Genomic DNA, 71,116 nt, shown 5'->3' on the forward strand with positions numbered 1-71,116 from the left:
TATCATTGTAGGTCCAAACGCACAGAGATCAGAAGAGACGGGAGATGTGCCTTGATCAGCATGCGAGAGGCGCTGTAAGAGCAGCATCAACAATTAACTGCAAGACATTCACATTCACCTCCACATCCACATCCACATTCCATCAGTGATGCTCCCGGACGCAAGGCGAGGTTATCCAACTCCAGGAGCGTGGCTGACATTAAACACCAGGGGGCGTGTCATTACTATCACATGTGTTGTAGGATCTGACACAAAAAAAAAAAAAAAATACATGGTTGTAGGCCTACTCAGTCTAAAATAAAATTGGTGAGCATGCCAGCTCTGACAGAAAAAAACATCACTAGAATATTCCTAGTGACAGAGTGTGTTTATGGTATTTTTATTCTACTAGGCTATATGGTATCTCTATGATATTTCTATAATATTCCTATAGTGACAGATCTGTGGTACGCCATAGTGCGTTTATAAAGACCTTATCGCACTTTATATTTTTAATCTCCCGTTTTATCACTAATATTCATATAGAAACATGGTGTGACAATAGTGAGTTTATAGTGACCTTATTGTACTTTATGGTATTTTTAAACTCCTATGGCATCACTATGATATTCCTATAATTTTCCTGTAGTGACACGGTGTGACCTTATTATAATTTAATTTTTAATCTCCTTTAGTATCTCTATAATATTCCTGTAATATTCTTATAGGGACTTGTAGTTTCTGTGATATGTGTATAGCATTCTAAAATGTATTATAGATTAGGCTGCCTCTTTTTCATAAGGGCTGTATTGATCTGAAGAAGCATCTCATAGGGACTTCATTATGTCTATCTTTCAGCATATGGTGATAATCAATCAATCAAAGGTAATGAGTCTAAATTAGTTGTGGATGCAGCAGGTTGTGGGATAGAGAAATTCAAAAAGATGACCTGCGCAGTTTAAGTATGCAGAACCTCTCACTCGATCCCTGATAAAAAACAGTCCTCCATCAAATCACCGAGAATATCCCTTTTTTTCCAGCAGTATTTTCAGAGTCCATTCACTGCTCCCTCTTGGGTCACTGGTATTTGTGGACCAATGCTGCACTTCAGCACCGCTCAGTGATGTTTCCATTTATTGTTCACAATAAAATATGCATGTGGCTTTGAGAATGAGTGTGGCAAAGGTCTCTTGCGCACTAGTTCACAGCTTTTGACTTCACTCTACACTTGAATTTGGGCCACAAGTGTTCTTTTTATCTGCAATGCTGTTTTGCTGTACGCATATAATAGCTCAGAGATTACGGAGTTTGTGCACATGACTCTATACCATACCAAAAATTGTTCTCATTATTTTCAAACACTTATTGTGACATAAATTCAAATCTAAGGTAAACCCCAGAACAATCTGTTTCCCCCAGCTGGCCAGAGGTTCTGGGGCTGACTTGGGGAAGCTCCACTTGACTGGATCCCCCAGCTTGCAGATGCTGCCCAAAAAACGCTGACTACTGGGCTCCAAATCCAATAACACAAGATGCAGTATTTCAGTGTCTCTCCGATACGCCTCTTTCCAAGTCCTCCGTACTTTGTGTGAAATCGATTTCCAGTGTGTGGAGAATTTGCGCCCCTGTTGGCATTGTTGTGCAGACACATGCAGGGTTTTATGATGCCCTTGGATGCCAGAAGTGCTTCCTCCCCCTCTCTTACTTACTAAACCAATCTCCACCTCATGTTCTTTTGTTTCGGTTTGTTTTTGCTCCAAAGCAGTTATCTCTCACATTCAGTTCAGGGACAGCTTTGTGGCTACAACAATGAAATGCCAATGCCCAGAAAGTTTCTCCAAGCCTTTTGTGAATTGCTAATTTATTATCGGCCACTTTCTTGGGAGACAAGTCTTTGCAACTACAGTCCAAAAAAAGTTTTCTTCAGTCGCCTACTTTTTTATGGTGCTTTGCAATTGAGAATAGTTTATGCAATACAAAATGTAAACAATTACATTAGAAGCTGTTGGTTGTTTTATTTCATTTGTCCAAGGTATTCTTCTAAGATATTCTATTCCTTATATCCACCGTTATTTCATTAAAACAGGATTCATCTCAAGGGGAGAATGGATTGTTCGGTGATGGCAGTGGGCTCATTAAAAGTCCTTGCAGACAAAACCCACAATGAGAAAACAGTTTATGCATGAGCAGTGACAATGTGAGCCCTGGCTTTTTAGGTTTTAATTGCAAACATAGTGCATGGCAGTCTCATTGTCAGACGATCTCCTAAGAAATCATTTAATCCTTGGAGCAATAACTGATGCCTCTAAATTAGCCCCCAGCAGCGAGGATGGAATGAGGTTGAGGCTGGCTTCGATCTCAGACATCATGATTAGCATTCAGAGCATCCCCAGACACAAATCCTGCGTGCATGATGAAGACTGTCAGGCAATTATTGGTTTCTTAGAAGTATCTCACCATAATTTCACTTTCCTCTCCTCTTTCCCCCTTCTGTTTGAGGAGACTGAATTCAAAGAGCCGGAGCAGCTTAGGTCACTAGAACCCTGAGCCTATACCTTTACCCGTCTGCTAATGGGGCGGCGGTGGTCGTGACAAGAGATTTTACAGCTATTCTGAGCACCGTGTTTTACAGTCAAAGGGAGATCAACCATCTTCAATAAGACAATTAAAAGCACTGTGTGACTTCTATTTTTAGACCCTGGTTCTAATTTTGGTGCTGACAGATGATGGATTATGCAACCAGATGCATTAATCAAATGGTAGATTGACCATAACGATGCTTCATTCTGTCTTCTCCACAGGGAGGAATGTGCAGTGGCTACAGCCACAAAACATAATCCTTTGCCTAAATGGAGTGAAAGGACACTTTGAGGAGACAATATGTCCCATGTGACTCCGTCCCAGGCCAATCCCTGTGCACCAGCACCCCCCACGGAGGCTCGGCAAGTCACCTTAGAGATCAGTGACCGACTCCCCAGCCACCTGCTGTATAAATATTCAATGTGCACTAAAGATAACCTGGCTCGTGCAGCGGAGAGAGAGAAGGCTGTTTAGGAGAAGAGGGGGTTTGTCATTTGAATATAGTGAGTTCATGCCGTGTTGGCCTGCAAAGGTCAGGTTTGAAAGCTTGGTAAATATTTAATAACTTTGATCATCAGGTCTCTGTGGCAATGTATGGCTTTAATTAGAGGGAGAGGAATGGGAGGACTGACAGGCATTAAGAGTAAACAATCCATTCATGGCACATTTACAGTATGGATAATCAGATATGGTAGGTAATAAACCTGCGACCACTCTGTAAATAAAGGAGAATAGTTGCAAACTGTTTTAAACACTGTTAGTCTCTGAGTAGTTTGTGTGTTATTTCACTGCGTACAGTAGGAGCCATTCTCTTGTGTAACACTGAGTGTTGATTTGATTTTCTCCCTCTGTCTACTCTCTCTGGCTGCGTACAAGATAAAATATCATAATGTCCTTTGAAGCCTGATATGACCTTTCTTTGTTGTTTCCATCTGCAAAGAAAACAGTCACCTGCTTATGTAGTCTCACAGAGCTCAGGCTGGCCTATAAAATGTCATCCTCCTCTCTCTTGAGCACCAAAAGTTGATTTGCCTCGAGGAGGCAATTGGCAAATGAGCCTGCATGCTCTGCTGTAAGTATACCAGTCTATGTATAAATAAAATATATAATGACCAGACTGCATTGTTAAAAATAGAGGATCTACAGTGCTTAGCCTCTGCAACATGCCAAGTCATTCCCTGCTATGTTTCATGCCCGTTTGAACACGCTTTTAGAGGAAGACGGTTAAATATGTAGGCCTAACACACTACAAACTATTAGAAGAAGTCCTCTGTGGTGTTGCACTCCCGCAATTCAACACCATCACATGTTCCCTGGACCCAAGTGGCCGCGGCCTCCATCCCACATACCTGCTACATCTCACCGCTCTGACTTATTCATGGAACAAGCCAATAGCCAGAAGTGTTTTTGCGCATGAAAATTTAATCAGCCAATATCCAGCTATCCATTTGTGTGAAGGTCATCGGCTCCATATGTGGCCATGCATTATAAACCGTGTAAACATGACTTAAACTAGCCTGACAAGCTAATAGCATGTCATTGACGCTGTTGGTGGAATGGAAATCAGAATGGGCCCCATACATGTGACTTGTACATGAGAAGGCACTTACCCTATAATGTTATATATATGGCTAAAGAACAATCAATATACCAATCCAAATTACTGTGAAAGCTCAGGCTCTCCATCTCATCAGTAGGAGATAGTCAAGAAGGTGCATAAGCATATACAGTAAAAACATCAGTTGTTTAGGTCATTCAATGTAAGGCACTGGTGTATTCATGTGACAGTGAGTCTATGTCTGACTAAGATACAAGAGTATATTTAGATGCTCTGGAGATATCGTACAGGTTGCCCATTTCCAAAGATGGAAATGACGGAGATGTAGAATGATAAGAGCATTAGGTGGAGCAGGATGGATTTTCAAGGTAGAAAGGCAAAAGCCAAAATTTACGATGCCTAAAAATAAAAGAGTGTGTCCCTCTGGGATTGCTTGAAAGTTTCCTGTCCATTAGTGTACACTGCATGTCCTGTGAGGGATGTTTGGAGAACAAGTTGACAAAACTATTCTTGCATTCTCTGATGATGATTCTCTGATGATGCTACTTTTTTTGGTAGACTTAAAAACCAACACAGTATATCAGCATAACCCTCTAAACGACAAAGAAACCATACTTTAGTTTTTTTGGCCCTCCAACTACAGAAAAGTCTTTATACATCTCGGTCAAAACCATGATGTTGTCTCTAAGCAGTAAAACAATGTCACACCAGGCTCAAAACATGTACATCTGAATAATGTGAGATTGAACTGATTTCTTACCAGACTCAATTAATATATTTCTATTTTCTTTTCAGTGATATCTATTCATCATTCATGTTATGTCTTGTGTTAAATCAGATTAGTGTGATTGCAGAGTGTTTTTGGTGCCATTGTTCTTAATTTGGAAAATTGGACAAAGGCTGTTTCTCTGGGTGAAGTTTAACTTGATCTCACCTGGGGAATCTGGGGGGCGATCGTTGGAGATTTATGGCTTCTAGGGGTAACAAAGTTAAATCTCTCTGTGTAGCCTCGCCGCATGCTTCATCCCTCTTCCCCGCAGTCAGGATGATGGATGAGGCCGCGAGTGCGAGGGTGCTGAGGAGTCGAGGCTGGACAGCAACGGGAGGGATGGGACGTTTATGCGGATGGGACACTGACAGCTTGTAGGCTAGACCGGACAGGAGTATGAGTAATGTCCACAAAGATATTGGCTTCAGTCCTCTCTCACTCTTACCCACTCTGATTTTAGATAATTTTAGGATGTTTATTATTTTAACAGATGTTGTTCAGCAGATTGCAGATAATACTATATATTTCATTTGACCATAACATAACTGCAATAATTGCAAACAGAAATAGTGATGTGGAGCTTTTCATCATATTCTGGTTTGAGTTACAGTCGAAATTCTATTTCAGTGACACAATTTAATGAAAAAGGAGTGTATAGGTTAATATATCGATATAAAATATTGAGTTGCCCTTTATGCAGAAAAAAAAAGCAGAATGCATGTGGGACTCGATGAATTAATAATTTGGGAATTAATCACCCTCTTTGGCAATTCACAAATCAAACCTTCCATTCTTCATTGATCGTGTGACACAAACACGCACACACAAACACACACACACACACATACTGAATGTAAAGAAATGGGCCGGTTTATCAGCTGTGAAGAACTTCCAGGTGTCTCCACTCCATCACATCCTATGATCAAGCCCCATGAGACATTCTGCCTCGTTACAGCTCTCTCCCTCTGATGAGCCGCAACTCTAATCAATCATGGCCTAAACCACAATCCAATATGCAGACGTCACCGATCCATAGTTGAAATGGCCACCCACTTTGTGGGTGGCCATTTTGGGGGATTTTGTGATGTTAACACTATAGTTTCCTCCCTAAGAAACTCCAGCGATAGCACTATATCAGCTCAATTACAGTTGAGTCGCCTGTAGAGATGGGTGTTTCTACATGAGCAGATTAATGGTCCTGCTGAACTCTCAGCCTAAAGCCACTCTCCCCACAGCTCATTAAGTACGATCTAATACAGGGGGAAATCAGCCAGGAGGGTCAATTCTCGGAGTCAAACTCGTTGAACTCTGATGTCGGAGCGGCACGCTGACACAGGGAATTCAAGGTCGAAATGACTATTGACTGGGAGATCTATTAAGGGATTTGGAAATTCTCCACAGAGCCCTCTGTACCAGCCGCTGCCATCCGTCCTTTAATGAAGAATGGTTTGGGGGATTGCCATTGTTACAGCGGAGATGTCTCCTGTGGCTGGTACCCATGGCAGGATGGAGACGCGTGGCGGAGCACTTAGCCTGCTGGGTCAGAACCAGCGTCACTCCAAATCATCCTCTCCCAGCAGCTCCGGCCCTTACACTATGTCCACATTCATTCATTAAGCTCCTGGTTCTTTATGGTTCCTCGTGCATGTAGAGCCCAGAGAGACTGAGGGAAGAAGCGCTGTCAGGAATAACTCCTCAGCGAACACGGTCGACATAACACTCCAAAACAGCATTTTGGTACCATGCAATTAGAGGATAAAAGCCATTACTGTCAAATGATGGATGAAAACGAGAGTGATTAAAAGGTAGTTCCAGGCTTTTTACTGTAATATGTATCATTGCCCTGTCGCTCATCGTAACCTAAATGAGGCCAGAAGCCATTAGGCTGCTCGCTGGGTGATGAGGTGGTGAAAAGGTCACACTTTACTGCCTCCATAATGGACCATAAGCTAGTTCATATTCGCCTTATGTGCTTTCACATACAGCATGCTGTCCTCGTCCGTGAAGATTGCTGAATCTGCTGTTCCACGGGGCTTATGGTGCGTCAAATACATTAGATTTCTCAACAGCTGGCGAGAATTGTGTTAATCTTCTACCTGTGAGATCAACATGTGCCAACGCTTGATGAGCAAATTGTAGCATGACTGTTAAGTGCTCCACTGATGAAGAAATTTCAAGTCTGTTTCCCATTTTTGCTCCGGCGGTCTAGGGCTCCATTTCAGTCTCAAAAATATCGACCTGCATCTCCACAGAGCCGGTGCGTCCTTGTGCGTCACCCACAATGCCCTTCTCCTCCTCCAAGATCCGGCTTAATTAAACCAATTTGTCCATCATGACGGTGCAGGCACAGGGTCGCATGCTCTCTCACATGATCTCTGTCTCACCAGGGAGGACTTTACACAGAATCAATGCTCCCTGATAGATATTCCCCTCAGGACCTTTCCTGAACAGGAGATGGTCCCAAGCACTTGCTCCGCAGTCAACAACTGACCAATGATGCCTGATGCCAATAGGCTTATTGACAGATCATTTGTTTTGCCTATGCAATCTGGACAGTATTTCACCTACATTGACTATGCAGTAAGTCTAGACAGTTAATTCATAGTCCACCACTCTAGTTCTCCCTCCAGCTGACTCACTAACCCACATGTGTCATGGCTTCCAGTAAGGAAAGGAGGAACTGATTGTAGATTTGGGGCAATTGCTGGATGCCATAACATCCTGTTGTCGTCTAGTAGTATTTTTATACCATCTGTCTGCACGGTCCACATAGGAAGAGTCTAGGTACTCCCTGGCAGGCACATTATCTCTGTTTCAAGGCTCACTTCAAGAAACCGTATGCGGCTCTCTAGTTCAACACAAACACTTTAATTCAACATGAAAGTTTGAGTGGATTTAACTGTTGTCTCGGGGGTTTGGTGCAGAAGTGGCGGAAGTGACATTTTGAGTAACAGAATGAGTATTGTGAATAATTGAAAAGTTCTTGCTGAGCTCTATCTGTTGGTCAAAAGAACACATTTGTATTCGTAAACAAAAATAAAAAATAATAAAAGGGAAAAAACAAAAGACTCAAGTGAAAATCCCACATTAAGTCTGGTGCTAAAATGGCATAACTGTACCTACGCCTCATTTGCATTAAAGAAAGCATTGTAGTGATCTGCATTTACACCCTCTTTGAGTGATTCATCATAGGTATCGCTACATGACAATGGGACAAAATGTTGAAGGAAAGCTGCTAAAATGTCACATAAAACAGATATGATTGTAGAGAAGATTTTATTAAGCATAATTGCAGAACCATAACCTCTCTTTAAGTTGATGCTAATTAAGATAAAAGCAATCATGCAATCATTCCAAGATATGGTGGTGCAAAAAACATAAGTGTTACCTGATGACTTTTAATGTAAACTTCTGACATTAACTTTAGAAAGAAACAGTAGCTTTTTATGGAATATCAGTTGTCTGAATCTTAATCTCTAAATCTGTAAAAGAATGACTGATTCCAATGTTATGTTTTGAAGAAAAAAGATGCAATCATTTGAAGTTTTCTTTCTACTCTCCTTTAAAATTAGGAAAATGTCACTTACACCCCTGTTGCTCTAAACCCTCTGTGTGTCTCTTGGATTAGACAGATGTGCATTTTGTTCTGTAGAACCCAGTTTGTTACACATCTTGGCTCCACAATGTGAGTATCATGCTAGAGCTATATTTATCCACCCTCTCTAATACATGATCTTATGTTGTTTACCACCAGTTTAGAGCTGTTACCAGAGTGCCACCCGCTGGACAACCTGGTAATCGCAGAACGTGGATCATTCTCACCGGCAACGTCAAGAGAGATGACTTGTCAGCAACTGAGGACAAGGCAATGCCTCACAAACACACAGAAAAAAGGTTTTAGAGCCTGTACAGGTTATACATTGTAGGAAAGTGTGAGCTGTGGCCTGTTCTGGTTCAATGTTTGCCCCATTTACTGTTATTTTTGACAGAACATGTCCATATACATTCAGCTACTGGGAGTTGCACATCCAAGAGGGATCATCAAAGGATATTTATGCCAGTTGGCCTGATGTTACCCTTAACTGCATTCATTTGCACTAATCATTTAAACAGATTTGAATTATTAAGTCTAATGCTCACCACTTATGTAAGTGACATTAATGCAATATTGACAAACACACAATCTTTCATTGCGTATAGATTATGTGTAGCGGTCACTTGTATCCATACATTGTAATTCCAGGAAGAGAGATAATTGGCTCTAGAGGGACACGGGGTCATGTCATTACCTTAGATTAAAACCAGTGTCTACTGTGTCGTAACAGATCCCACCTACCCTCCTTTTTGAAGATTTCATTTCTGTCTCCCCCAGGGTGCCAGGTTTGAATCTTCAAAGATGACATCTTCATCACTTGAAGAGGATGAAGAGGAAAGACAGGGCAGGAGAGACATCAAAGTGAGTTTGACTGAATTTCATAACACATTTCAGCAGACTCTTTTCTGTGTACTGTGTAAAACTCACCACATCCAGTATCCTAACCTTAGACTGAAACTGAAACTTCTCTTTTAAAATTCATTTTCAGTTATTCCTGGAAATAATGGGTTCAGAGTCCAAGAGAAAAGAGGTTGTCCGTTCTTAACTTTGTAACTTTCCCAGAACAGAACTCTAAAATCCTGACATCTGAATCAACCAAGACCAGGACGGATGTTTTTGACTTTTTTGACTTTCTGCCTTGAAAAACATCTGCCTTGGATAAGTGGCACTTGACTTGTGTCTTTGCAAATACCTCTATACAATATTTGTCATTTTCTAATCACCCTCTACAATGAAAAATAAAGATATTATTGTGCTGGCATTGTGTATTTATCATAGACTTACTGTACACAATTGAGTTTAACTTTGACTTTAACTGAGACTTTAACTTTGTGTTCGCTCAATAATACCAGAGAGCTTATTTTTTATATGAAGCCTCTCTTTTCAATAGCTTTGATATGGCAAGAGATTAGCACCAGATTGTATTTGAATTGCATAATTTTGAATTTGTCATGCTCATATTGAACCAAATAAAAAAAAAATGAACTTGTTGAATAACTAAATTAAAAAAATGAATTTGTCATGCACATTGTCTGAGGAGATGAGTAAGGTACAGTGTCACATGACTTGTGGTTGGCCAAGTGAAGAGTGTGAGCTCACTGTTGGCAGCCTCAGAGGAGGCGGCCGCCTTCCAGTCTACACTCGGGGAACAAAAGTCGGTTGTAGCCAGATGTGTCTCAGGAAGTTGAATTTGAATGAAGACAACTGAATTTAAAATTGTAGTTAAAAATTAAATTCAATAATAATCACATTCATTTTCAAGCCATTGCATTCAATTTCAAATTGTGCCTTACAAATTCAATTTTTGAATGAATTTATTCAACAAACCCATTTTGTAATTCAGTGGTTCAATACGAGCAAGACAAATTCAATTGTATATAATTCAAATACAATTCCTGCTGGCGCTAATCCCTTTCCATACATTGGGAACACAAAACCTTAACACTCTTGAGGTGTGTGAGGCTCTCCTGTCAATCGACAGAGTTCAGTTGGGCTTCTATTTAAAGGCACAGTGCTAACTTCTACTCATTTCCACTGGATTGCCACAGTTTCCTGCAAAGAGAAAGATTCTGGGTTTTTGAAAACTGATTCAGTCATTCTTTGCCTCCAGCTCCAGTTAATGCACTAACCTTGTCCTCACAATTAGGCTATAGAATATTACTGCACAAAGCTGGTTTTATATTACAGGAATCAAATCCGTTTAAATCTCCCATTTACAACAGTGAGACAAAAGTAAGCCAGTACTATTGAACCTTGGGTAAAAATTGTGATATGTAGCTGCTTTATCATGCTGTGCTAATATTCCTGTTTCAATTCACTACCCCATCACAGTCAAATCTAATCAAAGTGAAGATGTACTGACATTATACCTAAAGCACTTGATACAGAATAGTGCAGTGGAGATACACTTAGAAAAACCCTGCAAGACAGAGAATACAATCTCTGGTTAAAAGAAGAAATCCTAAGGGGATTCTGATTTAAAGCTTTCATTTTCCCTTTTTTCAATCTGGAATGAGTTCTGCTTTAACCGTCATAAAGCCAGAGCCCAGAGGATGCATAACACATGGTAATAATGGTTGGATTTAAGGTAATATGCTTTGCCCAGCATATTATTAGCTGAACAAGTACCTGCATCTGAGTCACAAGTCGAGGATTCTCATGACTGTGTGTGTGACAATAGTCAACTGAGAGAAACACTCCTCACTTCTCACTTTTTTCCCTGCAGCATCAGTGTTTCTTTGCTGAATGTGTTCACTCTGGACTGACTTGGCTTTCTTACTCATGCCAAAAACCTATCGCACTGGCACCTTATGAAAGACAAACTTAATTTACTGGCTGAATGACCCGGAGTGCTCGAACTGCACTGTAATATAATGTTTCTCAAGCACTTTCTGGGAATTGAGATAGTAATTTCAGGCGTTGTAGCCACTGCCAGGTCTGTGTTGAGCCTAAATCCAAGCTTACATAGTCAATCAGTGAGATAATTTCACTCAGTAAAACATGCCACATGGCTATTATGGGAGGGGCAGATCAGTACAAAAGGATCAGTATTAGTTATGACAGATTGGAACAATTGCCTGTTATAGAAGCTAGTACAAGTGACCCACTAAAACTTTAGTTTAAAAAATGGGTAATTTTGAGATAGATTACGCTACATAATTGTATAGAGTAAGTTTGCCCAAATTATAGGCTGCAATTGTCCCTGATAACCCAATCTCTCAAATCTCATTAGGTGATTTCAGCATTACGCAAATGGACCATGGTTACACCATGGATGACGTCATTCAGTCTCTCCTATATTCTTGTTTTCCCCCACACACAATAATATAAACGTCATGATAGTGTGTCATGATATTTTGAGATTTTGAGATTGTCCATACTGGGAAAACTGTGGCTGATTTCCTTAAATACTAGTTTATTTAGTCTATAACTCTTTCGCCTGATGAAGAATTATGTTATGGGAAGCCAACATGTATTTTATTCACACATGTAGACAACTCAGTGAGTGACGTGCTTCCTCTGTCGATTCCCTCCCTTCTCCAACAGTCAGTCTTTACTGACGCAGCACAGATCTGTCTGCTATTTACAAAGTTACAATATACACCGAATTTGGATTTTGTAAGTGCTTATCTGATTCAAGTAATGCTCAAAGTATGCTCTGGACCTCAAGATGCCAAAGAGGGATGGGATAAATCATGACTTCAAACTAGTAACCTTGATATATCACATGTTGGTATCTTAATTGATTTTCTCATATCACTTTTGACGCTTCATGCTCACTTCACCCGTGCTTTATAGAAAAAGAAAACCTCGTAGACCGATTTGTCTTAGCTTGTGTATTATTTAGCCATTTTAGCAAGTAAAACCAAAGAACGACACATTTAGGAACATAACCTTCTATGGACTGTGCTTCTCCTGCATTTTGCTGTGCAGAGGTCACTTCACTTTCTTCTACTCCACCCATGCCCTATTTTCCTGAGTTGTTATTTGTTATTGTTTTTCAGATGAAAAGATGACATTGATTGACCTTTGGCAAGATCTTCAAGGTTTGCCTTAAGACACCCAGCATCCTCTTTTGAAATATTATTGAGATCACATTTTTTCTTAATTGTGTTTTATTAATTTTTCTGATTTTTCAAATTTGTGGAAGAACACAACATGGTTTCTGAACTGCTGAACCTAAAAGTGTCAGCTGTCCCTAATGGCTCGTTCTTAATTCTGTTAATAATGTACATGGATATAAATTGTTGATTTAGGATTGTTCCTGTTATTGAAAGTGACTTTGTTTAGAAAAGTGCTCCACATATCTGATAAGGTTGAAATCAGCTTGCAAGTCTTCACAGCTGCTGGCTTTCTGAACTATACTTGTACCATTGAGGTCTGTCAAAAACTTTTTCCTTATTTTTTAGCAATAACAAGTAAAAGTAAAAGTAGAAACCTCAAGTAAAACCTCACATGTTTTAATAGTGTTTCAGTTTCATAGTGTGCTAGAAATCTCACACCTTCATGACAGTGGATGGTGCACAATAAAAAAAAATTCAGATTTTGATATCCGCATGACACACACTCACACACATACACACACACAATTGTGATTGTTCATTTTGAAAATGACAGCAGAAAACTGACCAACACAAGTGCCAAACTGCATAACATCTCATCTTCCCCTCTCCAGGCCATGGGAATGACCATTCCTTGTTAATTTGAGGTTTTTCACTTATTTCCTATTCCTCAAGAGGCCCGCTCTTGGCTTGCATGCATCATATCATTTCCGATACCATCTGCTTCGGACAGGACAATGAGTGTAGTATGCTAGTTACTATCTCCCTGCATCTTTGAAATTACAAAGTGCTCTCATCTCTTCCCCTATTCCACTTTCCCCAGCTTTCATCTTATTTCCACGGCAGGAGATAAGAATGCACTGCATCAACTGTCAATTGTGATCGCCTTTTAAAGCTTTGGAATATACACATGAGAATACACATGCAATGTCTCCATCAGAAACATGGAGAGTTTATTGAATGTAAAACAAATTAATAATTTCCAAAGAACCTCATGGAATTACATTTTGCTCGTTTCAAATATTCACTAAGTGGAATGATTCACACAGTAGTGCTCATGCACAATGTATTAGGTGGAAAACTCTGCAGTGTGAACTGTATACTGTATTTCATGAGTACTTATTTCCCATGGTGTAGTTTTTGATGTCTCCCAGCTGTTCAACATCTGCAGATTTGTGTTTCCTGCCCAGAGTAAAAACGTCTGTCGATTCATGCACACATTTCCCATGATTGCGTGCTTGGCCTGATCCTGTTGCCTCCATGCTATGTGCCCTGTCCCGCTCTACACTCCCTTTCTTTCAGCCCTGTAATCTGATCCTGGACCTAATAGAGTGTACAGCGCAGATCTTGTAGCACAACATCCAGAGTGCCACAAGGCACCCTGCCTAATGGTTATGAGACATGCGCCCCCCTCCCTCACCACTGGCTTGCCAAATCCCTTGTCACTGCAGACACAAGATGAACAGCAGTGTGTAGACTCCTCCAGTTAAGATGGCATTTCCTCCTGTGACTTCTTCACATTGATAAGAGCCATCCCAGGAGGCGCAGGGGGCAGGGGGGAGGTTGCGGGAGAGGAAGGGGAGCACCAGTGTAATTGCTAAGTCCCCTAGAATCACGTGAGTGCGTAAAATGCACTTGCCAGAACCCATTTGTCATTGCTTATCTATTAGATGGAAGACTGCAGCGAGTTGGGACGGCGGCTCCCCTGGGAGGGCAAGCCCCCTGCCCCTTTAACCTCGGCCCCACAGACCCATAAAGCCGCTGGGTATCTCTGTGGTGAAAGCGGACGTAGTCACGACAGAAAGGGCCCAGATCGCCTCTGGTCACAGTGTGGGAATACAACCTCTCAGGAAGAAGTAGGAGTGGGAAGAGGAGGAAGAGGAGAGGGAGGAAGAGGACAAAGGGAGGGGTGGACATCATTTGTAACTGCACCATCAAAGGCGGCAGATGTGGGACCTCTCCATTTCCCTCAGTTCCCCGGTTCCCTAAGTGACAGGGGAGCCCCCTCTAGCTCGGGTCCTGGTGTTGAATTCCAAATAATGGCCCGTTTAGTCTCCTGCTGTACCGTTTAGTCTCTAGGCCATCCCACATATACATTTCTGTATGTTATGACCACACTGTCACTGTTTCTCATAAATCACCAGCATTCGTCCGCTCTGTGATTAATCTCTCCATCTGCACTGTGCTGGCTGTACAGGTGCCTGTGGGCTGGTGTTTCTTTACAGCCAGGTGTAGTGGAGTGCGACTGGAAAGACCCCAGAGGTTAGACAGTGGAGCATTAGAGCAGAGTGGCAATTGTTCTGTACCAAAATATGTCAAAATGATAGATGAGTCCAGTACAAGTGTTTGCTTTTGTAAGATGAAGAAATACACGATCGGATATAAACAGAAGACAGATCACGAGTACAAAAACATGTTGTAAACACATAGTAAACTCAATGATTGGCAACGTCACTTTTAATATCAGATTTTCTATTCGCAATGTGATAACTGGCTGATATTGGAACTAGAAGCCCTGGATTTATTTTCTGATGAATCTCCTGTCATCAAATCCTCCCCATCTTATATGACTGATGTCACCCATTGTCAGGAGCTGTTGTCCTACATTCATAGGGCTCTACTGAGTATTTAGTACCAACTTGAGAGCAGGGGGAGGGAAGGAGCAACCAAGCCAAAGTAACTCTGTGACCCATTTATAATGATGGTTAAGATCCCATTAACAAAGCCCTCAAGAATCCAATGCTCTGTTATCCTCCAGCCATGACATGAACTACTGTACTGTACTTCAATCAATTGTCAGATTGTCATCATGGGAATCTGCTAAGGCCTGCACTGCTCAATACCAGTGTAGAAAGTACTTATCTTGATGTAAGTCTGGTAACCCTTAGATTCTTAGATGTGGTTTTGCCTTTTAGTGTGGATTCTAATTGCCATAGTGCATTGCCTGCCTGCCAGCAAAGGCAACCAGCCATGATCCATTTTGGAAACTATGGGTTGTTGTTGTTGTTTTTTTCAATTATCCAAAGTGAAAGTCCTTGTACTACAGTTTCTCTTTTTCTACCGCTGACTTACCAGCAGATTACCCAGCAGCAGTGTATTCTGCTTGCACACAGTTGTTGACTATCTCTATCAGGTCTGAGATCTTAGCTGAAGCTACATTCACTGCAAAGCCAGTTTAATTTAGTTTTGACTGAAAACCCTTCTTGCTACATGTACTGTATTTACATTTAGCTAGTCGGCTTATCTAGCTCTCTTTGCTTTACTAAAGGAGCCATAATCCATACCTACGCATGTGGTTTTGGGCTTTGATAAAGTGTACAACATGATTAGTCTAATATACCCTTATTTAACCAGAGAGTGGTTCTGTGGCTGATGTTGCCATTATGCCTCTCCAGCAAGGCTGCTGACATGAAAGCACTTGGCCACTTCCTGAGGATGGCCTTAACTAAGCTTGTAGTGTGTCATCTCCGTGTGTGTGTGTGTGTGTGTGTGTGTGTGTGTGTGTGTGTGTGTGTGTGTGTGTGTGTCTACCATCAAACCACTACCAGCCTCTTTTTAATCTCAGGCCATTCAACTCTGCTTAAACACTGAGCCGCAGAATGTAAACACAGCCTTATTAACACTGCTGGGCTTTGATGGCAATCCTCAGTAACTTTCAACCATGACTTGGGCTTTAGCCTTGCTGTTGGATGTGCATTGCTGATGACAACATGTAAAGTTCAAGGTGGCAATTGGCCAATATTTTTCTATCTTTCAGTGGTTTTGTTTTTTTATTCTGACTTCAATATGTTGTCACATCCATTTTCATATTACAATGGACTGGTGATTAAAGGTTTGCTATTAGGATAATCATGCGTAAATATTGAACATTGTATATTTTGAAGGGGATTTGAATGACTATATATTAATACTGAAGACCAACAGTGTGTATTTATAAACTGCTTAACTGAATGCAACCAAGGTGCACTTGTTCATGCATAGATATGGACAATGGCTGCACAGTAAACAGTAAACTCCCACTGTTTCTAAAGGTTTAGGTGAGAAAGTTCAGATGCTGGCCAATTTTGTCTTGATACTTTAGTGATAATGTTGACTTTTGTGCTAGAATGACCTCTTATTTTTCCTAAACTCTCAGGTGTCTTGGTGGTCTACATCTGTTAATAATATGCAATTGTTGTCATATGTACTACATCATTAATAAATGAATTACTTCTTAGTTTAGTCTAGTTTATTTTGTTTATGCTGAACATAAATAATAATAAGATACTTTATTAATCCCCATAGGGGAATCTGCTTACCCAACTCCAATAAGAGGTCAGTCAGCTACAGAACAGCATCCCTGAGGCTGTAGGGATTCAGTGTGTTGCTCAAGGACACTTCAGCAGGGCAGAAACTGGGTCCTTAGGTTGACAGACGGTCTTTCTAACCACTAGGCCACCCTGCCATCCCACTTGGCTAAGCAGTCTCATATTGAAACCCTTATCTTAGATGATGGCATGTCAACTTGGACATTTAACAAAAATGCATGTAGGCCTTATATCTTGTCCCCTTGCTATCCCCCCTCAGGACATTCGGTCTGTATTCCACAGGGAGCTCCTGTTCCTCCTCTTGCTGATCTGTTTACAGACTATGACCAAACAGCCGGTGACTGGCCCACAGTTCTGCTCTGTCTGTTTACGCTGTGAGCCAGAGTATGCACGTCAGTACAGAGTCACAGAGTGGCAGGAGCCAAGGGGCTGGGCTCTAGGGGAGCTGGGGCCGCGGCCTGGGGGAGCTGCAGGTGCACAAGGCGGAGCCAGAGACTCTGAGGATTTTTGGTGAAAGTACTGACTCCAGAGGCAGGATGGGAAGTGGGAGGAGTGGACCGGTCTCTCCCATCTGCATCTCCATGATTCCTCATCCTGCCAGAAGTCAGGGGTCACACACTAGATCAACACTGGGCACAAAATAGTAAAGTCAGAGTAGCTCCAGTCCACCTAGACACAGCCAGTGCTTATCCATCCTAAGTGGGAATCTGCGAAACATGACGTTTTTATTGAAGCGCCTTTCCATGAGAAAGTTGGGAGCTCTTGGACCGGGTCCACGCGCTCACAGCTACCTAAAGGCAGCGCCTCCCACAGAAAAGGCTCCTTCGTCATGTGATCGGGCCGAGGGACAGCTACCCTTCCCATGGTGCTCATGTTCCTCCCCTGTCCCAAGGGGATGAAGGGCCAGGTTTGACTGAAGAAGGGGAGGGAGAGAGAGAGCGATTGAAACAGAAACAGGAACAGAGAGGGTGAGACAGACAGACAGCGAGACAGACAGACAGAAAGAGAGAGACATCTGCTTCTCATCTCGATGGGAAAATTCCCCTGATCCTGGAGATTAGGCTGGAGTCCCCCAGACAGAGCACACTGGCTCCTCCGAGGCTCACCAGTCGTAAGCAAGCTCCCTGAGGCCTCGTTGGCTCTGGTCCAGAGTAACCCGGTTGAGTAAGTGAACCCCTGCCTGCACTGTAGTGACACACTCCCCATGACAAAAAACTGCAATGACAAGCCACTGGTGAATACGAAATCAGATTGGTCTGATCATGTGCTTGTGTGATATTAGACTGTCATAACAGAAATATAACTAGTGATATTGGGGGAACCGGTAAAAGAACATGGGATCATGAAAGATCCACATTCCGTCTTTATTTCTGTTCATCTCTTTGCATTATGGAGTGGTTGACTTTTCAAAGCTTTGTAGGTCTGATTTCAGTGATATCTACTTGATTTGGGCAACCAAACTGATATGTGGGCTATGTGGGCTGACTGCATGGTAATGCCTGTATATGGCAGTGCATCTGCATGCAACATCTGTCTGATAGTGACTGTGCCTCACTCTCCTGCAGTCCTCTCTCTTGTTACCAAGATGCCCAGGGGTGCTGCTCTGTTTATTTTCTCCTGATTAGCACTGCTTATTTTCACGCTTTCACACACTCCATATTTGTGTGTGTGTGTGTGTGTGTGTGTGTGGTTTGGGGTGTGGGGTGTAAGTGGTCTGGGTTCATTCAATGCTCTTGCCTTGCACTGTGGTTCAAAGCTTATCAAGACACCCTGCAACCCCCCAACCCTCTCAGTGCCATGTCTGCTCCCAAACACCCAGACGAGAGCCACGTTCTGCCTGGTTACTCTTGCTGCTGGGACTGTCAAACACACTTCTTGCTTTCAATCATTTTACCGGCAGATCATTGAGAAGAAGAAAAGCATGTCGGACAGAATAAGGAGACGGAGCTTGAACGTTCACCAGAGCTCACGGTAAGACATTTTTGTATAGTCTAAAAGAAATCATGCCTTGTAATCACGCTTGATATTGCTGGGATGTCACGGTCTTACAGAAAGGATGGACGTCCTGTTCTTTGTCACAGCGCCCCCGGCTGATTCTGGAGGGACCTCACAGTTGGTTGCCGGTCTCCACAGAGCCAAAGAAAAGAGACCCGGATCAGCTACAGATCCTTCAGCCCAGCACAGCGGATTACTGAAATCTCTGCAAATGTAATAGGGGAATTGAAAGGTCTTATGCTGTAATGTAATAGCTGCAAAGGATTGGTAGTGCAACATTATATCAGTGATCAGCTTTTGTTTGGATATGGAATCCCCTCTACTTGCAAATCAGTCAAATCTAATAACTTAATCAGCATGGACACAATTATTTATGTCATTCATTATCTTGAAGTATTTCCAAATCTATGAGTGATATATGTTGATTTGTTGATGTTTGTTGTGTTTCCTGTTGCTCCGACAGCGAGACAGAGAGGACATCAGAAACTGCAGGGCAAGAAAAGAGTTACTGCTAACTGCAGGGCCGGCAGGCTCCTCCTTTCTCACAACCCCAGCCTCGCCATCCTGGAGCTTGTGTATTTATTTGTTTATTTTTTTGCAGGGTAATGGAAAATCAAACTTCAGCCAATGTCACTGAAAATGGGAAGTCACGCTGACTTTGTCAAACAATTGAAACCCATTTAAGAAACGTGAGACTATAGTTCAAGATGCTCTGGTCAATCCTCTCTTTATCCAGCGCTTTAGTCTATAGGTAATATAGTGCGTCTTGCACTCCTGGTGTCACTGTCCTGGTGTTTCATCCACCCTGGTGGTCGTCATTTAACTGTCCCCTCTGGGCACAACGCCATCTGGGATCGGTTGTCTCCACCATCTCCCTGGCAGCAATGCTCCAAGACCAGACGCTTAGTAGCAGGGCTAAAACAACAAACATACACATTGTCTGGAGGAATGAAACCCACTGTCCCAGCAAGTGCACAGTAGCCACAGAGCAGCAAGCCAAGCCAGTTTTTTGAGGCACAGTGGATTGACTGATGATAATAGATGGCACTGTTGCCAAATTCCCATCAGCCGGTTGTAGTGTTTATTATTTCAAGTTATTAACTTTCCCTAGCTCTTTGACCTCCGCCCCTCCTCCCCCTGCTCTCCTCCCCCTTTCCCCGTCCCTTGTTCTACAAGCTATAGCTATTTGGGTAAATGTATTTCTCTACACATAAATAAATCTTTTTGCGCAATTTTGCTTGGCTGCAGTTTGTGTAAACACTTGTGCACAGATGAACTTCACCTAACACTTGCTCAGGCCATGGCCTACTTCTGCACTTTTCCTCTTAGAGCTCCTCATCTGTCCTTCTGACGGTCAATCGGTCATTTCACCACCATTCCTGCTGGTCGCTGCCATTAAAAATGAGTCTCTATGGCTTAATTAGAAAGATTGAAGCAGGGTGAGAGGCACTCCATCATGCTCTCATCACTATATTGTTTAAGAGATCAGTCTGTGTATGATCATGACTATCTGGCCCACTAATCCTTTTCATCAAATCCATGCGATGTGTTCAGCTATCGGTTATTAAAAATGGGAAGAAAGTGCCAGGTTACGACATGAACATGTTGTAATGCTTGAGTGATGACGCTGCTGCCCACGTAACCGTGGGCAGCAGCACGTAGTTCTTCAATTCAGTTCACGTGTGATCACGGAAGTACAAAGTATCAATTTAAATAACTACGTTTATTTGTCTGAGCTTTGTTTATTTTGCATTTATAAAGACGTTATTCACTGGCAAGTAATGCCATCTTTAAACTAACTGTATAAGTATTACACAGCTAATGTCAATTTACCCAGGTTTATTTTGTGGATGTGGTTGATGTGTGTGTGTTTTCTGAGGAAACCTTTTAAAACTCTTACACTTAGCCCCTGAGGGAGGATAAACTAATTTGAGGTTCAAAAAAACCCCACTCTCTGCCCCGAAAAAATAAACAGCAGCACTCGAGCAGAGTTGCAGCCCAGTAAATCTGCCTGTCTGATTGAATTCATGTTTTGTTAAGTGTCTCCCACTTCTAGGAATAAATCTAATCTCATAGCCAATCAATCTCAATGCAAAGTTTTCTATTAAAAGGTATATTCCATTAGCCCCAGCCTCCTTTATCTCTTTTAATAACATGTCAGAGGACTGAAAAAATCCTGCACGTTTACAGGGAAGCATGTTTACAAAGTAATCTAATGCTTACTGCAATACACCTGCTGAAGCCCACAGAACTGCACATTATATTTACATTAAACATCATTTTGGGGTTATTATTCGAAGGGAATGTTTTAACATGAGAGAGACGTTAAAAACATCTCATTTATCTGTTTAATGGCCCAGGCTGAATCACCACCAACGGCGTCAACCCATGAACTCCTGAATGTGCTCCACATGTGGGACCTCTTAATGGAGTTTAGAATATCATCGCGGGCCTGAGTTATAACCTGCTCTCTGACTGTGTGGGACCACTTCCGCAACGTTTGCACCACCACCTCTTCATTTATAAAGCTAACGGCTTTTACAACCGGCATCGACACAAGCCATGATAACTCACACTTAATGCTGTTTTTCCTTTTCCATATGACCAACCGCAGGCCCTCATCCCCACGGCTTGTGGAGGTGATGAAACCTTATCTTAGAAAAACACTCAGGGTTCCCGTTCACAGCCCCTCTGTTCTGCTCCAGGTCCTCCTCACAGTCGGCCGGAGAGCGCAGCCTCACCGACAGCCGCAGAGCTGCTTAGACAGGATCCGTCTGGGGAACTGTACAGTATGTGGATGCTGGCAAACATGAGAGTCATTTCTCTGCTGCTTTCTTCTTTGCTGCTGTCTGTAATTAGAAAAAAAAATATGCACATCACTTTGTAGATGCTGTGCTAAGTTAATCTCAAGTAAAGGGACAACATTTCGAGGACAACAGCATTTGGCCTTTGTCCGTCCATTAAAGTAAAGACTCTTTTCTTTCTCTGTTGCCATTGACTCCCTCTGGTTAGCTTTTGCTTAGCATTGACTGCATGCCATGTGATTTGCTATAATTGCTTGTCAAATAAAATTGAATAGACTGGCCAAATTTTATTGTAATGTCAAGAATTGTACATTCATTTTGGCCTGCGCTTATGATGGGCAATTGACACTGGACATGGTGATGTCCAAGTCACAGCTGCATCGAGTTACATAATATCTGGATTTTTGCACTGACTGTTTTATAACACCTTCACACTAAAATAACTTCCTATCGTCTGTAAAAATGTTGCGCCTGACTTCCTACAGAATGAAACAATGCTCACACATGGGACAGACTGGGCATGAAAACAGGATGACACCTGACAACCTTGACGACATGCAACAGAAATGTGACTGTGTGTCTGAGACAAAAATATGACAATGTAGCATGGAAGTGTAAACAGGATTTGGCATGTTTTAAATGAAAGAACTTGTTGTGATATAATGGTAATCACCTTAGGCAACAATAAGCAGCTTTTTACTCATGGCTGGGGCACTTCCCCCTTGCCACTTATTTCAGATATAGTTTTCTTCACAGCACTACAGTTGGTGCAGGAGGAAAATCTCATGGTTTGTTGCAGCTAATTAATGACAGGAAGACAGGGTCTGAGTGTTGAATATTGTCACATCCTGTTTAGGTCTATTGTCCAGGTGGTCCAACATGAGTCCAGACACTAGATCATATCACACATTCAGTCATCTCCCAGAATCCCCCTGGTCAGGCTGTTTTCTCCATTCTTTCATCTTCGCTTTGCTTATTTTCAGTATTCCAAATATGTATTCACCAACATGCACAGGTCCGACCCACATGATTTTAATAAAAGATGATGCATGGTCAATGAACGAATCCACGAGGATTACAGTGACACCATGAGTAATCTCTGTCTTCCACAGAAACCTCGGTTTCTCTTTAGGGTTCTACCGATGGTTAATGAGATCCTTCAAAGAAGGGGGCTCCCTGGCTCTCCACCTTCCCCTCAAAGGCCCCACTGTGGAGGAAACCAGAGCTGCCCCAACAATGATGAATGGACATCATTAATGTTGTTCATCTGTTTACCTTTTACTCGGCAATCTTGGAAAATGAGGGGTCAACAGCAAAAGGGAAATGTGCTTACTTTGGCACTCCAGTTCCTGAGAGCCACCCATTTGGTCTTCAGAACATCAAGACTCTGCAGACCGAAAAGGACTTATTTCTTCGACCAGCTGACCTTCCTTCTATCATAAAGCCTTATCACAAAACCCAATTACAGAGGAGTTTTATTTGACATTTTGGTCTCTACATACAATTCCTGGACCAGCGAAAGCTTTGCATCTTAATATTTCTGAATGAATTATGAGTCTTTTTTATCCCTGATGATCATGCATGACTCATCTGCACAGTAGCCGCAGCCTATTTTCCTTTTAGTACTCAATTGAATTATAGAGGCATCATGTGAATGGATGATGCATGCTTTGGTTTGTCCAATAAAAATGCTGCCAGTTCACACATTACTGTATGATTCCTCAGCTGAGGTAGCACTGCTGCCAAAGTCCTTTTTGTTCTTTAAATAGATGTTTAAAAGGCCAAACATGCAATCTAAGTAGGAGTGACACTTTTTCTTGTCCAAACACATTGTTTCACATAGGACAAGAGGCCAGAGGGTAACACTGAACATCTAGTATTGTGTTTTTAGCAAAACCAAAGCCTTGAGGTCGTTTCAGGAGATCCATCTCCCCTGCAATACACAATCGCTCCAGCCAGGTTTCCTTGTCTTGTCAGCATGTATTTATACTGCAAACAAATTGAGTGACCTTATTAGGCCCCATCAGCTGGTGCACCTTCAAAAACACATAGATCAGAAGATGGGCAGCTGGTGAGACAACGGTAAGAGTCTGGCTCTGTCAAACAAAGATCATGCGGCTGGTGTAGCAGGGATGAGACCTGCTGGTTTTCAGCCTTCCATTTTGACTGCTACATCTCCTCTATTCAAAATATCTTTGAAACAAAATAGAGGAATCACTTAATACTATCTTGCTCTTGCTGTCATTGGTAAACCTGTCACTCATGCGTCAATCTAAAGTTACATAAGAACTGGACATATCAATTTTACCTCTTAGTAGAGAGAAAAAAATTGCTTCTGAACCATCTTTTGGTATACGTGTGCTTGCTATATAGTGCGCTTGGGATGTATCCTGTCCAGCATATGGTTTGGGGGGGGGGGGGGGGGGGGGGGGTATGATTGATATGGCTGCAGGAGAAAAGTTTCACTGTCTGGACAATGGTAGCACAGTGGGAGTGGCAGGGAGAGGCTAAAGCAAAATAATTGTAGAGTACATAGGTAAATAATTCCCCGAAGAAGCATGGTTTGCTTAGCTTCCATTCTGTCATTGTGTTCTCTCCCTGAATCGCATATGATTAAGAGCGTCCATCATTGCTATGTTGCCAGATGCAGCAATTTTGTGATAGACTGCCTGAGTTATATTTGAGGAAACGTCTTTCATCATTCCTCTTCGTTTTCACTGACCAATGCTCTGTCCAGGCCTGTTGCGTGGCTAGATGGTAGTATGTGTGTGTGTTTGGGGGTGGGGGGTATCTGGGTATCTCTGCTCAGAGTGTCTGAGATGTTTATAAACACCACACTCCTGAGTGTGGTCTGTACAATAGCAGACGGCAGTAGAGCCATTCAGCACTGCTAGAGGAATGTGTGGAAGCCCACAAGGGATCCTTTCGTTCCAGGGCTTCTGCAAACACAGAAGATTAACTCTATGTGTCAACAGTAATGGAATCTCCCTTTCTCTCTCTGCAAACTTAACTAAATACTGGAGTCGCTCTCCCTCTAAGAGGAAAATCTCCGTGCATCCTGGAGCCTGAATCTCACCCATAGCAATGGGTGTAAGATGTCACCGCCGAAAAAGATCTCTAAATGTTTACCTTGCCTGAACAGCTCTCACAGAACATCCTGAGTACTCAATAGGAGAAGTTTCTCAGCAAGTCTGTGTATACTCTGTAGAGTAAATCTCCCACAGTGTAAACTCAAGGAACTTGCTAGAATTCAGAATTAAAGCTTTGCCAACAGGCTCTGTTCCACTGTTTCTACTATTTACAACATCCCATAAATTCTCACTGCATGTTGTAGCCTTCACTGAGTATCAAAGGCACTGCACAAAACCCTCGTCTCATCAGTGAGTGAGGCTCCCTGAAGACACAGATGAAATCGAGCAGAGAGAGAGGGAAAGAGAAGGGGAGGAGATTTAAATGGCCAGCATATGAAAAGGTAGTGAGGGGCAATTAGAGGCAAGTATGTCATTCTGCCGACCCAAGGCTCAGAGCACGACTGAAAATCGACCAGTGAAATTGTAGCTGCAACTTCAAATGCACTTTTTTGGGAAGATGGTGATTTCAAGATTTGGGACAGATTGGTACTGACTGCGTTTTTATTTGTTGCAAGCTCTCTGCACTGAATATGCTTTGTAAAACTACTCTTAACATTATTTCAGTCGGCAGGTATTAAATATTTTTTAGGCTGCGCGGTTATTTGATTTTTAATGTGACAGAAGACACTGCAATTTCATATAAAACTATTTTTTGCCAGTGCTATCTTATAGTCTATTTCGTCTCTGGGGCCTTATTCATTAGTTAGCACAGTCTACTTCATCAGGTTACACGGGGCGAGGGAGCTACGTGACGATACACTCATTCTCACCGTTACTGAAGAGGGGACGGATGATTGTTTCACTGCTCTGGAAGCTCCTTGTCAGCATCTTTTCTCCGAGTATTTTTGGACTTTTGTGGATTTTTGGCGTGGATCGGGAACCGCCACCCCGCTGCACCCGCAGACATCACGACATGAAACTGTGCTTTGTCATCCAGATTGCGGTGGCGCTTCAGCTGCAGCTCTCACCTGCCCAGGTAGGAAGTTATGTTACATTCAATTACACTCAGTATTACCCGAGGGGAGGGTTTTCTGTGGTTCCAGTGCAAAATAAAACGTGTCAGTGTCACATAATCACGAATTAAGATTTTAATGGTGTGGTTGTATTAGGTGTATTGATCTACTAGAAGCAAAACAGTGGACTAATACAGGAATACTAAACACTATTATTGGAACTTTTGTATCTAATCGCCTGTTATTAGTCTAGGAAGTGTCGCTCCGTATTCAGGTGGACTACATTCAGAAGGGTTGAGTCAGCAGATGCCTCTCAGACAGCTTTGATGTAATGGGCCAATGATAGCCCACTGTTGGCACCTTGATACATTTTTGGATGTGCGCCATCCTGCAGCCGGTTCATTCATTAGGTGGAACGTGACAAACTGCATCACTCTCCCTGTGGAAGAGATGATGCAAGCAGACTCACAGTTACATTTGGAGAAGCTTACTAAGCTTATAATTACAGCCACATCATACTTTAAGAGCCGGTCTCACAGACATGGATTAGGCCTAGATCTTCAGTGTAGATTTCCATTCAGACATCAATTTGTTTTCCATGTTAGTGAGACTTTCCTTAAATTAAGTTTCATCAGTAATTATTTGCTCATTGATATCAATGCGGGGTGCAATAAGTTCTGCAGGCTTGCAGCAATGTAGTAGATGTATCAGACCCTGGTAATTTAACAAGCTGCTTAGTCTGAGAGTCTTGGCAACGTGCCAGGCAAAATTGGCAAGAAAGTTTACAGTCCTGAATTCTCTACTTTTCATCTGCACCTGCAGCTTTGCTTTCCCCTCTTGTTTCTTCTCAGCATTTATCTCCATTTTCAATGAATACCAGGCAGTGTGAATAATGGTGATGATGATGATGATGATGATGATAGTGGTGATACTGGTGTGTGTGTGTGTGTGTGTGTGTGTGTGTGCGTGTGTGCGTGTGTGTGTGTGTGTGAGAGAAATGCTATTGAAACGTAATTTCAGGCCAGTCATATCACTGTCAGGCAACACTGGATTAGCACAAAGCCGGTCTGTTCTCTGTTGCCTGGCACTGCCTGTCTTTAGTCCTATATTGAAAATGTGCCAACAAGGAATAGGTCTGAGCTGAAACTGGAGTGAGGGCTCATTCAAAGGCTTGTGCCGTCCTGCAGAAACACTTGTAAGAGGATGTGCCACTGGACATTGGGACATGTGCCAAGTGCAGCTCCAGCATTAGAATCCATTCAGTCTCTGATTTCCTCCCGAGGTGGCAGAGGGCTGGCAGCTCCGTCTGACGCCTCTCATGTTTAATGCAAAACCAGGCCGCTCCTGCGTCCATTCACTGCCTTTGTCACACAGTTCATAGACTGACGCTGTCTACTGGACTGAATGGCACCGTAGTGATTTTCCCTTTGCAAGCCTGTCTCCTTTGTATATAAATATTAGACTCGGACACGCAGACAGCCAGGCTCTGAAGGATGGAGCAAGCTTCGTGTCTCACCAGATTCTCCATCCAGAGCCTTGGGAGTCAATGGGAGAGGGAGAGACGGCCACATCTCCACTAATCCTCATAATCAGCTCACGGCCCGCTTAGTCAAAACAGGAGTGACAAAATCCAGGACCCTCGACGTCTAGCAGGTTAAATGTCTCCCTGCTGCCCTGAAGACTGACGGCAAATGTAAACTGTGCGATTCTGAGATTCAACATCCTATCTCTCAAGTCATATGAACCAGTAGATGAGAATCTCAGCTTCTTACTTCTGAGAAAAAACATGTATCCATTCAAAAAGCACACTGGGATACCTTCCCATTTGTCAATATGAAAAATGGAAATGTATACTTCCACAGCATTCTTATTCTAATCCTTGAGTTGCTGTTAGAAGCTGAGGCAAGCTTAGCTATTTCTCTTTTCTGGATGTTTCTTTGAAATTCAGCCGTACTTCTCGGAGTTCTCACACATAAACTGAAGAAAGATCTATCCCATAGTTTTCCTGTGCTACCACTTCGGTTGTTCTCGATGTGCTCAGCATAAACAATTCACTCCCAGGGAACTCCTTCATCTCATTTTGAGAATCAGTGACTGAGAAAGTTAACTTGCAGCTGAACAAAACTAATATTTCACAGAATATTTCACAAATAAATATAAACAAAATATTTCACATTATAAGCAAACAAGCAACACTCACAATACTACAACCGCTCTTTTTTTATTCATTGTGAGAAATTTGTGACAGTTCAAGTCTTGAAGAGCGCTCCCAGTCATTTTAAGTATGAGACTGGGCTGGTTAGGTGTTGGCCCTGCCAGGACCCACAGCAAACCATTCTGCAGACCAGCCAAGCAGAATGGAAAAGCAAACATTAGTCATGTGGCTGGCAAGACTATACATAACTGTCTCTCTTTTGGTTTCTCAACCCTTTAATATGTGCTCCTAATTGATGATGATGATTTCCCATCACTGTACCAGCTGTAGCTGCCGACACCAGCTCTGTGTGGTTCATGCAGTTACTCACGTCCGCTGAGAGAAAGAGGGTAACCTCAACTGCCCAATAATCCTGCTTTACTACCAAGGATTTAAGGCATAGTTCAGGAATACCATTTTACAGCAGTTTGTCAGTGTCAGTTGTTTCCTCATAAGGGCTGTGTGTGTGTGTGTGTGTGTGTGTGTGTGTGTGTAAGAGAGAGATACATATTTTTACTACGTCATGGGGCCCAAATGTGTCCACAAAAATAGCTTTCACTTTGAAATAGAGGGCACTTGTAGTGACCATTTTCCAGACCTCCTTAGGAAAATGATTATTTTTTATGCTTGACAGCAGCGCAATAAATAGTTTAGAAGATACTCCTAGATATCTGCATTTGTGGTGTCGCACATGAAACTGACAGCTTTTGATGACAGTCAGCGATGGAATTAATTCCATCTTTTCGTTTGAATATGCTTAGAAACATGGGGTTTAGATCACTGTTTTTCAGCTGAAATCCTCTGTCGCTTAAATATGTTCTACTGACCCTTTAATGAAGTAAGGGATATGTTAAGTGTAGCCTAATATATCCTTCATATTGTTTGTTGGACTTCTTCACTGTAAGTGGGCTCAAGCTTGTTTTCAGGGCTATAGGGTTAGAATTAGTTAGACCTATAGTTAGCTCAAGCTAAGTAATAAAGGTAGTAATAAAGGTTGAGTAGAGAAAACCAATTCCAATTCTGCATCAGAACTGGAACTGATAAAAGTATACTGTACCACAATCGACAGGCATCAGTACACCGCAGAATGCTCCGTTCCTGCAGGAGAACATCATTGCTACATTCTGTGATTTGTCAGCAAACAGAATCAAAATTGGAACTGATGCAATCCAAGCAATACTGAATCCTGACTGTGGTGCACGTTCATGTGTGCAGTGTGCGTGTATGTACAGTAGTAATTTATTTTCTCGAAACAGTCCCAGTCTCATATGGCTCTTCATAGAGGGTGGAAGCACCTGGGTTTCCCTTTGGAACAATGGTGGCCCGTCTCACGGCCTCGCGCTCACCCTGTCACCAAGGCTGTCCGACGGAGCATGGGCCATATTTGCCATCCACCGGTTATGTTGCTCACATTCCTTGACACTTTATTTCCATCCTCCTGTTCAGCGTATTATTAGCACTTCCTGCGCATATATATATGTGTGTTTGTGTGTGTGTGTGTGTGTGTGCGTGTGTAAAATGGCAATTGCAGCACTATCTCAGTATTAGTGCTTGCATCCTGCCTGCACTGCACTCTAAAAAAATCAAAGAGCTTTGCCAAAGACTGCTCCAGTGCCTGTTGCCTCCTGCCCATTTGACAACTTTCCACACCTTCTAACAAAACCACTGGAATGCTGTACATACCTTGGTTCCATTGTCTCAGTGATAATGTCACTTGAACATGCAGTTGAAATCTTTCCATGGACACAGTAAAACCTGACAGACATTAGTCACATAGGAAGCAATGCCACAAGTGTTGGAAGTGTGGATGGTTGTACAAATCAGAATTCAGCTGAAGGACGTTCCACATTGTCTCCATTATATAGAAAAATCTGTGAAAACCGAGCATTTAAAGCCGCTATATATGAGATTATGAGACTGTTAAATATATAAATAAATCTAAATTCCCTTGTATGAACTCCTTCTTCTTACCTACCTCTTTTGACTGTTTGACTGTGAGTGTTATGACTTTAAAAAAGTCTCTATCCTAACATTTCAGAGGTGATGTATGTTCCTAGTGGAGGAAAGCTCTCTTCTTCTGCTCGTATCTGTGTGTGAGGAGATGACTTTGTACAGGTGTTTCCTTTACATCATCACTAGCAGCAAAACAATACTTGAGTCTGACCATCTGTCTCACACAGAGCCAGTCACCCCGAGCAGAACCAGTACAGAGACTAGGAGCTATTTATGTACCGAAAACAAGGATGTGATCGCAAAGCAGATCTAGTCAGGCCATAAAGTAACAGTTAACACCTGATACTCTGTGTGTGCGTATGTGTGTGTGGGTGTGTGTGTGTGCATATGGAGGTTGGGAGAGGGTTGCACTAGTGTGTATGTTTTTACTATGTTTATTTTAAAGGAAAAATCCACCTTAAAAGACTTGGACTTGGTGTATTTTTGTTATTCCTGCAGATATCTAGCCAAGCGTAGACAACTTGACGTCACATCAAGATATTTCCAGCGCAGCTACAATGGAGTTTAATAGGAGAAATGTTTTCAGATATCTACATCAACAGTAAACATCAGGTTTTGGTGTCAGTCAGTCAGAGAATTCCATTGTGCAAGATGAAGAGATATCAATTTCCACTCTGATAGTAGCTTCAGTAGACCACAGTGCAATGCAGCCACAAGACATGTTGCTTTTTGAGTAAGGGGTGCAGCTCTTGCTTTTTCTCAACTGGAAAAACTCTCGCCCTCTTCCTGTTACTAATCGCTATTGATCTCTCCACCTACACATGTAGCCCATAGCTGAATGCAACAAGTTCACACCCTTTCTCTGGGGGTTGTCAAAATGAACTGAAGTAGAAGTAGATGAGGCAGGTTGAGGGAAAGTGGATACACCAAAAAAGTTCAACACATCACAAAATAACTCCTGGAATGTATTGAACATCACAAACTAATGATATGTAACAGTGAGCCAAAGTTTCTCCCCCTCTCTCCGTGTCTCTCTTATATACATGCACACCTTTCCAATTCAGATGCAACAATTATGCGTGCATGCGAGGCGACGCAGCGGCAGTGAGCTGCTGACTGATACGGCTGTTGTTTGCGTTGTCGTGGTACGTCTCTTTAGTTGTAATGTCGCGGCCCAGGGGAGAGGCACAATCGCAATCAGGAAATATGGATTTCTCCTTCCTCCTACGGGGGAGGAGCGGCGGCGCTCGGGGCAGCCGTCTACTCAGCAAGCTTTAATCTCCCATCTGGATGTAATTTACTGTGGTTTACACAGGGAGAACAGCGTTTACTGTAATAGGGACCACAATTACCACCGGTCAGCCTTATCTGAGGACCTGTGTCGTGTGTGTGTATGTTTGTGCATGGCGTGCACGTTTTGTACAATGGCTGTGTGCATGTGTGTGAGTGTGTGTGTGTGTGTGTGTGTGTGTCAGGCGGGAGGGGGGGCATCCGTACATGCATTAATGGATTCTATTGAGGAAATGACCTTTATCTAAAACAGCATTTATATGGACCTTTACCTCTGCTCTGTCACTTTGCCCCTTGTGCCCCATAAAGCAGCATTTTCATCAAAGTTTTTGATTCAGTAAGTCTTGAGACGTTCATTATGTGAAAATTTTATCACAAATACTCTTCTACTAGAATGTGGTTGCTTGCATGTAAGCAGACTCACTGCAGGATATAATCATTTGTATCTTAAAGACACTGGACTTTTAAACCTTCGTCTCCTGAAATTTTGAGTTTCCTCAAAGTTACTCATCACACATTTGAGAGACACACAGTATGGTTTAAGGTTACTGCGCCATACAGTTCCTAAACCATACAGTAACACAGCTGTTTGTGTCCATTTTTTAATCTGTAGAATCATTCTGGCTTTAAAAGGCTCCTTTCACCCGAATCCTTTGACAAAATGCCTCAGATTGCTACGGCACATTTAGCGTATTATGCTGTGTTGAAGTGTGTTGCTGTTTTGGGAGCGCTCTGTGATCACAAGCCCTGACCTGACCACCAGAGAGTCCCAGCTGGAGACTGTCAGACCTATAATGGCACTGCTGTCACTGTAGGTTCACCCCACCTCGTGTATACAAAACACAAACCTGGCCTTCTTTTGTAGCCGTGAGCCGTTGAGAATAGATACAGTGACCTCCAAGCTCTTCGGGAAGAGCATGAGAATTGATGTCACGGTCACGGTTTTGTTGATCTGGATTCTCGAGAAAGGGATGGGTGAGTAAGAGAAGTGGGGCAGGGAGGTAATTCTGTTTCTCACTCATCTATCTGTCTCGGTGCTTGTATTCACTTGTTCCGCTGTAGCGCTCAGTGCTGTGTGGTCTCGTGTTTGGAGTCAGTCTCAAGCTTCAGTAGGAGACCAAAAACATGACACAGTTCCCCTGGCCCGTATGCTTTCAGGGGGTTGGAGGGGCAGGTGCTTCACTGGCCTGGATTGGGGGATGGGGGCGGGATGGTCGTTAGCTGTTTTTTCCGAACCTCCCCCTCCCCGCTGACCTGCATCTCATATCTACAGACTGTTCATTCACATTGTCACCCTCACAGATTAAGGTTGAGTTTCACATTAAACTGTTACGGATAGCAGTGTAAATAAACAGATAGAAGTACCTTGAATACAACAAGTGAAAGTGTATTAATGCTACATATAAGCCCACAAACCTTTCAGATTCTCTGTTATTGGGTGGTGAAACAAAGTATGACTCACCCTCACTGTCACGGTTTTGCAATCCAAACGGGAAGAGAAACACAGATGACCTGACCCAGTTCTGTGTCATCCTCCAGCCCATTCACCCGGGAGAAGAAGTTGTCCTGTCTATTTAGGCTGAATTGGCAAAGTGTCCTCTGTGCATCTGATACTCCACACTGACTGCGGCACTTTCTATCATCACTTAGACTTCTTCACACTGTGTCTGTAGAGTGTGGAGCCTGGCTGGGATCCACGTCTTTATGATTATTGCACTCTGAGTGGCTGTAGTACCTGCCATTACAGTCAGTGAAAAGGCCATTTGTTCCCCCCGAGCTTGACCCTCACTACTCAAAGCACAGAAATCCTTAATGGCCTTGTTTTTTTTCTTGGTCCCCATCATGTTTTATTTTTGCTCCCTAAACATGCTGCCCTTCCTCTGACAGATGGAGTTAAGCAAGGAGGTTAAAGATGACGCAGTTCAGCTGTGTGGGAGTGGAGAGTGAGGAGCCCTGGAGCCTCTGTGGAGTGACAGCAGGAGCCCAGGGACACAACAGGTCCTGTGGTCTGACCCAGGGAACCAGGGAACACACTCTTAACCAGCAGCTGGCAAACTTTCACTAGAGAGATCAGAAAAATAAGAGACTAGTTTTCAAAGTGAATGCTATATTTTCAGTCCTGCTGTGACTGATGTAGATGTTTTGATGTACGCTCACTAGCTCCCTCTGACCGGCCCTCACTCTGCAAAGCACTACTCTCTGCTCAAAGGGAGAGAGAGAGAGAGGGAGAGATACACTGTAAGCACAATGTCCCTGAGAACCAGATGTCAAGAGATGAAAACAACTACAGGATTAGGCATGGGAGCATGGCTATAATAGGCTGGGAGAGCACGAACCTCATTACATATCCAGCATGTTGATTAGCCAATGAGAATGGCTTCTCCACAGGAGGCCTCTGGCCCAACAATAAACCACTGACTGTCTTTTCCAATGGCCAGCTGTCCAGAACTGTGCTGAGTGTTCCTGGACCCCAGAAATTCATATTTACCATGTGTGAGTAGGTGTCCACCTGATAACCCCAATAACATACCCACTCTCACCCACCGCCTCCTTACTCTAGCACCCAATCTAGGTTTCTACATGGATACTCACCCAAAATTGCTAAGGGATAGTTACATCAGATCCTGTGTATTGGTAAAAAAAATAATAACATAGTGCCCTCAAGTAAATGTAGGCCATGTAGGATTGTGTTTTATCTGCATGTTTTATTATTTCCCTCACCAGCCACTTTTGATGTTAAACTGACCATTCAACTGGAAGAGGTTTTGTTTTAAATCAAGCCTGCAAAACTCCCAAATTGGAGGAAATGAAAGCACAGAGGAGATAATTTGTGCTATTCTTGTGACAAGCACAGTGTGTTTTTTTATTGCTGTTGTTTTTTGCTAGTATCAGAATGTATCATTTCAAATTATTTCAGGAAAATGTTGCAGATGTTGCATGTTCAAGTGAACATGATTATACACAGTGGACACAGAGTAGAGGTGTCCCATTATCAGCCAAGAGCAGAAGAATTTATAGTCAAGTCAAGTCAAGTTTATTTGTATAGCCCTTAATCACAGTCAGTCTCAAAGGCCTTCACAACGCCCACATTATGAAAACAATAAATGAAAATGACACCCCCTTCCCAACCTTAGACCCTGACTGAGGACAGGGAAAAACTCCCACACAAACCTCATTAGGAAGAAAAAAAACGGAAGAAACCTTGCGACTCAGAGAGGGATCCCTCTTCCAGGACTTATAGAGCAAGTGTCTAAACAATTTTTGACTTTAAAAGGTTCTTCTTGAACTGAGTCACCTCTTAGTCAGCCTGTCCCCACACACTCATACTGTATATGCACAAGGAGGACAGAGTAGCTACGTGAGGGTCCTCATGCAGCCTTGCTAATCTGCCAGCGTTTGGGGGCAGCTCACTACAGGAGGTGCCAAGAGGCTGCCTTGTCTTGTCCAGGCTTAACCCTGAACCTGGGTCAGAAGATCCCCCCCACCTCACCACATACTGAAAGGCAACTGAGACCGGAGCCAAAAAACCCTTGTGATGCGGAGCAGCCTCTCCCTAAAGCGCATGAAAGCCCATAGACAAAAAGAAAGAAGCAAATCATATGCCAATTAACACTGGAAAGGGATTTATTTTATGACCCTGGCATTGCTAGAGAGGATAAAAAAAAGATGAATCAATGCCCCGCGGAGTGGGAAATGACTTTTAACAATAACTGTAAACTGAACTCTGACTTTATCAAGCTGTGCATGAAGAATATTCTGGTAGCGGAGCTCACTGTGTCCTGTGGTGCTCTTGTACAGTCGACACAGTTCAGTGAATGCCTGCCTATAGAATAGCGCTGCTGTCACAGGAACAGCTGTACATTTTGGCCAGTTTGAAAAGGGGAGATGCCTGAGCAGTTCCTGTAGCACAGGGAGGATCGAGCCTCAAGTAGTTGACTGGCAGCTCTTGTGTATCTACTGATATGAAGCTCTGTCATGTGTCCTGCTGCAGAAGAGAACGATCCATTCCTGTGACCCGAACACACAGACCTGCCTGCCACTAATACCGCTGACAAATACAGGAAACTGTCAGACGTTTAAGAGGAACCTCTGACGTGTGTGTGTGTGTGTGTGTGTATGCATCATCATCAAAGCGGGACATTCCACTTCAGTCACATTATTTAGAAAAAAAAAATGGCAAACTGCAGCCCTGTACTGACAGATACTGTCCTCACCCTCAAACTAATTTTGGTCCATAACAGGAAGAGGAGGCATTTCAGATGGTGTAAAAAGCAACACGTATAACTTTAGCACAACTGAAATTTCCTCCTGTGTGTGTCTGCTATTATATAACAACTTTTGGACCAACTTTCCCAGCCGATCGCACCATCAACGCGTACACAGCCAGTGTTACGGTATAGATCTCTGCAGGTATCGTCACTGAAACTGGCCGTGAAACGTAACACCAGCGATGATGACAGAGTGCGGAAGCAGGTTGTTTGCTGCCTGTCCAGCGCTTCTGCTGGAGGGTATTTTATCAAATGGAGATTTCCCTTCCTGAGATGGAGTCACCCAGAGGTTTTGTGTTTTCCCAGGCGAATGAGAAACGCACTCTGTTTATCATGGGATGATGGGAAAAAATCAGGACAGAGGGGGAAACCACCAATGGGAAAATAAATAGAGAGCTGAATCTTACACCACAGGAAACAGGTTTTGAACCTAAACAGTTGGGCACATAGAGGAATGTGATCTATATAAGAGACAGGATCTGGTGCGCGTCAAAGAGACTTTTCCACAGTAGGGAGGGGAAAAAATGGTGCGTGTTCGCTCTCTTCATCTCACCGTAATGAGGTTTCACTGCTGGCTGATGCTGTCTTTATGAAAATGGGGCTTTGATTATCATATTCGACACCTGTGTTATTAAGTACAGCTTGTTAGGTTTGGTAAGGTGTGGGCATACCTCTTACCTCTGCCTACCTTTTTATTTATTTTGCCCTTATCTATGTATCAGTCTCATCCATTAAAGTGTGGAGTCTCATCTAACAAGAACTTGTAAAAGGTTTTACACTATCCATCACCTTAATGTATTGTCACAGCACAAGTGAAGGAATGATCAATGATTTTGTAACCCGTTTTTTTGTTGTTGTTGTTGTTTTGCAGAGCATACCATTGTCAAGCATAAACAACATAACTGAAGGTAAGAATTTCTGCTTCTTCTCCCTGCATCCATCCATCCATCTATCTATCTATCTATCTATCTATCTATCTATCTATCTATCTATCTATCGGTGTTGGGGAAGCTACTTTGAAAGTATAGTTTTACAACAAAGCTACCCTCTGGCAAACTAAAGTTAAGTTACTTTAAAAAGCTATTTTGTCGAACTACATCTGCAGTTTCATATAGTACCAAATCACATAAATAAAATGCAAAGAATGTTTATAAAGCCCCAAAAAGCTGTAAATGATGAAAATTTTGAATTTAGCTGAGCTACCACTAAGCTATTGCAAAATGTTATTACTTTCATTAAATGCAGTAAAACTACTTTCTAACACTGCTATCTGTTTATCTGTGAAAGTGAATCGATGCCAGCCCCTCTAAAAGCTTGGCTTGTCTTAACTTGTGAATTGAAATCAATTCATTCATTGTCTTTATGAGTCAGTCAATTATTTAGATGTGAATTTAGAGAGTAACAGGGCATGTGTGGACAAGCGGGGATTATGAAGTCAGGGTAGGTTTTGCAAGAGCCTTTAGCAGGGAGAGCGCTGGGCTGATGGATGAGCTCAGGACTTCACATCCTGCTCTCTTACCTTCTCCCCACTCATCCCCTTCCTCTCCCCACTTCACTATAAATCAGTGCCTCTACAAGATAACTATATTAAGAGCGTTAAAGACTTTCAACACTTGCAGCCAGAGAGGACTGAGAGGGCATGCAGCAGAGAGAAGGCCAGGCAAGCTGCTGACAGAGAATCAGGGAGTAGTAAGTTCCTGGACTGGCCTGCTGCGCTGTACGACAACATTACGCTGCGTGGCCGTCTCTTCCCGCTGTAGATCCCTCCTCAGCTCTCTCCTCCCAGCCTGTCTGCTCTTATAAACAGCTGTTGTGGTGTCAGGCTCCACTGTGTGACCCCGGGGTCGCTGCAGTCCCAGAGGTGCCTGCGGGGCAGTTCGGCCAGGTTCTGCTCATGGCCATGTTTCCAACGTTTGTTTTCTCTTCCCTCTCTGTTTGTTCGGCCGTAGTCGGCCCTGTTCCACCCCCCGCAGACGACTAGACTGGGACACTTTCACACATATACTCCCACAGGAAAGCATGCATTATACAAACATTTTTACTTCAAAATGAAAACAGGATACGCACCGGCATATCGCAAGAGGTTTCATGTGTGTATGGGCATGTTATGAGCATGCTATTGTTGGATTATTGAGGGTATTATTCATGTTATGATTGCATGACAATGTCTTTGGCTGTGCAGCAGAAACTTGGACGGTACAAGCAAGTTGCACAAGTTCAGTACAAGTAGCATGGTGTTCCAGCAGTTCCAATTAACCTTTATAGACAAGTACACACATGAGGTGGTTGGAAAAAAGTGAATTGCTCTCTATACAGTAAGATAGAATGACAGATGATAGGTGACAGGTGATATTCTGTAAATAACATCAGTAATAATAGTGCTCTTATGCAAATGTATGCATCTTATCATGTGAAATACAAGGTGGTTGGTTTGTAACTGTCCTGCGACCCACAACCACGATTCCATGCCGATTCCAGTCTCCTCCTTTCACCCACAGTGTTGATGTTCCAAGATGTGTGGGGTCGGAGCTTCTGCCGGACCATCGAGAAGCTGGTGGAGGTGGTGCAGGAGTATCCTGCGGAGGTGGAGCACATCTACAGCCCCTCCTGCGTGCCGCTGGTACGATGTGCAGGCTGCTGTGGGGACGAGAAGCTGGAGTGCCATCCCACCCAGACCTCAAACGTCACCATGCAGGTAAGACAAAAGGCATGGGTCCAACGATCTTTTTTCTTCTTTTCTCAATTTTTTTTGCGTCACATTTGGTAACTGCTCTGTTTTGTCCCTCAGCTGTTGAAAATCAGGCCAGCAGAGCGGGGTCAAGAATATGTTGAGATGACGTTTGTGGAGCATCAGACATGTGAATGTAGGTAAGAAAACACTTCATGCTTATGGCCTGTTATAATATATTCATAAATATGCAAATACTTAGGATGATTGTATGATATTGAATGATATTGCAATGGGTGATTTTTTTTTCATCTATTGTAATATTTCATCCTCAGAATCAGGAAACCCATTGTGAAAGTTGAACGGTAAGAACATGAATCTGATTGTTATAATGTTCGTTTTGAAGCCGTTGAAAGTAATAAGGATAATAACTTATTGTCCATTGTGTTCGTCCTGTAGGAAAAGACAAAGAGGAAGAGGAAAGAAGAGAAAGGAGAGACAAAAAGTGAAAGACTGTGACAGGTGATGGCACTATATAGCAGACATATCCCCTCCAACTGTTAATCAGCAGTGTTAGAGATGCTCATCTGCCATTGTTCTTGCTTGTGTCCCTCAGGTGCCAGATCCCTCGCAGGTAACTGCGGTGGCAGCCCTGCCCCTGTTGCAACATGGCTCACTATTTATTTCCAGCCCAGTGACAGCATCAAGAGTCTCCTTAGCTCACCTATCAATACTGTGTCTGTCTGCAGCGAGAGACTCAAACAGCTGGGTTGTTCTGGTGACAGGCCCTCCTGCTGACGGGGAGAGCGCTTTTAACCACAAGGTTCAACAGTTAGTGCCTTTTGACTGGTGGAAACAGTTCTGTTACACACCTGACACGACGGACGTCCCTGGGAGCCGGTGCAATTGAGGACCAAACAGACTGAAAATAATATTGATGCCTTCTCTTTTATAGCAGTTATTATCAGCTGTTGTTTTTTTCCCGTTTCTTTGGTATTTAAAACTGGTTACTCTTGATTAAAATGTATATTTATTGATACAGGTAAATATTCTTTGGACCAGCAACCTGGAGCAAGTTTGTCAAACTTGATCCAAGACCAATAAGACATGACAACATAGCACAGGGCGAACTGAGTAGGCAGTTGCTCTGTAAATGCAATAATAGAATGTCTCCCTCTAGTGTTTTTGGAAACAGTGTTCAAAATGATTTTATGCTGAACTATTTTGTTCTGTTTTTTCTATTTTATTTGTTTCAGTGGAAATCAGGGCCACTTGTTTCCCATATCTGCTTATTGACATCTTTTACCTATCAGTTATGAAAGTAACTACCCCATAATTGCTTGTTCAATATGGATCCACCTCCTCCCACACACCACGGGACAGGAGATAATTTTGAACAATTTTATCATCTACAAGTTCTGACCTAAACCAAGATCAATATTTATCAGAGAAGGAGAAGTTTATCAACTTAAGATATGTCCAAAGAAGTTTGTGTGTATAAATAAATAACTGTGAGCAGTTAATAAAAAAGATATATCAAATTGTCAAATATCCAATTGTCAACGTTCCTCAGAGAAATTGTATCTCTTTCACTCTCTCGCTCTTCTTTTGTTGGATAGCAGCATACCTGGATGTTGTGTGTACTTCAAGGCCTAAGTGCCGAAACGGTCTGCTACACTGCTGCAGAACTTAGGAGGTTTTACTGAAAGACAAAGAAAACTAGTGTCAAGCCAGACAGAATAAAATGGTCAAAGTTTTCTAAGTTAATATTATGATCATCCACCTTAATATGACCCACGTTTTTAGTGTAATCCAAAGAAGGCTGCCAAAGTGAAAATAGAGAATATATTTAAGGAGGGATCTGTAATAAATAAAAATATATTTTTTCCCAAAATGTGTTAGTGGAGATATTATATTGGGATGCGGACCACACCTGTCCCTGTGTCCGGCCGGATAGGTGTTCGCCGGACGCCGCGCGAATCTAATCCTTTGAAAGCTCAAACAAAGACTGCACAGTTTCCCTAGCAACCGCTGGTGCTCAGTCACGCCGACCCAAAGAGTGTTTTAGTATATGTTTTAGCGTTTTAGTGTTTTTTAGCCCTCAACGCTGTCTTAAAGGAGCCGCGCCACGGCTAACTTAATAACTTAGTAACTTCCCCAAAGTGCAGACAGATGACCACTAATATTCAGCTGCTATTTATAAAGCTCCTGCCAGACAAATATTAAGGCACTGAGGACAAAAGAAACTCATGTCTCCAAATCTATGTCTTCCAAAAAGTTTATCATGCTGCCAAACCACCATGTGTGCATCCCGGACAAGTTAGGCTACTGAGGAAATCCCCTGCAAAAAATGTAGCCTATGGAAAACATATCTTATTACCATAATCAAGCTCCTAACACATTCCTTTGTCTTTCAGATGAGTTAGGCCTATAAAACTCCTCTCAGACAACTCTGTAACTAGCAGACAATCAAAAACTATATAAATCTCACATACCTTTTTGTCCTCCAGAAAGCCCCACCTGGATAACTCTATGGGTAGCACATATACAGTATATATATGTATATATATATAGCTTCCATATTAGCCTGTCCAGCACAAGTTAATTAAGTTGTTTCCCAATAAATTTTACTTGTTCCAGATGAGTTAGGCTACATGTTAAAATTGTCATGGACAAAGTGACTGACGTCACAAGAAAGCAAGGACAGAGGATGGATAAAGATCCCTGAAGTTTACTTGCCCACTGAGGATGCATTGAAGGGTGATTTGGCTGAGAAGAATGAATGGAAAGCCCCAGGATTGACAGCACATCACATCCAAACAGTCCAGAGCTGGTTGAAACAGCTTGGAAAATGAACAGTTGATCACAAGTGAAGTCAAGCACATTTCAAAATGTAAAGATGCTTCTCTGTGTATTGTAATATAAAAATCTTGCCTAACGAAGCTTTAAAAAATCACCATATGGGGAGACATTAGAAGAAATGAAATTATTGCAACTATTCTTGTAGAAAACATTACTGACTTCATAATTCCACATACAAGATGGGCCATTGGTCATATTGACTTGTGGGTGGAAGTTCAGGTTGTTCTGCAGCCCTCCTTTGCACTATTGGCTGGATTTCCACATTGGCTCCAAAATCCAAGGTCAGGTTTGGCCCTTGACTTTTACGCACCTAATTGGCGCTTTAAATAAGGAAGACAAGTATATCTATCTGTAGTCCTACACTGTTACGCAAACCAATTATGCTATTTATACAAAGACTTTGCAATCATTCAAAGACTGTGCATTTCTAAAGAAGCAGAGTGTTAGGATACTTTCACGGGGAGGAGTTAGCAAGTTACCCATAGTGCCGCCGCTCGTCTGTAAGACAGCGTTGAGGGTTAGTTTAATACATCCATGGTTAAACTGCGTCACGCCGTAAAGTGCGAAACAAGGCGTAGATCAGTGTCGACTGTACATAGAGGAAAACTACCATCAGCTTGGATGCTACTGTAGACGGGTATTTGTTTTTCTAAGCCGACAACGTCTTGGTAAGGATCTCACAAAACCACGAATCTAAATAGCTAATTAGCTCATCGGTTCAGCTTCGTGGTGAGCTGGTTTGTCAAGCTAACGATAGTGAGCTAACGTTACAGCCCAGGGGCAGTAACGTTAAGCAGTAACGTTACTGCAGTATTGTGCTTATTCATAAAATATCCAGACAGTCGTGCATGTGTCAAAATGCAAATGTTTGTTTGGTGCAACAGCCAAGTTGGAGAAATCAGTCAACGTTGGGTAATTAGCAGCAAGTTCATCACTAACAGTCGTGTTTACTGATGTTAACGTTAGCTAACGTTAGTTCTAACTTGCTAGTGTAAACTAACGTTACAGCACAGCCTGGTCAATCCACTGCTCAGTCCAGACTCCCAGTTAATGATGTGTATCGTTTGCTGTGACAACTCGGTGTGTTTCACTTTGACCGATGTTGAGAAATAGTCTGAAGGATCCAGACTCAAGTCCAGGCTGGGTGGGCCCCAGTAGACCAGTGTCAAGCCTAGAATTAAAAATAAATAAATAAATAAACGGACTTCCGATCACAGCCTTCAAAATAAAGTTTTTTGACTATAAAGTACAAAAGAGATCATACAGGATGTAGGCTATTTAAGGAGGAATGAAAACACAATTGCTTTTGTTTTTTGTTGTTTTTTTTCAAAATCTCCTTTTCACTACATTTATGAAAAGCCATGTAGGCTCATGCAACATGCCATGCCAAACCTATACTGTCAACTTGGAAGGCTGTCTATTATCTTAGAAAATTCAGTTTTCATCTGTTTCAGTGCGTGTTCACATTGTTCTTAAAGGCCATATAATGGGAGCAGTTACTGGATTCATATTATTTTGTTTGTACACTGTATTGCATCACTTTGTTGATTAGTTATTCAAGACATGCTTTTGTGAAGAAGGGCTAAATAAATAAACCTGACTTGACTTCGGTCCAAGCTGTCACTCATATGCCCTGTGCTTATCATACATACAGGTCTGCTTAAACCTTAACCTTTTTCTGTGTTCCAGTTGCTCCTAAAGGCTGTATAATGGGAGTTCCAGTGCCTGGGGTTAATCACAATTCTCAAAATTAGCTTAGTAAGTCCTAGACATGGGATACTCAATTTTTAAGTCCCATATTGGCCCCTCTGCACAAGAGCTATGTACAAAAATACACTTTGTAAGTCTCAGCCAGCAGACTGCTAGACTTTTAAAGAATCGGACCTCCTGAGCTTGCAGGTAAAGACCTCTTCAGCCATATCCAGTTATTCAGTTGCCATTTTGACCTTGGCTTTAGTTTCTACTTAATCAATGTTTTCTCAAATTTGCACATGGAAAGAGGTCTGGATTTAGTTGGTAACGTCCCCAGTGATTGTTAAAAGCTGCTGCCTGCACACTGATGAATTCTCCAGTCCATTACTTTCTCCAAACACAATCATGTGATCACGTTTGTTGCCTGTGCACCTACACTTCGAAGGAGGACTGGTCAAAGAGATGGCACTTTGACATACTCCCAGCAGAACGAACGGATCCCCAGTCACTAAATTGGCTAAGACAGATGGAAACTGAAGAAATTGCTCTTTTTGGACAAATTAAATAATAAAGTATAAATAATGGGCAAGTAACTTAATTACAGGAAGGAGAACAAGTCAGTATGGACTGTATCTCTTGACTTCTTCAATGCATTTGCAATCCTTACTGGGTGCTGCTGACCAGTCTGGTCTTGTTGTTGCCATGGTAGATTGTGATCAAATCCAAGACTCAGCAGTGCACCAGGCAAAACACATTGAACAGTGCCATGGCCTCGCTAGTCTTTGCTCTTGCAAAATTCAGACTAACATCAGCCAGCTAACTATCTGAGTTAGCCAGTGAGCTAACAAGCCTCTGTTCTCCATTTTACCAGAACAGACAAGCATGAGCAGCTTCAGTAAGCCAGAGGGACACAGGAGACCACCGTTCACCAGGGCAACACACCTTGGAATATCCAAGCCTGAACTGGAGAGAGATTCAGGCTTCTCAGGTTTGTCTCAGTTACATTGCTACTACTATGCACCGACAAGTTTTGTGTTTCTGCCAGGACTGGCTTTTTGAGAGACTCACTTGGTAATGGTGCCAACGTGGTGGGTTTTGTGCACTGTTTTAAGGTTAAGGTTAAAAAGACTCAAGTGGGCAGCCTAATATGTTAATAGATAGGGACGACCCTTATCAAATCCAGAGATCTAGGTCACCTTTTCCAAGTAGGCTATCTTCTTTTTTGCCTCCTGGATTTGCTGTATGAGGGCTGACCTGGTTTTAGGTCTGGGTAACGCACCCCCTTTATCAGATTGATGGTTTCCATTTACAAAAGCCCTAGAGATTGTTACCTCTGGCACTGCTTTCATAGTTCTAATGTTCTGGTTGGGGTATTGTACATAACAGAAAACAAAATCTGTTCCTTTCAAACTTGATGAGAGCTATGTGCTTGTCTTCCCCTCCTCAGATGCCAGCTCTGAGTATCTGAGTGCAGTTGATCTGACTGACTCTGAGGATGCAGGTAGGAGTGTGTCTATAGTGGGCCAGGACCAGACCAGTCCCCAGGTGGCCATGATGGGAGGCTCCTACGCTGGCCTGTCTCCTATGATCATCATGAACAACTTTGTCTTAAAGCAGGTAAAGTACAGCACCATATGTCTGCCTCTGCCTTGCACTGTCTGGCTCACAGCTGCTGGAGGGTGCTAGACTGCCTCGTTAACCCTTGGCTAATTTGCTTGTGTGTTATCGTTGTGGTTGCTAACAGCAGACGGGGCTCGGCCGCAGCGCTTTTTTTCCTCATTTACTAGAGATAATGGACTAGCTGGTACAGTTAACCTACCTGCCGACATTCCCACTTTTCGTGTTTCTTCCTTAGATCAATCTCTTCTCTCGCTGTGCTCCCTTGTTGACATTTCTCTTATTAATCTCATTTCATAGAACCTCTCGTTGATAGCAAAAGTGTCTCGGTACTAGTGGTTTGCCTGGTGACTCAGTTAATATGATGGACATGCTGCTCAGTAAATGATACTTTTGCTAATCTGTGTCTGTTCAAGTCTCCCTAGACTTAGAATGTACATGTGTAAAGCCTTTGTGTAGGTTGTAGTTTGATTTAGTTATATTTAATGGATTATACCTGCATTGTCTCACTTTGTTTTGTCTGTTTGCTCCATTTGTATATGCTGCATTTATTAATTATTAAGAGAGATAGAATTTGATATTAGAGATTGTATCAGGTGTTATATTCTATAGCATAGATTATAGTAAGATAATGAAGGCATTTTCGTTTTCCTAGCCAAACCCCCTGACTCCAGCAGAAAAACAGTGGGGCTTTCCTTCACCCTTGGAAATGATGCCTCAGTCCCAGGTGGTCCTTCTCCAGCCCATGGTATCAAATGGCAACAGCAGCTCCCCGAAGACTGGCTCTGAAAATCACAGACAATCAAAAAACTACCTGCCCATCCTCAAGTCATATCCCAGAATCGCCCCCCACCCTGGGGAGGCACCCACTAAGAGGCAGGGATCTTCTCGGGCGAGGGGCAGTTCAGCGTCAGGGTATGACCAGCGGCACCGGAGGCATCACCACGGCCACCGGCTCTACAGCCCCCCCAGCCCCCAGCCCGCACCGCAGACACCCATCAAGCCTGTCTCCAACTTTGAAGCGGGGAGCAACCAGGCGCCGGCAGCTGACTGTCAGGAGCCGCTCCTGCTGCAGCTCAGCGACAAGCCTCCCTCCCTGGTGACAGAGACCGGCTCTCTGCCCTCCTACCATCATGAATTTGGATCGGTGCTAGACAGCAACCATGCCGACAAATACGAGGACGTCCTCTCTACGGACGGCGACAAACTGAAACGTTTCAGCAACACCTATAACATTCTTAACAAGTCCGGCTTGCTGGGGATCACCTTGCGCACGAAGCAGCTGATCAAGGAGAACCGGCGCACCCAAGGCCAGCTGCAGCAGCTCCGGGAGCAGACGGCTCTGCTGATGGAGGCTCTGAGCAGCGGAGACCCCCAGCTCTGGACTAAGCTCCAGCTCGCCCTGCAGGACTCGGACAAGGAGCAATGGGGGATAAAGCCTCAGAGCCTCCTGGCGTAATATACCGGTGGACTAAGCCAGCGGTTCTCAACCTGGGGGTCCGGGCCTGCCCAGAGGGTCACGAGATGTTTTCATTGGGGCAGAAGATGATGTATGGAACATATTTCTAGTAGAACAATATATTATCATATCTCAAATCTTTGCAATAACAGCTTTCTTTTTGTGAAATAGTGAACCCTATACTGCATCTAGGCTTCTAACAATTAATCAAGTGAAATTGCCTAAAATGAAATGAAATATATGTCATTAGTTAGTGTCACAGTTCACCATCCTGTGCTTGCATGCTCCTGTCTGGGGGTTGTGAGGAGGAATCTCCTTATTTTTACAGGTCATGGGGGCCAAAAACATACAACATAACTGCTGGCTACAATCAAGCTCAAGCACATCCACTGTTAACTGGGGGATTTAAGAAGCATGCTTACATTTCAAACCCTTGCCTATAATGATTTTTTCTTGCCTCTGCTATTTCAAAATAGCAACAGCACTTGTAATAGGGCTATGGCTTCTATGTTGACCTGCTAGTTAACGCATGCCTTACAGCACATGCAAGGACAGGTGGGGTCTATTCCTCACCTGTACACGTCTTGAATCTGATTGCTGTAGAGAAAATGTAAGCATAATTATTATTTTTGGACCAAATTGAAACCTCAGTGTAATCGACACATGTGGCCTATGTTTCAATTTGCTCATTATTGAGATGCATTGAGATGCAAATTCATACCCATTTTACTGTTTTACTGCTTTTTTAGGATGGTAAACGATACTCTCTATGAATGAAGCAGATGCATGTTTTCATTAAGGAGATGTCTGATAGAGTGTAACCTCAGGCTTCTTCATAAAAGAAGAAACCTCAGTTGTATAGCTCATTATGATTCAGAGTTAAACCATAACATTGCTTTTATGTTTTTGCTGTTGGTGTCAGTATTATTTATTTGTAATAATCTATCTGGCCAAGACTAATGCTATGTGAATAATATAACGACATTGAGTACTTTATGACTATGAGTCTAATTGACTGACAAAGCTGGCTCCATATCAAAAGACAACTTTAAAACCTTAAAATTGTGAAATCTAAAATTGTAGCTAGTGAAGTGCTGTAATCATATAGTTGTCCTGACTTAAGATCCTTGCTGGCATGTTCATTCCTGCTGCATTTTAAAGCTTAATGTGACGCAGTTTTAATTGAAACGAATGAGGCAGAGAAATGCCAACTAATAGTTGCTTTCTGTTTTGTGTTACAAACTTTTGCACTTTAGCAACAAGATTGCTGTTACCATTTTTAGAGCAATGTGAGGTCTTACATCTCTAAATGAGCATTGCTTTTCTGTCTTGATAGAACACAAATTTGCTATGAACGTTTATCCAGTTGCCTGTGCCTTTTGAACATGTCCATATTTATGTTTCATATCAGTGCTTGGTCTACTGTAAACTAACGTTTAGAGAACTGCAAAGGTTTCTCTTTATTTCTTTGAGTGCTAAATGTGGAAAAAACTTGAAAGGACTTTAAAGTCTCCAAAGAAGTGTGCTATTTTCCTGTGAAATTAGAAAATGTTAATGGCCCTGGCTTGGTAATACATCCACTACTGCTACAGCTATGGTAGAAATAACAGTGTGAAGACATTGTCTGTAGTGGCACTGAAGTATAAAATGGATGCTGGGTTAATGCTAAATAAATTCATAAACGCTTCACTTTTAAATGTTAGGTTTAACTCTAGGTTAACAATTCTATGCCTCATTTAGCTACTATACAATGTACTGGCACAATATTTTATAGTCAAGTGTAAAATTGCTAAGTTATCAAATCAGACTTGGTTCCAAGAGGGCAAAAAAGAAGGTAACAGAAAGAAGATGATTTGAATTGTTTGTGGATTGCTTTCCAGAGATCAGTGCTTTTCCTGTTGTGGTGAAGTGCCCTCTTTGTACTTTTTCTTTTTTTAGCAGGTCACTTTGATTAATAATTAATTGTCATAAAACTACATTTTGTTCAAAAACATTTTTCTGTCCTTCCATTTGTTTCACTTTACTAACTCAGTATGTGTAATCTCTACAGATAAAGAACAACTGCTTGTGTGATTTGAATACTTTTATTGGTATAACAGGAATAGACAAAATAGTTCTAAAAAGTAAAGTTCTATTTAGAATTGAATTCCAGGAATATACAGACACTGATATCCCTTATAAAACTTCTTTGACAGGATGTGAAAGATGTCATAACTGTAGCTGTAGCATAACAGTGGAAAGTCCTTACAATTACTGCAGGCCCCTATCATTAGCGATGTAGTGAATATCTCATCTTTGGGGTCGTCTGTAAGCATGAAAGACATGATTTTATGGCACATCATGGTTAATACCCTGGATAGTCCCACACCACTCTTTGTAGGGGAGATGCAGTGTGTCATCTTTATATTTTCCCCGCCCATTCCTGTAAAGCAGCATATTACAGTGTATTTCCTTCATTCATAACTTCTTGAAACTGTCTGAGTCACATTCTTTAGAAAATGTATCAGACTCCATATGTAACAGCTTATTGTTAAAACAAGTGTCCCTGTTTATCAATACAGTTGTCAAGCCTGGCAGTTTGTGCTGTGGATCAATATACAGTTTAGTATTCCTTGTCTGCTAGCCCTTGGTGTCAAAGTCAAATATTGTTATGAGAACTACCACAATTTCCCTGAATGTCTGATATTGTAGCATCCTACTTGGAAGTGTGGAAGTATAACATATTTTGACTGAAAATCGCAGAGCGCTGCATGGAACATGGCACAGGTGTTAAAATCACTAGCAAGCATGTAGTACAAAAATGCAAAGTTGTGAACACATGCACTTACGGCCATCTTTACATGTTGTAGTAGTGCATGTAAAACTGTTGCATGTCCAAAATGACCAACTTATTACTCTTCTTAAAATTGCCTTGTAAAGCTACTTAAAACATACACATAGATTATGTTGTCAAAAAACTAATTTCACATTGCTTATATGGCTCCTGTCCTTTAAGGAATGTGTTCTAATACTTCTAACAATTTCACAGACTATTTTAGAGATCGTAAAGCATTCATTTCCTATTCAAACCATTCACCACATGGCTCCCAACGAAACATTTCTTACAGCTTGCATGTGTGAACTATTAGGAGCTGTTGCTAGGAAATCTGGGCATCAATCAGTCATGTTTGTGTGCAGCCACGTCTTCACAGCACGTCTCCACCGTCTGCACAGGCAGAACGAGCCCCAGGGCCCAGCGGGTTCCAAAAACATCCCTAAGGTTGGTTCTCCATGGGCTGCGGTTCTCCACCAGCTGCCCCCGCTGCAGCTGACACCAGGTCTGCCCCCGGGCCACCAGCAGCACCTGCTGGCAGCAGAAGCCCGCGCACACCAGGCCGATGCCCAGCCACACATACAGCATCAGCACCAGGAACAGCTGCAGGCCTGAGATGACGCCTGGCGGGGAGGAATTGAGAAAGCATTCTGATTAGGGGGGTGTTCATTCTTCAGCAGGTGCCCTTTACGTTCCTTTATCAGCTTGATTTGTATTTAAAAAAGTGTGAAACAACTCACCCATGAAGAAGTAACCGGTGGAGAGGGGAAGAAGAGTCAGGAAGGTGAGTGGGTTCTCAAAGGAGATGGAATATTCCACTGTCAGAAAGGCCACACCGAGAACCAGGGAGTACAAACAAGTGCATGATGTGTAGATGCAGAACATGATGAAGTAACGCATGTTTTTGTTGCCGATGCAGTTCCCTGTGAAAAAGCAGTGGTGATCCCTCTTGAGAATGACCTTCTTGCAGAGTTTGCAGAAGTGACGGCCATTCAGGAGGTAGTGGGCGTCCACTTTGTCCGGACAGTCCGGCGAACACACCGGGATCACAGCCTCATTTGCGCTTTCAGCAGGATATTTGATAGTCATTAAGTAATTTCCCAGTGCGTTGAGCATCATGAAGAGGAAAACAGTTGTGTGAAGCACTATAGACCCCGTCAGTGATATGTCTGGGCTTGGGAATATTGTTGGGATGAAGAAGCCGAAGTGCAAAATGAAGGTGACTGCTGTAGCGACGAAAAAGTATGCAGGTGCTACAGCATTGAGAAGTCTCAGCTTCAACATCCTGGTAAACATACCTGTGTGAGAGTGAAGACACAGTCAGTCAAAAGCAAGCACAGTTGGTCTCTATTAGGGCAGATGGATGCTGTGGTTCCTGTTATCATGAGCTGAATTGACAACTGATAAAGACTGAGATGAGTGATTACTTCAACAGCTCAAATGAAACTAATCAGATTAGAGGGTATAAGCCTTCCAAGGATTGGATTTGGATATAGGATTTGGTTCAGGCCGATTTAAGTGAAGCATCTTGCTGAAATTTAAAGCTGGCCCCTATTAGAGAAGATAGACTTCTTGTGATCTGTGTTCCTTCTTTAAAGAAAATGTAAGTTTGCAGCCTAAAAAATAAGGAGCATTGCAGTGGAATGCAGTGACTCCCAAAGACTCCCAGGGGTCCTTGAGGGAATTCCAGAGGGTCAATGAAGAATAGTTTAATTTTATTATCATTTCATTCATTTGATGATAAGACAATGAGACAATGATATAGAGATGTTTATTTTGATCAGAGGTTTCACTTTCCCCACTGTGATATACAGTATAAACAGCTGTCCAGTTCTATATCAAATCATATCAAACAGAAATCCTCTCAGATGGGGGTGCTACAGACAAAAACCTCTAAAATGAGGTGTCCGTGGCCTATTTTGTATCTATTTGTTGGCCTTGACATGAACACGTCTGGGAACCCCTACTGTAAATCAATGCATGACAGAAATCATAAACGACACCCTTTACCAAAGACTATTGCAGTTTGTTCTCCGCCGTGTTTTCTCTTTTCCTCAGCCAAGACATGAGACAGATGTGCCAGTTGTTGGCCTAAATGACCTGATTTCCGTGACGACGCAATTAAATCATCATCATCTTCAACATCACCGTCATCATGCACAAGCTGCCTACCTGCCGATATCGATCGGTGAGGGAGCTGTCCTTTCAGCACCACGAAGCCTGGGATCTCCGCTTATGAGACTCATTCAAACAAGGAAAGCGTCTCGATAAGCTGTCGATGTCTTTCTTTCACTGTAAGGGTGTCTGCTGTTTTCTCTACCGCCGCCTGTTGGTCTGGATGCGTCTGTTTTCTTCCTTTTTGGTTATTACAGACATCAATTTTGTTTCGTGTCGAGGCGTCATAGCCAGGATTGTAGTGGAGGGAAAATCCGCCTAATTTGGTTTACTGTGTGTGAGTTTTGGGGAAAAACAGCATGAATTAATTGTGTTTCTGTAAATAGAGCCTGATTTTTGTTTATGCTGGTGGATGTTTGCCTTATGATGATCACCAACAGTTTATCCTCCTTTATATTTACCACTACATCACCGCTTGGGGTTAACTCTTCATCTTTAGAGACAATGGTTTAGATTTGCTTGTTACTTTTATTCTTCAAGTCGTTTAAAATACATAAATAAATACAATAAAATAAGCCTATAGGCTAATGAAAGCCAGTCATAGTGACTTTGGTTTTGGACAGTGCAAGAAAGTCAACTTTCCAGTAGGTGGCAATGCATCCTCAATAATTTTACCTCTCAATTTGAGTGCTGTCAGATTGGTGATATGGACTGACTTGATTTTTCTTTTTTATTCCACAACGAGCGCACTACATTCACACTTTACTTACCTTGTGCGGTGTCATAGCCTGAACCACTCAGCACTGGCACCTCTTAGCATGTTGGCTTATAAAACACAGGAATTATTTCATCAGAAAAAAAAAAAAATGCACCTTTCACTGAGTTACCTGATCAAAATATTATATATGCCTGTAATCAATTCGCATATCGTAAAATTAGAATCCAAATGAAGATCTTGGGGTTAAAACAAGTTCGACGCTCCCTTAGCCAACCTTTCAGGCAGGTGTTTAATTGTCAGACGGCCCCTGAGTAGGTGGGAGTTTCTCTTGTTTCTTGGTGTTGAAGAAAAAAAAAAATAGCAGCATCCCCATCATCAGACGCCAGCGACCAGGGAGCTTTGTGAGGTGAGCAATGTGAAATTTCAACTCATGCGTCCGTATGGTGTAATGTAAACGCGGGTTGGGGATTTATTGCGTTATTTTGTGGCGCAATCGGTTTCATCAAGTTCCAGAGCTGGAGGGAGGTGGGTGTATCGGCTGCTGTGAGTGCTGCAGCAAACGGCGCAGATGGGAAACAAAATCCCAAATCCTCTCATGGAAAGAGAATCACATTTCTCTCAATTATAAAGATTTACTTCTACAGCTGAGGACGTCTCAGACTGAAATCAGGAGGTGGCAGCCTCGGTTTGACTCGTTCAAAAGCTTCCTGTATCATGTTATTGTATTGTTATTTGTCGGTTAATGAGGATGATGATAGTGTTGGCAACGTGTCAGACTTTTACATCCAGACCAAAATACACCCCTCTTCCTCGCGAGCACACCTATTGTTCCTCATGCCCCCCAGTGTGTGGTGGTCTAATGTTTACAGGTTTCCCTTACAGCAATATGGGGTTCCCGTTTGCCAGATAAAGAATGTGTAATCAACCAGTCTTTCCGCAGCATTTTTTACTATATCTGTGGTCATGCTGCCACGTCTCTACTGTCTCTACTGTCTGCTGCCTGGGCTCTAGTGGATTCACTCAGACACAAAGCCTTATTGGTCAAGTGAGCAAGTAGTTTGACCTGTTGAATCTCTGCTGATCCTGCTGCACATCCAATTAAACTTTGTCTAATTGCTCTGTTGCTTTCTGCATGTTATTGAAAACTACAAAAATCCTAAGGCAAGGTTTAAATACTTACAATAATTAGTATTTCCAGGATATATTTCTCAAAATAAACTCAGATACTCGTTGTTTGTAGCCTATATACTAAGTAAACTTACTTCTCTTGACAATATCATCATTTATATTTCTTGCACAAATCTGTGAGTGTGTTATTTTGAGTCTTGCAGTTTAAAAGCCAAGGCAAATTCTATATTATATTCAAGTAACAAGGCTTCTCTTACCATCTGCAGCATTTGACTGTGATGAAGGAAACTGGCCTTTAAAATGCCAGATCTATAATGGGTTTTTGACATTTTAGTGCGATCTGTGCATTTCATTTGCATTGCAACATACTGTAGTATACGTCATACATCGAGGTGGAGTGGGTTTTGTTCAGCCGACAATTTGAAAAAGTGAATTCCTAGTGGAGAAGGGTCTTATCATCTGTAGTGGGAAGTCATATTGTACTTCTTTAATGGGTTTTAATGAAGATGCAGAGAGCACACTTACTGGGCTGAAATGTACGCTGAGGTTCATGTGCACACTAAGTGGATTATTAACCTTGATGGTGGCAATTAGTGTGTATCGTTAATTAGAGAGCAGCTCTATCATGTTTCGAGGCTCTCATTATTGTTCCGCTACTAGAGGCTTTATGCTTTAAAAATCATCTGAGAAACGTGAATGAAATGTCATTGACCTAAAAATGAGTTGAATGAACGAGCTTGAATCAGTATCCTAGTATCATGGTTTTCCAGTGGCCAGATTTGGTCTAGTTACCTGAGACTCGCACAAGGAAGAGTGTGAACTAAGTCTCCCATGAAAAGGGAGCAAATGAACGCTGGTCATCTCCAAGTAACACAGGCATGAATATTTCAGGAGACTCTTAGCTGAGATTGAAAGAAGAGCTCGCCGTAGTGAGGGGGACATGGTGTGCTTGTACAATGCATACTTCTGAATTTGACAGCTGAACAGGCAGAAGGTAGTGAGTGGTACTGTAGAAAAAAGCATAAGCAAAAATAAGCCAATATCCATTGATCTGTGTGGTTGGCTTTTTTCTTTCCGTCTGTGTTTCAGCACCGTGAGCATGTGGACAGCTCCGTAAGTGACGTATAGGCAAAGTGCACAGGAGGCTCAAAAGAGTGCATAATGCCTTTTACACTGTGGGCTAGAATGTCAAACATCATTCCAGGAAAATGTTTTTTCTGTTGTTGGCCTTTTATACTACAGAGCTTAGTACTGTGGACAGCTCCGGCAACAGGATCTTCTCTTATCATTACTTGCATAACTTAATTTCAGCACCCTTTATCATTGGACAGCTTCTATTCCAGTTATGTCCTAGCAGTGTCATTGCACATCTAGGTGGGCCCATTTGCCCCTTTCCTACAGCATGCAGAAATGAATGAGAGTTTATTCACCTGAGCCCTAAACTGGGGATCTGAGAGGAACACCCACACTGTCAACAGACTTCACACATTATATCCTCCAGTGATGAGCAACCAGGCATTCCTGTGTACTTTGGTAGTTTTTCTGGGCACTGTGGTAGTGATGGTGGTGAGATGTGTGTGCATGCGTGTGTGTATGCATCCTAGGTTGCATCATATGTGAAATGTACTTCTGTGACTCATCTCCCCAGCCACATTTCAACGGCTGCTGGGTCTGAATAAACATGTCAGAAAACTCTTCCATGTAACCCTCTTGACAGAAAATCGAACACCAACAGAATGCATCAGAACAAAATTGTGACTACCGATATTGTGGTTGGTTGTGAAACCTCCATTTGTGTTTCACTTACCATCTAACCATGGCAATTATGTACTGTGGGCTCTGATTTGTTCTTTTTGTGTGTGTTGTTGAGAATAGGCTCCCTGCTGTTTTCGATTCCTGCTGTGAAGTTCCCTGCTATTTCACAGGGGTCTAATGCTGTGATGCCAAAGCACACATCATTATTTAGATTTAGGATAATCACTGATATACATACGCCTACCATAATACCAGAAAGCAGTTTTTGTTATTCATGGCAATAGGCACAAATCTCAGTCTACCTTATCCTCTCACCTGTCACACCTTTTATACTGACTGTGCCTGTTATATATGTACTGTAGGCTCTCTCCCTCGTTTAGTAGCACAAGAGGTAGTTACATCAGATCCTGTAATATGGTAAACTGTGCAGGCTTTCAGCATGATAGTCTTCTAATTGGTTCCTGGACTGATGTGAGATTGCAAGGCTCTGTGCCAATCACAGAGATCCTGTCTGACATCCTGGGGAGAAGCCTGTGATTGGTGATCTTTACCATCCAGATGCTCACTCTCTTTTTAATTGTCTATATCCAAGCTATATTTAGTAAAAATTTGACAGATGAGTGTGGCTCTTCTTTGTCAGTACCCCAAGATCTGTTGTATTTTGATTGATTGCATGTCTTGCATCTTCTAAGTATGATTTAGATGCTTATAGATATTACAAATTTCTCAAAAGTAAGTCTCTTATGATGAGCAGTGTTTACTGTACACTTTTTGGTAGATGTGAGTGGGAGTAATTTTGTTTCTGAGACCCAGCTTTGCTCCTGGGCCCATTTCAGGATCAGTTCCAGCAGATGTTGCAGTTTAAGAAGCTGTGAGGGAAATTTTCCAGCAGTGGGAGGGAGAATTAATGCAAAGGAAACACTGGTAAGATTGGTTCAGAACTGGTACATGAGTCATGTTCAATGTCATCCAGCTTTAAGTGTAAACACAATTGAATGAATGCAAGTTAGTCTCAAGCCGTCATGGAGGCCAGATGGGTCCTAATGAGCAATGGCCCAGTCTACACAGCAGCAGGGCAGACACACAGTGCTCCCCTGGGGGCCCACTGAGCATGTGCAGCCAGACAGGAAGCAGGTGTTTGGTTTGTTGAGCACGGCCAGTATGTGCCATCATCGCTCCAGCCATGCCATGGCTCATTCAGCCTTCAGTAAGAGGCTGAGTGGGGGGGATGCTGCATTAAGCATGCTGTCAGCAGACGCACCTCGATGGTCTGTGTTTGTGAGACAGAGAGAGGGAGAGAAGGAGAGAGAGTGTGAGAGAGAGAGGTGAGAAAAGAGGAAAGCCCCCACCCCCACCACTGAGCAGGTGGTGAGCAGATTGTGCTACAGCATCCACCCCCTTCTCCCCTCGAGGCCGGGTCTCTCAAGAACCGGCCCCTCCACACCCCCAACGCTCTACCCTCCACCCAAAACCATCAGACTACCACAGAATAAAATGCTCCTGTGAAAACACACTCGCCCATGGCATCTCCATTATGTATTATTATATTAAATAACCTAACAAAATACAGAACAGATATTTTTCCGAGTGAGGGCAAAAAATGAGAGGGGAGCTGAAGTCTCATTTCACTCCTCAAGCGATTCTGCAAATGCACCGTTGGCTTCGGCTCGTTTGTGTCTGAGCTCTGCTTTAATAAGGCATTATTAAACCATTATTTTCCATGTGGATTATTGGAGGGCTTCCCTTTGGCCTGTGGTAAGTGAGAGAGTCAAAAATCCACAAAGTGTGATGGAAAACTACTCTCTCCCGTTCCCTCCCAAGCCTTCCAGCATGCTGCCAGTGAGAGGGGAATGGTCTGGTTCAATGTCCTGCTTCCATGTCAGTGGGGTTTCATTGTCTGGTTAAAAGTCGATTAGAGAGGGGATTTTTATGGAATACCTTTTAAAAACATACAAATCCAGGGACTCACTACTCAGAGGCTCAGTTTTAGATTTACACGCCGATTCTAAGGTCTTTTGTAAGAGTTTTTGAGTCTTTTTTTGAGTTTCGCACATTCTTTTTCAACTCCATTAGCATATTCTCTGCAATCAAGCCTTCTCTCTTTCTGACTGCACCTCTGTGATTGTGCTATCACTGTGTCTCAGTCATGGGGATATGCAGAGCACAGCTATGAAATGCTCATGCATATTCTACCAGCTGTGGGTCTTGGAGATGAAGCGGATGACAAGGGAAATGTCAAACCGTTCCTTCCCATGCAGGTATTGCTAGCTCAGGCATAGGGAACGTCTCTGCCAACACAAACAAAACAGCGGCAGGGGAAAACGGCATGTTTAACAAGGATCCAGACGGTGCAGTCAAGCACAGAACAACCGCTCTGAAGCCGCTGTTGTTTTATTTATGGTGATTGCAAGTTGTCCTTGGAGGCACCCTTTTATCCCACAGTGACTGACAGTTGATTGGGTGCGGAGGTTTGGAAGTCAAAGCGAGTTCACATTTTATTTATGGTTCATTTCTCTGCCACAACAGGGCCATCTCTTTCTCTCTCTCTATCTCTCTCTCTCTCTCTCCCCCTCTCTCTGTCTCTCTCTCTCTCTCTCTCTCTCTCTCTCTCTCTCTCTCTCTCTCCCCCAGCGTTCAGCCACTCCCTCAGGCAGGTAATGGATCTAGATCTAAACAAATGTTTCATGCTGTAGATTAGGGTTTTTGGTCCAAACTGAGAACTAATCCTGTGTTCTGTTTAAAACCACTGAACCTCTGTTGGAGGTGCTCCAACAGAACTCCAGCAATAATACACCTCTGATTTTATGCGGCAGATTGTGATGTTTTCCCGCTTGGCTTTGTTATTTGATAACATAGATTCATATTGTCCATTTGGCATGAGAAAACACTTGATAAGGGAGCTGGTGAATTGATAGAATGGAACAATCCCAGGTATCACTATAGCATAAAATATAATGAGGCGGTGGTGATAGATAGCTGGTTTGAATCAGGGTTTATTGCGCGTTATTACTCCTCAGAGTTATGGTTTAATTGTTTTGTCTTTATCACTTCAGGGATGCTCTCTCTCTTTCTCTCTCTCTCTCTCTCTCTCTCTCTCACACACACACACACCTCAGCAGTTTTTTTCTTGTGCATTGAGCAGATTAGCTGACCTGAGCTAGCTTGCCCTTTTTTCTGCCTCTCTGACTCAAACTCAGGTATGTCTCATCACCAACTCTCCACTTCTGCATTTACTTCAGCATCTGCGATCACAATAGTCAGCTGAGCACAGAGGAGAGATTTAACTCACACTGCCAGTCTGGGGGGGGGGGGGGGGGTTGGGGGGGGGGTACAGCACTGCTTCCCGAGCCAAACTCCAGCTTGTAATCTGCTGCATTGGCTCAGAAGCTGGCTCCTCAGGGATGAGGATGAGCGACATAATCAGCGAGTCTGCTCAAAATTTTTACACAGACAGCCGAGGGAAAGGATTAGAGAGACTTTGCAAACTTGAATAAGCTGAATAAGAAATGGATATCATCAGGTAGTGAGCGATAGGTGTGTGAGCATGCTCCAGTGTTTACATATGGACACGAGGGGGAGAGACGCAAAGCGAATGTAGATGCAGAGTGTCGTAGTTAAACTGCTGAGTCATGCTGGCTGGGGCTGTGATGCTGGTCCAGCTGTCCTGTGAACTGTCACTGTAGGCAGCCCGTATCCTCCAGCACCCTGCTCTGCCCCGGAGGTACAGAAGAAGAGTTTCACTGTCAGCATCAGCAGCCGGCAGCGCGCTCCTTCTCTGGCAGTGATGGAGAAAGTGACAGAGAAATACCCGTCTGATGCAGGAAGAGGAACAGCTCAATAAGCCGATAAAGGTCTGTCGGAGCTTCCGCATGTCGAGCTCTTACTTTGCTTGAGCTCAGTGTGTTTCCATTAGATGAGCTATTTTTCTCCTCTGCAATAAGGCATCATCTGTGTATGATTTGTTTTCCTGCTTTTTAACACTCACAGTTCACTTAAACCACACGGCTGCTCTTTTAAGTGTTTGTTTTGCTACCGTCAGCTCAGCTCATTGTCAATTTGCTAACAGAATAGTTGACCTTATCCCTGCATCCATACTACTTCAGAGCATCTGATATGATAGAATTATTTAAATATTATCGGTCACATGTTCTACAAACAGCATCAACAGTATTGTGCATTCTGAATTCTCTCTAAAAGCAACGCCATGTAATCTGAGGAAGCTATTGAGCCTCCATCTGGGAGGTCTGGTTGATTCATTGTTGTATTGATCGGACAACATGAAAGTCCTCAGATAAATCACCAGTATTTGAGTTCGATTCCAGAGTGCTCTGTGTCCATTTGGTGAAAGAAATCTTGACCTGAAGTTCATCATTCAATATCTTGGCTTCCAGGCTGTAAAATTGTTTTCATTTGGTTAACGAAGGACTTAAGCTACCCACTATCCTTTAAAAAGCACCATAATTAGTTTTAATTTTGTGTGATCAATAATTTTATGAGAGATGGGTATTTGCTGAGTGAGTGCTTCTGCTGTGACTGTACTGTACTGTAAGCCCATGATGTTATTAAATCCTTTTTTTTTAAATCACTAAATCATTCTTTAATAATAATAATAATGCACTATTGCAAGAAAGAGAAAATGTGTTGCATGGTACATCAGCTGCTGTAGAAACACAGCTCTTCAGAGACTTTGCACTGTGTGTGTGTGTGTGTGTGTGTGTGTGTGTGTGTCTGTGTGTGTGCGTGTGTGTTATGGATTTGCTCCCTGCTCCATCCACAGGGAATCTCCTCCCTGCTCTTCTCCTCTGGGAGGCTCAGATGCTGTGGGCGGCACTTACTGAACACTGAGCACAATGTAGACTTTTCACAGGAAGGAAGAAAGAGAGCGCTGTGATGAAGGCAGCGTTGCTTAGAAGTCACTGGGTTGTTTTGTTTTCATTTCTGTACTTCTCCAAAAACCCCCTCTGATGTACAGTAATCCAACTGCGATTGATCAGCTTCAGGAGACTAACTATCGTGGCTTCTGTCGCACAACGAGAGCCGCTCGCTAAACGCTTCGCAAACTGTGATGGAGCCTCTCAGGAAGTGACATCATTGGCGCAGTGATAAATCACAGCGAGGTGGAGTTCAGTAATGTGTGCCAGTTGGGAGGCCTTTAGCTTCCTCTCTCTCCTTTCATTCTCCTCTTACCTTACAGCTCTTGTGAAAGTTGGACAGCAGCGCCGTTGGCTGGGGTCGTAATGCAGTTTTGGCTGCCGTTTACTGCTGCGGAGCACACAGCGTGTCGACTGTGGCACCCTCCATACCATCACACTGACAACATCCCTGAATATACTGTAGAATCTCATTTTTCTCATCAGGTCTGAGGATTGATGCCTCTCAGTCAACTGGAATCACAGTATCGATGCAACGCTTTGTCAGCACTCTGTTGCTACTCCATTTCCTCGGACTGTTTGTTCTGTGAGGAGCGTACACAAACTGAGCAGCTGGGAGTCGGGACTGTATTGATCGAACAGGGGAGTGTGTGTGCTGTTGGAGGACAGATGGCTCAGGCCTTGACTCTGTGGCCATGGCAGTGTGAAAGAAAGCTTCATATCCGGTGCATGCTCCTCCAGACATAGGGGGAAATCCACAGACTGTGGCAGCAAACCCCAATCCTCAACAAGCTGTTCAAACTTGCAGCTGAGTACACATTCAAAAGCCTTTACACTTGTATCGCGAAGTTGTATCTGTTCATTCTCACAGCAGAGTCGTGAAAACATAAAGGCCAAACCCCCTGATCAATATGTTTCTCTCCCAGCAGTTAAATGGACCGATTAACATCTTCCTGTCACATATTGTAGCTTATGAAGGCGCCTATATCTGTCTTCCACTCAGTTCCTCACATTCACATGACATCTCCACTTCCACCTGTCAGATACAGGAACAGATACGGATCAACGGCTGCTAATGGACTGTGATGGTCGTTAGTCTGACCTTTTCAAACCCTATCATAGCTGCACTTAGAGTGAGTGGGAGATGCTTGCACCGATAAAGCTGACTGACAACAACGGCAACTTGCATGTGAACAGAACATGGACCATTTAACCCCAATAGCAATCACTATTTACGCTGAGGCAGTGTTCATTACCAAAACCATACACTCATTCACCATCTCTCATTAAAATGCACAAACATGTACTTTATTGTTCGCAATCTGTGTAAACAGGCTTGTATAGGCGAGAGTGCATTGAAACGACTAGCGCTATGGCAACAAGTGACACGAGCGAGGCTTAAATCTCCGGCTTCATCTAAACAAACAAGGGAAGGGATTATTGCAGAGCTAGTATTGGTTTCCACTGAACCCATTGTGACTACAATATGAATTGTTTTCAGTGTGCGTAAAGCCCAAGGCTGCCACCGGCACCTGAAAGCATCGATGGGTCTTCCTAAAACAAATCACACAAGGACCTCATGCTATGGCTTTTATCTCACACAGCAACTAATCATATTGAAAGCCAAAGAGACTTTTTTGCTGGGTATTTTCAGTACAGCAGTGAATGTTGTATCATAAGAATCTCTGACTCTATTTTGGTCTCTAATGGTGCATCTCTCTCCCTTCAGGTATGGTGCAGTGCTGATGGCGGACTCTGAGCTGTTTGTGACGAGAGCGCCCCCTATGGAGGGGAGGGGCGTGGAGCTGGACGTCCTGGGCTTCCTGGACTCCCTTGGGAAGGAGAACAGCACGGCAGAGAGATGCTACCGCTCCCACTCCCGCAGCAGCGTCCTCCAGGGCCTGCCGTTTGGAGGGGTGCCCACTGTCCTCGCCATCAATGTGGTCCTCTGGATGGTACTTGCTGCGCACACACACATATACACACACACACACACACACTTTACACATTTAACACATTCAGAAAGGCCAAACCGAGGTTAGTTGACGTCTGTTTTGAATTTTAGAATTGAAACATCTCAGCTTTCAAAATGTCCCTCGATCAATTTTCCTCGACTAATTTTCTGTACAAACCAGTGTTGTTAGAATTTCTAAATTACACAAGGAAATGGTAGCTATAACTAAATTTACCCTCTTCACTTGGCAGCTGGTTGGCCTTCTTTTAGACCCCCAAAATCCACTGGCCTGCCTAGTGTTGAAATGCTTTATGTTAATATTAAATTCTTATTCACATAATATTCATATATTTCAGAGGTTCAATATGACTTAATGACTTTTAACAACACAAATAGCATTGTTTCTGCTTTACTACAATTTACAATTTAGGCAACAGTGCAACAGTAAAATAAGTGAACATTCCTCCAGAGAGTGCCATGAAAACAAAAAGTGCTGTAACATAAATGAAGAAAAGTAAAGTAGACTACAAAGACTGAACACTATTTTCAAGTGTTCATCTCCTTTTTGTATACACCTGCAATCTGGAGGCCTTGAGCAGCAAGTTTTTGAACATATCCAAGGCTGCCAAATGCCCGACATTCTCAAGAGCTCCGATGTTCAGACAAGAAGAGGTGACTCTTGGTCAGAGGGCTTGTTCCATACAAATATCTATCTCAAGCATTTCTCTCTGCTCCTGATCTTAAAAAATCGCTAACAGCAGCATCAGAGGTGTTGGGTGTGTTGGATATCACACTCGAATGTGTGAAGTGAATGCAGACATACAGTATATTGGTAACACCTCACTGTCTCACACACACACACACACGCACACACGTTTTTTTTATTACTATGCTTGTGAGGACCCTCCATTGACTACATTCATTCCCTAAACTCTAACCCTAACCCTCACTTGTACATGCCTAACTGTAACCCTAACCCTAAGTCTAATATTAACCCTAAATCCAAATCCTAACTCTAAACTAACCTTAGCCTTAACCCTTACCCTAACTTAATCCTAACTAACCTTAACCCTAAAACCAAGCCCTAACCCTAAATTAGCCCCTTAAAGGAGTGAGGACCGGTCAAAATGTTGTCACTTTGGAGGATTTTATTCATCTTTCCATTCTTGTGAGGATTTTTGGACCTCATAACATTAGAAGTACAAGAATACACACATATACACACAAACACAAACACCATATTCTGTGTGTCATCAAAGTGATATATCACATTGCACGCTGAAACTAAAACTGAGTAACAGCCAAATGTTTAAACATCCCTTTCACATAGTATAATGCCATGTACACACTGTTTACAAACATTATTTTGCTCCTGTCTCCCAGATAATAATAGGCTTCAGCTCTCAGTTGTCAACTACCTCGGTTCCGCTGTCAGGCCTTGTCAAGCTTGATCTCTGCACTGATGTCAGTCTCAATCTACCACCTCCACGTTTTAATTGGCTCATTTGATCGCTGCCTGGTTGTCAGGACAACGCAGAGGGTTTGAGCACCGGCTCTTAATGACAAGCCTGAGTCAAAGCATGCTTCCCCCCCAGGTGACGGGAGCACGCCTCTGCATCAATTCCATCATCATACAGAATAAATCATCTGTGGGACTTGGTGGAGAACGTGCCCACGCAACTAGAAATAAAAAAAAAAAACACAATAGGAAGGAGACGGACACAGAGAAAACAGAGAGAGAGTGGAGAGATTCTTATTTTTACAAGAGGTTTTCGGATACGTCGTCAGCCCTGACTGTTAATTTGAAAGAAGAATCATTATTCATCTCCAAGTCTCAGTCGAGGTTGCCCTGATTACCTATGCATGGCTTTGGATCAGTAAAAAATGAATCATTCAACATTTATGGGAGCTTTCCTCCTATTAACATTGCTGTCATCCCGGCCTCCAAAACCCAATATCTTCTAAACTCAAATGAGTAAATGATTTATGCTGTAGTTAATGTCAAACATTCATGAGCGCTTTCGCTCCATTTGCATTTGTCAACATTCATCCATCATCATCCAGTTACTGTGCGCTTAGATCTTAAACCAAGGCTACTCAAAATGAATTCCTCTGTTGTGTAATATAAGCAGTTTTGAGCAGTTTGGACTGCATTGTGGGAGAATAGAGGCTATTCAGATTTAGTCTTGCTATTGACCACACTCGGTCATTCGTCATTAGTGCACAGTGTGTGTTCGCGTGTGCATGCTGACCTCTCTCTGTTAGTTTCCAAGACAACCACATACTACTCCAAAGAAAGAAGATGGCTCATTATTGCTGCTGGATTTGGACCCATCTATTATTTGTACACTCCTTATGAGAATGCATAGGCCATCCTCAATCTGAAGGGCATGCTATGGAGCATTCACATCAAGCAATTTTTGAATCACAGAAGGTTTTAAATCACAATAGACAGGGAGAAGAAAGGGAGATGTGTGTGTGTGTGTGTGTGTGTGTGTGTGTGTGTGTGTGTGTGGGAGTGTGTGTTTGTGCACTTCTGTGCCTATTCTAAGGATTCTCAGGATGCCTGTTCTCTGTATTCAGGTGTTGTTTTGTGTTACAGTTCCTGTTGCTGATCTTCTCTTGTCTGAGGAAGGCTGCATGGGACTACGGCCGCCTGGCTCTGGTGATGGAGAATGACAGGTAAACCCCTCACTGGCTAACTTACACTGAAAAAAAAATGATACGCATGCTGGTCCCTGAGCCAAATCAACATTCAAGATGGAGTAATAACCCTCATTGGACCTGCTCCTGAGCCTCCAGCTCCCTCTCCTGAGCATAAATGGTACTGCGTAATTGAATTACTGCAGGGAAAGTCCTGCTGTTGCTTCTGTTTGTTGTTGGAGTGGTAACTGTAACATTGGCGACGCTTTATTGGTTCCTTCAATATGTTAAGTGAAACTTCAAAAACACCAATTTGTTGACAGAGGCCACACACTGAAACACATGTACACACGCAAACACAAATGCACACACAGTGGTTTGGATGGAATAATGTCCCCACTCTTTTCAGAAACCCTGTCAGGTTTCACAAGAAATCAAGCTCCACTCAGCGGGCTACTTGAGTCTGCAGCGGTTTACTTCTGCCTGACCTGAAGCCCCTCTCCAGTGGGAGTGCAGGCTTGATTAGTTCTGCCTGACCAGCGGCGGCTCCATAGCATCCCAGGGCAAGCAGCATCTGTGTGTTTTGCCAAGCGGTTGCCGCTCATGCTAATTCAATTACGCTGCTTAATTTGACACGCTGTTGAATTGTCAGGGGCACGGCCCACAGAGAAATATCCACAAACTCAATCATCACACTGTCTTTATTGGATTGAAAAGCTCAGCCCACACCTTTTTATTTCTCCTGGATATAGAATTTACCCCCCCCAGCTTTCTCTGACCATGGAATTGATTTCAGACAAATGCTCAGACTGTCTGCAGGAGTGATGTCTAACATACCCCTCATACCCCTTTGCAACACAGAGTACAATGTTGGACATATTAGGATAAGCTCATATAGTGGCACAATCATTGTGATGAACCTGCTATTTCTTTGTTTTCATTGTCTGCCTATTTCAGTCTCACCTCCCTGTTTTATGGAGAACCAAGTGAGAAAGAGAAGTCTCCCTCAGAGTCCAGCCCCTCCGACTCTGAGACCAAGGACATGGTGAGTTTTGCTGGGTTTGGCTAAACAGAGAGTATTTCAGCTCCAACAAGCTCTTAAATAGCTTTTAACATCAATAACATCATTACCACATTAATTGTGAGATATTAGTGTAATTACCATAAATGAGAAAAACCATCACAGAGAAAATTTTGGTGGGGAATCTGGTGAATTGCTTTACGGCACAAAATAGCTTGAGGGTGCTTTCCAGCACAAACAAGAGAAAGCAAGAAAGAGAGAGAGATAAAGCTTTCAGATCTTGGGACAAGTGAAAAGCCTTTGGAAAAATGACTTCCAACATGTTTATTCTCTTCAGTAAAGTAAAAGAAAAAACAAGCACACATCAAGTGACACCGTAGCAACATCACCTTTACACTTTTATTTGTTCCATATATTTTATTACCGTTAATTGCTTGGCTTTGTATGTTTACCATTTTGCTCTTTGTTTTTATTTTTTACTTTTTATGTGAAGCATTTTGGGCTACATTTTGTATGAAATGTGCTATACAAATAAAGTTATTATTATTATTATCAGAAGCAATGGGGATTATGGGAAATGTGGTCTCAATTTTAAGAAACACAAGCATTAACAATACCACTGACATAAGGTAGAGGCTACCAATCATCGTGACTATAGTCTCATTTGTTTACAGCAATTATAAGCAAAATATTATGTTATCACAAATAATTTGACAATAATACATTGATGCTTAAAAATGCTGCTTGCAGCACATTTACAATACTGTCCAGCTGTGTGAGATGGCACCGTGTCAAACCCAGCCAGAGAAAAGTCTGGAACATGACTCAGCTGAACTGTCTGTGACTCCATGGCACCTGTGTGATAGAGTGAGGTCACTCTCTTCGTGTTTATAACGGTGTAGGACAGAGAGTCAGACTGGAGTCATCACCTAATGCCTACACAAAGCTGAGGCTGCAGTAAAGAGGTTACTGCTTCAGGCTAGACCTATTAAAACTGCATTTCTTTGTCACTCTGGAGGCCTTATTACTATGCAAATGGGAGATGCATGCTAGCAGCCACATGTGCTGTGCACGGGATTGCATACATATGTCATTTATTATCTTTAATACCCAATCCATTGAATGTTTTATGATTCTCCTCCTCTTCCAGGGCTTCTGCTCTTGGCTCACATCACTTTACCATATGAAGTAAGTACACAAAGCAGTTGCCCTTTTAATTGTTTCACCCTTCCCCCGTCCTGACTCCCATCCTTTTATAGGTCCTGTGTCTTCAAAGCTGATGTCACCATTATATGTAAACGCTCGTGTTATATCTCATTAAGCAGCAAAAACAAACGAGTCTGGGCTCATGCGACTAGTGGTGCCGTGGTTTCCCATTGAATATTTGCACTTGCTGGAGTCTGACTGCACTCAACAGATTTAGGCCTGTAAAAAGTGATTTCCCGTGTGTCCATGGTTTCCATAGTATTATGGTGGAGTTTGGGTGCTTCTGTTTTTAGCTCTCGTGCTAGTGGCTCAGCCTGGGATCCCTGGGAAAGTGCAAACCCACCCTGTGAGTTCTCAATGTGTGGGCTGCCATGAGACCAGCAAGCACCTCTTGTGTTTTTTTTTTTGTTCTATTTTATGACACTGGGTTTCCTGAACCTCCCGCCTGGGCTGTCCTGGGCGACCGCAGCTTCTGGCACCAGAGTAGTGGTGGCAGAGTTTTACTCATGATGAGGTATGAGCTGTAGGCCCTTTTGTCCTGGCAACAGACTGCGCCTGCATCCTTATAATAGTGAAGACTGCACCCCTCTGAATACCATTATATCTATATGTGTGGCCTTTTCCATAGGCGTCACCTCAAGAACACTGTGATACCTCTCTGGTTTTGTCTGTGTGTTACAACCTCCAGACAGTTTAGGATTTATGGATTCTGCCAGTCTGGAGAGGTCTGAGAAGTCCGCCCTCCTCTCACAGTTCCCTATCTGTTTCTGCAGGGATGAGGAGATCCGCAGCAAATGTGGCATTGACGCCGTCACGTACCTGTCCTTCCAGCGCCACATCATCCTGCTCATGACAGTGATCTGCCTGCTGTCTTTGGCCGTAATCCTGCCGGTCAACTTTTCCGGGAACCTCCTGGGTAATTTGGTGCTCACATGACGGCCTGGCCAACTGTCTGCAGGCCAGGGGATATCCTTAAACCTCAGGAGAGGCACATGGGGCACCTCGCAGGGGGACAGGCCAGGCTACACAGAGACAGTCACACACATCCACACACCAAGGGATTTATTTGTTAAAGGAGTAAAACTAAGACTAAAACTAGCTGTGGCTAAAGCTCAGTAAAAAAGCTAAAGTGCGTGGGGAAAAATGGAATTAGATCAAAACTGCCTTTCCCTCCAAAAGTAATTTTAACTGAACTACAAATCCACACAGAAAACGACGTACAATACAAATACCACTCTAAAACATGTGAGTGCACTCATACACTTAGACATACTCTCTCCCTCTCTCTCTCTCTCTCTCTCTCTCTCTCTCTCTCTCTCTCTCACACACACACACACACACACACACACTTCAATAACAAGCAGTTGCTACTAGCGGTAAATTCATCAAGCGCTTCCCCAAGTAGGAGAGTATGAATAGAAAGTCCTTCATTTCCTCTTAACATACACATGTAGGTGTCAGAGGTTGGGATGGTGCACAAAGCCAGCAGCTAAATAGCGGCAGAAATGCCATTTGGCACTTGTGTGCTCATTTCGTCGGAAGCCTTGAGTAAGCCATCCCATATGGAATGTAGACCAGAGCCATTATGGGGTCTATGAGGAGCTTTTACTTTTTATTACTGTTGGCTGTCATCATATGGACCAGTGTGTTACCCAGTCATTAAATAAACCAACACGCTTTGACAGGCTGCCATGGCAACAGTAAACAAAGGGGTGCCCAAATTAAAACATAGGCATGACTATAATACTATAATATTTAAATGTTGTGTGAAATCTCTTGTCAAGAGAGACTTCATTAAGTTGGGTGGAAAATATATTCTCTGAATAGTCACATTGCTTCATTATTGCCTCATCCTCCAGACAAGGAGGAGGGTTTTCCTTTAAGTCATTTAAAACCTAAAATGTCTCGCTCTCTGTCATATTCCATTTTGTCTACAGGAGACAGTCCTGAAAACTTTGGAAGAACAACACTGGCTAATGTTGATGCAAAGTAAGTCTAACACTGCATTAGTGATATCAAATCCTATGAAATATCACAGAACCATGAAAAAAAAAACACTAGTGACTGTCTATATTAGTGTAAATGGAAGTTCCAACAGTGTTTCTGTCTCCTCACAGGGACAACTTTCTGTGGCTCCACAGTGTCTTTGCTCTGGTCTACTTCATCATCACCTTGCTGTGCATGGCCCACCACTCGTCCCGGCTGGAGTACAGGGAAGACGAGAAGGTCTGTCACCATCACACTGTGTTAAGATGGAGGTGTGGTCCTTTCCTGCCTCAAAGCCCCGAGAGGACAATAACACACTGCTGTAACCGATGGGTAGTTATCAGAACGTCATCACAAAACCTCCTACGTTGGCAAACTCGATGTGTTGGTTGCATTATGTGTTGCAGGTGGCCAGGACACTGATGATTACCTCCGTACCCAGAGAGATCTTAGACCCAGGACTCATCACCAAACACTTCCAGTACGCACCAGGTTTTCTTCACAATTAGCACTGGCCTTACAAAAGACTAGTAAACTGCATTTTTTAGTATACTTAAGTATAAGAAGTGAACTATTAGTATTTTGTCACTTGTTGGGACTAAATTGGCCCACTTTTTAGTTTATAAAAGTGTACTTGTAGGTGTACTTTTATAAATAACTTCAAGTTAAAATACACTAAGGTCAATCTGAACTTGTTGTGACTTAATTGGACCACTTTTAAGTTTATTAAAGTATACTTCTAGTAAGCCTAAGCCTAAGTAAGCCTAAGTATACTATTCTCAGTACCTTTCTGCAAAGTATAAAAAAGGATTGAACAAGTCTAAGTAGCATTAAAAGTACAAGCCTAAGTATACTATACTCAAATGTGCCTTTTGCAAGTACAACAGAAGTAAAATAAAAGTACTGTCTTAAGAAGTATACTGACAGTGTACTGAAATAAACTTCTTGCTGTTACACACTATGCTGTAGTACAGAGTATAGTTACAGTTAAATCCTGTCCCTTTGTTGTTGTTGTTGTTGTTGTTGTTGTTGTTTTGTCAATTTACCCACTTTAGTCCAGGTTCTGTTTATGAGGGAGACCTGACCGTTTTCTGTAAATACATGTCACATAATCCCATTGCATTGAGTATTAAAGATATGATTGTCTGCTCTTGCTCCCTCCACCAGTGAGGCCTACCCCAGCTGCACTGTCACTGATATCCGTTTCTGCTTCAATGTCCACAAGCTGATGAGGCTGGACTTGGAGAGGTACAGTATCCGCTGCAGATTAGAGCAACACAGTTGGTGATCAGTATGAGGCTTGTGTCATTGTTTGTGCATGCCGTGTTTTGCAGGCGCAAGGCGATGAAAGGCAGGCTGTATTTCACCACAAAGGCCCAAAAGGAGGGGAAGATCATGATCAAGACCCATCCGTGCGCTCAGATATTCTGCTGTGACATCTGTGGCTTTGAACAGGTACATTTCATCAGACTGCAACGTTAGTGGAATTAGGTTCTGCTGCATGGCGAGTATATTACCACTGGATGGCACTGCGATCCAAATTACGTTCGTGCAGCAACAACACAACACCTTGCCATTATACATCTAAGAGGGATCTATCTGACAATGAAAGATGCGGTGAGTAATATGTGCTCTAACTTTTTCTGCAGGTGGATGCAGAACAGTACTACAGCGAGTTGGAAGAGAAGCTGACAGATGAGTTTAACGCTGAGAAGAATCGCATCTCCCTGAAGAGGCTGGGCATAGCCTTCGTGACTTTCCGTGATGAGAGGATGACTGCTGTGTGAGTAAACTACAGTATGACATCTAGGTTCATGTCTCTCAGTCGCTCTCATCACATGAACTGACTTGGGAATGAACAAAAAGTCATAGTGTGACATAAGAGCGACCGTTACTCGACTGAATACTGTACACGGCGCAGGGAGGCCGTGCACGTTTCCTGTAGCATCTTTACAAGTTGTACATCTTGTTTTATTTTCTAGCATTGTGAAAGACTACAGTCGCGTGCGCTGCCGTCGCAGACCGCAGCAGTCCAGCATCACCACTGTGGTGCAGTCTCAGGACTGGGGGGTGAGCTACGCCCCGGCTCCAACTGACATCATCTGGTCAGTATCCACATTATGGGAAGTCGCACATCACACACACAGGTTTTTTCTGTCGCTTTTTTATGTCCATTTTTTCCTGGTATGTGCATAAATACCATGGTGCATTGCAGGTACTACTGATGCATCTGCAGTAGGTGTGCAATATGTGAATTATGGATTGCATTTATTATTATTCCTATTTCTTTAGTCACTGAGCCCTATGCTCACCTGCAAGGAAAATTGAAATAATTAGCAGTAACTTTTAAAAGACATTTTGCTATGTGTTAAGGCAATAGCAAATGGAATATGATGTGAGTGCAATTACACAGAAAATTGGTCATTTACAGCTCCCAGTTCCAATCAGTGAACATTCAGATGATTGGATTAGCCATAATGCATGTTCTCGCATCTTGGAAAGCCAATGCAGCCGCTCCAGTGAGATTATGTAACAAGTGAGTGATGCATATGTATGGGAGATTAACCAAAGAGACGGTAGCACTCACTATCACTGTTTGTGCTTCATGCCTCATTGGCTGCATTTGTGTGCATGTGTATGTTTGTGTATGAATGTGTTTGCGCTAACTAGACTGCTGGAGTAGTCGCAGGCTGTGGGGTCGAGCAGGGACTGTTGTTCCTTCGTTAAAACTGAGCGTTGGAGTGTGCTGTGCCCAACCTGCTCTCCAGTCCAGTGCGGTGGAGCACACACACACACACACACTCCCTCGCAAACAAGAGATGGCTTGGCTGGCTAATTCAGGCTTGTGTCAATACATGCAGGCATGTCAGGGCACACAGCCATTAAATTGAAAATTGAGTGCCTTTTGTGTCAACGCTCTCCCTCGCCAGATGATTGGACGGTGCGAATTAAGGTTCACATGTTCTCCTGTCACTAGGGAAAACCTGTCGGTGTGCGGCTCTCGCTGGTGGCTCCGCTGTGTCCTCCTCAACATCCTCCTCTTCCTCCTGCTCTTCTTCCTCACTACTCCCGCCATCATCGTCAACACCATCGACAAGTTTAACGTCACCAGGCCCGTGGAGAGTCTTCGGGTCAGAGTTAGAGATTGAGCTGAACTGTATGCAAGTGGGGT

At 42.8% G+C, this 71,116-nt stretch overlaps 5 protein-coding genes across 7 annotated transcripts in view; 3 read left to right on the forward strand and 2 right to left on the reverse strand.

The window, feature by feature from the left end:
• The window catches only part of slc35f4 (solute carrier family 35 member F4), a 16,018-nt gene extending 16,012 nt beyond the window's left edge, over positions 1-6 (reverse strand). The window contains exon 1 of the mRNA XM_071924228.2: positions 1-6. This exon is cut by the window's left edge and continues 223 nt beyond it. Within this exon, the coding sequence (XP_071780329.1) occupies positions 1-6 (6 nt within the window).
• Positions 7-25,172: 25,166 nt separating this feature from the next.
• Positions 25,173-39,790, forward strand: pgfb (placental growth factor b). Of its 3 annotated transcripts, none has more exons than XR_011785491.2 (7): positions 25,173-25,755; positions 36,309-36,345; positions 37,936-38,132; positions 38,226-38,301; positions 38,441-38,470; positions 38,565-38,627; positions 38,722-39,790. XR_011785491.2 is itself a non-coding variant. In XM_071924218.2 (7 exons), the coding sequence occupies exons 1-7, from the start codon at positions 25,570-25,572 to the stop codon at positions 38,741-38,743; spliced, it is 615 nt and encodes a 204-aa protein (XP_071780319.1). In that variant the 5' UTR covers positions 25,173-25,569; the 3' UTR covers positions 38,744-39,786. The 3 variants fall into 3 exon arrangements, 2 of the variants coding, with proteins under 2 accessions (XP_071780319.1, XP_071780320.1); XM_071924218.2 differs by having other exon boundaries at positions 38,226-38,305; positions 38,722-39,786; XM_071924219.2 differs by lacking the exon at positions 25,173-25,755 and adding an exon at positions 35,524-35,579 and having other exon boundaries at positions 38,226-38,305; positions 38,722-39,786.
• Positions 39,791-41,547: 1,757 nt separating this feature from the next.
• Positions 41,548-47,808, forward strand: cipca (CLOCK-interacting pacemaker a). The gene is made up of 4 exons (XM_071924217.2): positions 41,548-41,635; positions 43,531-43,647; positions 44,107-44,276; positions 44,932-47,808. Exons 2-4 carry the CDS (start codon positions 43,542-43,544, stop codon positions 45,733-45,735), a joined length of 1,080 nt encoding a protein of 359 aa, XP_071780318.2. The 5' UTR covers positions 41,548-41,635; positions 43,531-43,541; the 3' UTR covers positions 45,736-47,808.
• A 1,084-nt stretch (positions 47,809-48,892) lies between these two features.
• Positions 48,893-49,843, reverse strand: zdhhc22 (zDHHC palmitoyltransferase 22). The gene is made up of 2 exons (XM_071924233.1): positions 49,288-49,843; positions 48,893-49,170 (listed from the first exon to the last, which is right to left on the reverse strand). Exons 1-2 carry the CDS (start codon positions 49,841-49,843, stop codon positions 48,893-48,895), a joined length of 834 nt encoding a protein of 277 aa, XP_071780334.1.
• An 11,021-nt stretch (positions 49,844-60,864) lies between these two features.
• The window catches only part of tmem63c (transmembrane protein 63C), a 14,611-nt gene continuing 4,359 nt past the window's right edge, over positions 60,865-71,116 (forward strand). Inside the window, exons 1-13 of the mRNA XM_071924195.2 lie at positions 60,865-61,089; positions 63,691-63,770; positions 64,689-64,776; positions 65,903-65,940; positions 66,732-66,874; positions 67,896-67,947; positions 68,076-68,184; positions 68,352-68,425; positions 69,112-69,192; positions 69,279-69,399; positions 69,594-69,727; positions 69,927-70,049; positions 70,922-71,075. Of these exons, the coding sequence (XP_071780296.2) occupies positions 60,880-61,089; positions 63,691-63,770; positions 64,689-64,776; positions 65,903-65,940; positions 66,732-66,874; positions 67,896-67,947; positions 68,076-68,184; positions 68,352-68,425; positions 69,112-69,192; positions 69,279-69,399; positions 69,594-69,727; positions 69,927-70,049; positions 70,922-71,075 (1,407 nt within the window). The 5' untranslated portion in view covers positions 60,865-60,879. The remainder of the gene's footprint in view (positions 61,090-63,690; positions 63,771-64,688; positions 64,777-65,902; positions 65,941-66,731; positions 66,875-67,895; positions 67,948-68,075; positions 68,185-68,351; positions 68,426-69,111; positions 69,193-69,278; positions 69,400-69,593; positions 69,728-69,926; positions 70,050-70,921; positions 71,076-71,116) is intronic.

The sequence above is a fragment of the Centroberyx gerrardi genome, chromosome 17 (assembly GCF_048128805.1).
Source record: "Centroberyx gerrardi isolate f3 chromosome 17, fCenGer3.hap1.cur.20231027, whole genome shotgun sequence".
NCBI lineage: Eukaryota > Metazoa > Chordata > Actinopteri > Beryciformes > Berycidae > Centroberyx > Centroberyx gerrardi.

What these genes read in the sequence shown, in the direction of transcription:
- pgfb (XM_071924218.2), top strand. Translation starts at nt 25,570, where the DNA reads ATGATTGTTTCACTGCTCTGGAAGCTCCTTGTCAGCATCTTTTCTCCG. An exon ending in CATCAGACATGTGAATGTAG is followed by an intron (nt 38,306 to 38,440) that starts GTAAGAAAACAC and finishes TTTCATCCTCAG; the next exon opens with AATCAGGAAACCCATTGTGA. An exon ending in AAAGTGAAAGACTGTGACAG is followed by an intron (nt 38,628 to 38,721) that starts GTGATGGCACTA and finishes TGTGTCCCTCAG; the next exon opens with GTGCCAGATCCCTCGCAGGT.
- cipca (XM_071924217.2), top strand. Translation starts at nt 43,542, where the DNA reads ATGAGCAGCTTCAGTAAGCCAGAGGGACACAGGAGACCACCGTTCACC. An exon ending in GAGAGATTCAGGCTTCTCAG is followed by an intron (nt 43,648 to 44,106) that starts GTTTGTCTCAGT and finishes TCCCCTCCTCAG; the next exon opens with ATGCCAGCTCTGAGTATCTG. An exon ending in ACAACTTTGTCTTAAAGCAG is followed by an intron (nt 44,277 to 44,931) that starts GTAAAGTACAGC and finishes TCGTTTTCCTAG; the next exon opens with CCAAACCCCCTGACTCCAGC.
- zdhhc22 (XM_071924233.1), bottom strand. Translation starts at nt 49,843, where the DNA reads ATGTTTACCAGGATGTTGAAGCTGAGACTTCTCAATGCTGTAGCACCT. An exon ending in CACCGGTTACTTCTTCATGG is followed by an intron (nt 49,171 to 49,287) that starts GTGAGTTGTTTC and finishes CCTCCCCGCCAG; the next exon opens with GCGTCATCTCAGGCCTGCAG.